The sequence below is a fragment of the Rhinoderma darwinii genome, chromosome 3 (genome assembly GCF_050947455.1).
Source record: "Rhinoderma darwinii isolate aRhiDar2 chromosome 3, aRhiDar2.hap1, whole genome shotgun sequence".
NCBI classification, from domain to species: domain Eukaryota; kingdom Metazoa; phylum Chordata; class Amphibia; order Anura; family Rhinodermatidae; genus Rhinoderma; species Rhinoderma darwinii.
In genome coordinates, this window is record NC_134689.1 from 427,272,364 (window position 1) to 427,344,452 (window position 72,089).

General features: G+C 41.0%; 2 protein-coding genes across 2 annotated transcripts; one reads left to right on the plus strand and one right to left on the minus strand.

Moving 5' to 3' along the window:
• Window positions 1–3,415: 3,415 nt before the first annotated feature.
• Window positions 3,416–17,267, minus strand: LOC142750714 (olfactory receptor 11L1-like). Its single transcript, XM_075859701.1, has 4 exons — window positions 16,354–17,267; window positions 12,030–12,043; window positions 3,941–4,084; window positions 3,416–3,519 (listed from the first exon to the last, which is right to left on the minus strand). Exons 1-4 carry the CDS (start codon window positions 17,265–17,267, stop codon window positions 3,416–3,418), a joined length of 1,176 nt encoding a protein of 391 aa, XP_075715816.1.
• Window positions 17,268–45,951: 28,684 nt separating this feature from the next.
• Window positions 45,952–46,881, plus strand: LOC142750715 (olfactory receptor 11L1-like). Its single transcript, XM_075859702.1, has one exon. The coding sequence runs from the start codon at window positions 45,952–45,954 to the stop codon at window positions 46,879–46,881; it is 930 nt and encodes a 309-aa protein (XP_075715817.1).
• Window positions 46,882–72,089: the final 25,208 nt, after the last annotated feature.

Sequence of the window (72,089 nt, forward strand, 5' to 3'; positions counted from 1 at the left end):
TTTCCCTACCCCGTCATTAGACCTCCGCTTAAAATGTACCAAGGACTCATCAATAGAAATACGCGTCTCGGTGGTGTATGCTTGGAAAAACCAGGCACTGAAATGGTCTAATAGGGGTCTCCATTCATACAAACGGTCAAAACTGGGGTCATCTTGGAGTAGGCAATGCTCATTAGGAGAAGCGAAGTATTGCCCAATTTTTTTTTTTTTTTAGGTTCCAGTTCAGTTCTGAAGTTGCTCTGAGGGGCCTATATATTAGACACCCCTATAAAACACCCCATTTTAGAAACTAGACCCCTTTAAAGTATTCACAACAGCATTTAGAAAGTTTATGAACTCTTTAGGTGTATTACAGGAATTTAGAGCAAAGTAGAGGTGAAATTGACATATTATTTTTGTCAGAAAATCCTTTTTATACCATTTTTTTCTATAACACAAAAGGTTTTACCAGAGAAACGCAACTTAATACTTATTGCCCAGATTCTGCAGTTTTGAGAAATATCCCACATGTGGCCCTAGTGCGGTAATGGACTGAAGCACCGGCCTCCGAAGCAAAGGAGCACCTAGTGGATTTTGAGGCCTCTTTTTTTATTAGGCACCATGTCTGGTTTGAAGAGGTCTTGTGGTGCCAAAACAGTGGAAACCCCCAAAAGTGACCCCATTTTGGAATCTAGACCCCTTGAGGAATTCATTGTAGTTTTCTTGGGGTGCATACAACTTTTTGATCAGTTTTTATTCTATTTTTAGGTGGCGTGGTGACTAAAAAACAGCAATTCTACTATTGTTTTTTTATTCTATTTTTTTTTACATCGTTCACCGTGCGCTATAAATGACATATTCACTTTATTCTGCGGGGCGATACGATTACGGTGATACCAGATGTTTATAGTTTTTTTTATGTCTTATGACGTTTGCACAATAAAAATACGTTTTGTAAAAAATCATTCACTTTTTGTGTTACCTTATTCTATTTTTCCATCAATAAAGCCGTGCGAGGACTTATTTTTTGCGTAACGAACTGTAGTTTCGATCAGCACCATTTTTAGGTACATGCGACTTTTTGATCTCTTTTCATTCCATTTTTTGAGAGGTGAAGTGACCAAACAATTGTGATTGTGGTACGGTTTATTATTATTTTCTTTTACGGTGTTCACCGCGCGGGATAATAAACAAAATAATTTTGTAGTTCAGGCCGTTACGGACGCGGCGATACCAATTATGTATAGTTTATTTGTTTATTTATCTATTTTTATAAATGATAAAGGACTGATAAGGGAGAAAGGGGGATTTTTACTTTTATTACTTTTAAAACTTTTATTTTCTTATTTTTACACATCTTTTTTTTACTTTTTTTTTTACTTTATTACTTTGTCCCACTAGGGGACTTCAGGGCAGGAGGCCCTGATCGCTATTCTAATACACTGCACTACATGCGTAGTGTAGTGTATTAGAGCTGTCAGCTACTCACTGACAGCAAGCATAGTGGGTCCTGACTTTGTCAGGACCCACTAGGCTTCCGTCGATGGCATAGCCGGTTGCCATTGTTTGGTGTCCGGTTGCCATTGTTTGGTGTCCGGTTGCCATAGTTACAATCACCGGCCGCTATCGTGTAGCAGGCCGGCGATTGTAGCTTAACCCCTAAAAAGCCGCGATCCCTATTGAACGCGGCTATTAAGGGGTTAATCAGCGGGGACACAGTGATCGGTCCCCGCTGTAGGAGCTGCGGCAGCTGCTGTACGAGACAGCAGCTGTCACATCCCCTGTATGTGTCGGGAGGACGGCCGAAATGGCCGTTACTCCCGTGACGTACTATTAGGTCATGGAGCGCGAACGATACAGCTACCATGACCTAATAGTACGTCCAGGAGCGGGAAGGGGTTAATATAATCTTTCATGGCCTGTCTTTCCGTAGCAGAAAGATTATAAATCCCCTCCTTGGGCAGCTTAGCATTAGGGAGAAGTATAATGGGACAGTTGTACGGCCTATGAGGAAAGAGAGATTCACAACCAATTTCAGAAAAGACATCTACAAAATATTGAATGCACTCAGGCAACGATGGTGCGTTGCAAGATACATTAATAGTAAAAGACATGCAAGAATAATAATTTAGAATTCCACTTAATAAAATCTGCTTTTACCCAATCAATAACCGGATTATGTGTCTGCAACCATGGAATACCCAATATTACTTCAGAGGGCAAATGCCCATAGTTAAGGAACACCTGGAGCAAGCTTTTAACTCGGGTGATCGAGCGTTGCTTTTGGTACCAACCGTGGAAAGCAAATTTATTTTCTAGATGGCGAGGGCCTTTTGAAATAATTGAAAAGGTGGGGGATGTAAACTACAAAGTCTACCAACCAGGTTAAAGAAAGCTAGAGCAGTTAAACCATGTAAAAATTAAGCCATGGAAAGACAGATATATTCTCTCTGAAGTAAATAACCCCTGTGGTCTTACCCCAGAAGTGTATGTGTCAGAATCCCTCACTAAACCACAGAAACAGGAGGCAAAAGGGTTTTTGCAGAGAAACACGAACGTGTTTTCAGAACTGACAGGACGTACCAACATAATCAAACATGACATTGTCACCGAACCTCAGGTACGGGTCCACTTGAAACCTTAAAGAGTCCCTGAAGCCCGCAGACCAGCCATATCTGAGGAGGTGAAGAAAATGATAGAACTCAGGTTTATTGAGGAGTCAAAAAATGGCTTGTCAAGTCCCATTGTGTGGATTCTGAAACCGTCAGGCTCGTTGCGCTTCTGTAACGACTTTCGCAAGCTGAATGAGGTATCAAAGTTTGACGCATACCCAATGCCGAGTTGAGTTAATAGAGGGACTCGGCACAAACTGCGTTTGTCACCCCGGATGGTCTGTTCTAATATGTTTGTTTACCTTTCGGGTTACATAGGGCTCTGGCAACTACTCAAAGGTTAATGGACCCAGTCCTCACACCCCATCGTCAATATGCTTCTGCATATCTGGACAACATTATCCTCTTTAGTAATGACTGGGAAAGCCACTTATCAAAAGTACAAGCAGTACTAAATTCCCTTAGAGCAGCGGGATTAACAGCAAAGTTCAAAAAGTGTTCTTTAGGTCTCGAGGAAGCACGGTATCTTGGGTACATAATTGGTAGAGAGGTGATAAAACCACAAGTGAACAAAATTGAGGCTATTCAAAACTGACCACGACCCTTAACCAAAAAGCAGATGAGAGCTTTTTTAGGGATTGTAGGGTATTATCGCAGGTTTATTCCAAACTTTGCCAGCACAGCAGTGCCCCTAACAGATCTCACCAAGGGAAGTATTCATGTCATGGTTAGGTGGAACACGGAGGCTAAAAGTGAATTTCAAGAGTTGAAACCGGTCCTGTATAACCAACTAGTCTTAATCACACCTGATTTCAAAAAGGATTTCATTGTACAAACTGATGCATCTGATGTAGGGCGAGGTGCAGTTCTTTCACAAGGGGTTGGTGGTGAGGATCATCCTGTGACATATTTAGTAGAAAGCTTACACCTGCTGAGAAGAAATATAGCATAGTTAAACGTGAGTGTTTGGCAATCAAGTGGACCCTGGAGTCTCTGAGATATTATTTTCTGGGTCATCGCTTCATATTGGATACAGACCACTCTACTCTTACATGGATGTGTCAAGCTAAAGGGAGAAAGAAGAGTTACACGGTGGTTACTTACGTTACAAAACTTCCAACTTACTGTGGAGCACAGAGCAGGAAAACTGCAGGGCAAGGCCGATGCTTTGTCTAGAGAACATTGCCTTGTAGCCAAAATATGTCGGACCCCACAGGCTCGAACAGAGGGGGAGGGTATGTGTGACAGTGGCAAGTAAAGTCATTGAGGGAAGGTATATTACCCCTAGAATCCTGTTGTATGTGTCTTAGTCTCCAGGGAATGTTTAAAATGGAAAGCTCAGACTTTACAAAGCTGGCTAGTTGGAAAAGGACCTGGAGTCGGACTTGGGAAGAGTAGGGTGGATTCCCAAATATCTAGTCCATCTCTGTCATTAGGACTAGACTGCTGGTCAATTAGCTGCGCCTGTAGAATCTTCAGAAGAAGGTGCAGACCTAGGGTTGACCGTCTCACTTATGCGTCTGACTCCTGAGTCTGGGACATTGCCTGCTGTCTGTGATTGAAAATCGGTGTTACTTTGTCTCCAGTGCCTGGTAGGAAGGTACCTGGAATAGTCAGGGACTGTACTTGTATAGCTAGTGCTCAGCCCAGCAGGTTTCTTTTGTTTTTGACTGAAATGTAAAAGGCTTATTTTTTCTCAAATATTTTTTTATTCAAATTTTTATGGCGCAGCCAGATGTAACATTTAAGGCTATGTACACCTCTGCAAGGCAAATTTTCATTTTATTTTTTAATGAAAAGGTGGATCAGTGTGATTGGTGTAACGTTACAAACACTTTTTATTAAAAATTATTTTAACTTTTTGAGATACAGCTGCGCTGTATTCTGTATACAGAGCAGATGTGTCTAGCGCTATTCACTGATGTCAGTCCCGCAGACTTGATGGATTCAGTGACGGTAGGTTCTGCAAGTCTCTGACACGCAGGATCCACCTGTAAACTATCATATAAAGCCTTAGGGTATATTCACACGTAGCAGTTGAGGTGTGGTTGAAGTCCACATTTGAAAAAACACATGCGGTTTTACTGTGGTTTTGTGATGTGTTAAATTGTTAAATGGTCGCTATTTTTTTTTCGGGTGAAACACACATATTTGACATGTTTCACCTATGAAAACTGTGGCCAGTTACTGCATCACAAAACCACAACAAATTGTAAAAAAAGGTGTGCGTTTCTTTTTTTTAACTGCACATCCCTCGACCGCAACGTGTAAATATGCCGTACGGGAACAAAATTGTCACTCCTCCTTCCCCCACACAAAAACTCAAACAAAAAAAATCTCCCACACATAATATTTACTGCAAAGCCCCCTTACCCAAAACAATTGAACTATAATGGTCTCTTCTCATGCCACACATTATGTTTTTCAGCGGTTTTTGGACAATTGCTTTATAAATAAGTCGTTGGCCACAATTTTGTGAAAATCGCTGCAAAAAATACGATATGACCATAACCTGTAAATAGATGCTAAATAAGTCCCCCCACACTTAGCATTCACAGTCACCCCATCACCACATAAACAATGTATAAAGAAGTCCCCCTCACCAACACATAGCATTTACAGTCAAGTCCCCCCTCCCACAGAAAACCAATTTATTAAGAATACCCTCCCACACATAACACCTACAGTTCCCGCTACTTGCACAGCACATACACAGCTATACTTACCAGTCCTGAGCTCCGTGGAGGGATCTTCATGTGGTCAGAAGTTACAGGTAGGAGGAGACTGCTTCTCCCCAGTTCTTTTCTTTCTCCATTCTCACTGCCTGCCTGCTAGGTAAATATAAGGCCGAACACTTCAACAAAACCCACAGTGTTGTCCTGCACAGCCAGAGTGTGAGGCAGAGTGTGTGACCACCGGCCGGCTGCATTATATGACATCACATCTGATGTATAAAGCAGTCACCTGGAGCACACACACTCTACCTGAGAACAGCGTGCATTGCATTAAACTACTCCCGCTCCTGTCCCCAGCACTCCCCTGCGCTGCCCCATCTTTTTAATACATTTTACAGCAATGGGTGGCCGTGGCCCTAAACGTCTATGGGGAAAGCGGCCCAGGGGGGCATATGCCTCCCTGCCCCAGCCCAGCCCGCCCCTGTCTGTCTGTCATTTGTTGTTCAATCTTGTGTTTATATGAGAGGAAAATGTAATAAAAATTTAAAGATTCAAAACAATGCCTTCAGATTTTTACATAGCCTTTAACTCTTTCAATGAATTCACTATAACAACTTTCTCACTGCTCTTACAGTAAAGAATCTCCTTCCATGTTTGTGTAGTAAACTTCTTTCCTCCAGACGTAGAGGTTGTCCGCTTGTTATAGTAACAGTTCTGGGTATAAATAGATGACGAGAGATATCTCTGGGTTGACCTTTTATATATTTACACATAGTTATTAGGTGGCTTCTCAGTCGTCTTTTTTCTAAACTAAATAATCCAAATTTTTATATTCTTATATTGCAGTCCACCCATTCCATGTATTACTTGAATTGCCTACCTTTGAACCCGCTCAAGCTCTACCATGTCTTTCTTGTGCACTAGTGTCTGTTGTGTTACTAAAGATTTATAAAGTGGAAGAAATATGTTGTTGCCATGTGCATCGATACCCCTTTTGATGAAACCCCATGATCTTATTTGCTTTGCCAGCAGCTGACTGACTCTGGTGGTTACAGTTAAGTTTACTGTTAATTACAATTCCTTTTCCATGTCAGTGTTACCCAGTATTTTCCTATTTAGTTTATAATACTGACATGTATTTTCCCTACCCGGGGCATAATCTTACAGTGTATTTATTAGTGTTAAACCTCATTTGCTACTTTACTGTCCAGAACCCCAAATTTTCAGATCCATTAGCAACAGAATATTGTCCTCCCTTGTGTTAATTACTTAGTATCATCTGCACAAAATGAAATTTTACTGTGCAATCCTTCTAAAAGTTCATTAATAAATATATGAAATGCCATTGTACCATCATGTACCACCTACGTAAACATTGTTACAGACCAAGTAAACCCCTTCAGGGCAATGTTATATTCTAATGGCAGGATAATGCCCCCTGCCAAAATTCAAAAATTGTTCAGGAACGGTTACAGGAACATGATAAAGATATCAAGATGTTGACTTGGCCTCCAATTCCACAGATTTCAAACCAATCGAGTATCTGTGGAATGTGCTGGAAAACCAATCTGATTGATGGAGCCCCCACATTGCATCTTATAAGACTTAGGGTATGTTCACACGGCTTAGCAAAATACGTCTGAAAATACGGAGCTGTAAACAATAAACAGTTACGGAAATATTTTGCTAAAACCGCTCAAATTTTGCTATAAATGAATGTTTCGGGGGCAAGAGAGGGTTCCCCATTTACAGCAAATGACCGAGTCAGGTATCTTATTATTCGTCTGTGTAAGTCGAACGAATGGACGCCTAGGTCGATTCCATCAGACCCGCGGTCCGTTGCTGGTTGTGAAATGCTCTGGGACAGCATTGTGGAAAATTATTATTTATACCCATTTTAATGAATAAGGCATCATTATTTTGGCCCGCCTAAGTTTTTATATGGTAGGTCAGAGCCTCAAAGGCTAGATGTGTATAAAAAAATTAGGGCTTTTGCACTACTAATGTTTATGATATTGTTTATTTATTAGAATTAAATTGTAAATTACGCACTCTGTGCATAAAACAGGAGCAGCTAGAGAGGCTTTTGGGGCTAAGAATGCGACGCAGACTCTTGACATTTCTTGGGGTAGGTCAGAGTGTCAACTGCTACAGGTGTCAGAAGTTTGATGGCTTTGAGGCGATTTGCTTTTAAGACATTATTTTTTCATTAGAACTAAATTGTAAACGTGCGTAAAAATACCCGTTGCTCACAAGGCTTTTGTGGTCCAAGCGCTCGTCACAGAACTTTGAATTTTCTTAGGATAGGTCAGAGTGTCAATTGCTACATGTGTAACAAATATTAGATATATTCAACAGCTAGTTTTTAAGATATTAATTTTTTCATAAAAATATATTGAAGCCGTGTGTAGAAACAGGCGTCGCTAGCGAGGAGTTTCCTGGCTAACCGCGCGACATATCATCACGAGTCTTGGCGTACATACTCAGGAGATGGTGACGTGTTCTGTGGAGTGACGCTTCTCTATATGATGTGTTCTGTGGAGTGACGCTTCTCTATATGACGTGTTCTGTGGAGTGACGCTTCTCTATGACGTGTTCTGTGAAGTGACGCTTCTCTATGACGTGTTCTGTGAAGTGACGCTTCTCTGTGACGTGTTCTGTGGAGTGACACTTCTCTATATGACGTGTTCTGTGGAGTGACACTTCTCTATATGACGTGTTCTGAGTAGTGACGCTTCTTTATCTGATGTGTTTTGTGGAGTGACGCTTCTCTACGAGCGCGGCTTCCTCTTTATTCTGCTCACACTGAGAATCTCCGACACAGCCGTAGCGGTGATTCCCAGTATTACAACCTTCTCCCATTGAAGTGAACAGTAGAAAGCTGTAATACTGGGGACCGCTGCTACGGTTGTGTCACGATTCACAGTGTGAGCAAGTAAGGGACATGAAGGGGAAGCAGCGCTCGCACCCGCTTTATAACAGCTGTGCTGGGGGAGAGAATTCTAGCTTGGGTGGCAGAGTATTTAAACTACGGCTGAGAAGGGAGGTCAATGTAGAAAATAAAGGGGTAGTCAGATAAGAGAGGGGTCAGACTATATTGGTGGGGGAGAAATAGACTGTGGGGAGTGGACTAGACAACAAGATAAGGAGATCCTTTTGTTACAAATCAGCAATAAAAATAAAAATGCCCAAGTAATGTAAAATAATTACATTTCTGATACCAAACATGGTGTCATGGGCTTCATTAGGTTAATGCACGATCAACAGAGCCAGTGATGACAGGGCAACTCCAACAGGATTTATTGCATCTAATGCTGACCAACCAGGTCGCCTTCCACGCAGGGACAGCACACAGTCCCCAAAATCATGTAATCACAGGAAACTCCTCAGAGCTCCGGCCTCAGCTCTCAGTAAAGTCTACATCCAGGAGATCCCCATCCTCCCCAGGACAAGCCCTTATATACCCCTCAGGGGGGTGGGGACACCTTGGCGGTTTCTAGTCACCATGATTTGTTATAATGACTTTAGTTTTTATTTCTACTGTTTGTATGTGAGTTGTGCCTTTTGTACTATTATGTGTATTACCTGTCTATTGTCTGCCACAGCCAGGATGAGAACACCGTGGGGGAAATAATTGGATCTGCTTGGTTTGCTGGTCTCTAGCTGAGGGATGGTGGTGCCTCCTGATGATCCCCTGTGGAGACTGGACAATGAGGACACAATTTCTTGTTGCTGCACCTCTGACTCATCTGATTGTCCATATGCTGAGGGTTATCAACCCCTCAGACAAGGGGGGAACATTGTAATCCTAGATGGACTCCAATACACGGATATGTGTTATGAAATACTGTCCCATTATGACTGTTACAAAATCTCTGTCCAGACACATCTGGCAGCATCATGGAGGGGACCCTGGATGCAGGGGCGTAACTAGGAAAGACTGGGCCCCATAGCAAACTTTTGACTGGGCCCTCCCTCCCCTCCCCTGGGTATCACACAAACCCCCCTTGTAGTTAATGCCTCCCTATAGATTCCGCCACACAGCGCCCCCTATAGATAGCACCATACAGCCCCGGGTAGATAACGCCAAACAGCCCTCCCCTTGTAGATAACGCCATACAGCCCCCCTGTAGATAACGCCATGCAGCCCCCCCTGTAGATAACGCCATACAGCCCCCCTGTAGATAATGCCATACAGCCCCCCTGTAGATAAAGCCATACAGCCCTCGCCCTGTAGATAACGCCATACAGCCCCCCTGTAGATAACGCCATACCGCCCCCCCCTGTAGAAAATGCCATACAGCCCTCCCCCTGTAGATAACGCCATACAGCCCCCCTTGTAGATAACACCATACAGCCCTCCCCCTGTAGATAATGCCATACAGGCCACCCTGTAGATAATGCCATACAGCCGCCCCCCTGTAGATAAAGCCATGCAGCCCCCTGTAGATAACGCCATACAGCCCTCCCCCTGTAGATAGCGCCATACAGACCCCTCTGTAGATAACTCCATACAGCCCTCCCTGTAGATAACGCCATACTGCCCCCTGTAGATAACGCCATACAGCCGCCCAGTAGATAACGCCATTCTGCCCCTTGTAGATTACGCCATACTGCCCCTGTAGATAACGCCATACAGCCCCCTGTAGATAATGCCATACAGCCCCCCCTGTAGATAACGCCATACAGCCCCCCGTAGATAACGCCATGCAGCCCCACTGTAGATAACGCCATACAGCCCCCCTGTAGATAACGCCATACAGCCCCCCCTGTAGATAAAGCCATACAGCCCTCGCCCTGTAGATAACGCCATACAGCCCCCCTGTAGATAACGCCAAACCGCCCCCACTGTAGATAATGCCATACAGCCCTCCCCCTGTAGATAACGCCATACAGCCCCCCTTGTAGATAACACCATACAGCCCTCCCCCTGTAGATAATGCCATACAGGCCACCCTGTAGATAATGCCATACAGCCCCCCCTGTAGATAACGCCATACAGCCCCCTGTAGATAACACCATACAGCCCTCCCCCTGTAGATAGCGCCATACAGACCCCTCTGTAGATAACTCCATACAGCCCTCCCTGTAGATAACACCATACTGCCCCCCTGTAGATAACGCCATATAGCCCCCCAGTAGATAATGCCATTCTGCCCCTTGTAGATTACGCCATACTGCCCCCTGTAGATAACGCCATACAGCCCCCTGTAGATAATGCCTTACAGCCCCCCCTGTAGATAACGCCATACAGCCCTCCCCCTGTACAGCCCCCCTGTAGATACAGCCATACAGCCCCCCTGTAGATCACGCCATACTGCCCCCTGTAGATAACGCCATACAGCCCCCCTGTAGATAACGGCATACAGCCCCCGAACACCCCCCCCCAAAAAAAAAAAAAACAGCCAACAGTTTGTCCTACAAAAGAGATGTAACCCCTATCCACAGGATAGGGGATGCATGTGTGATCGCTGGCAGCGATAAGGAGAATGGGGGACCGAAAGTCTCCCGAAGTTCTTCATGAGAAACCTCGGACTTCCGGCGTCTGCGCAGTTCAATAAAAATGAAAGGAGCGCTGGTCACGCATATGCACAAGCGCGACCAGTGCACAATTAATTTCTATGGAGCTGCCGACAGACCCCGGAAGTCCGAGGTTTGTCATGGAGAACTTCGTGGGACTTTCGTTCCCCCGTTCTACTTATCGCTAGGCGTCCCAGCAATCCCACATGTATCCCCTATCCTGTGGATAGGGGAGGGATGCATGTCTTTTGTAGGAACAACCCCTTCAGTGGCGCCGCGCTGTAGCAGCCACAGCGGCTGCTAGCGGAGCCTCCGGCCATGCTGCGGGCCCCGCTACGGCTGCTACAGTGGTTGTTACGCCACTGCTTAGATGTCTTAAATTCCAGGGTATTGAAATGATTTGCCCATCTCCCAGGGGAGGTGACCTTGATAATTGACTCCTACGTAAAGAGGCACAGTGGACGTTCAGACTCAATTGCGTCAAACCCTGCGGCCTGAATGACACTATTTCGTATGCACCATTCATGGAGTAGGAAGGTTACCCTCCTACTCAATTCTAGTGTGCTATGATTATGTGGTGAGGTCGTTTTTCTCGATGTACAATCTTATGTGGCCGCTTTCTAAATTGTAAACACGATATCCGTATACTATTTCCTAACAAATTCCTGTAGTGAACTTATACCTAACATATCCTCATGTGAGATTCAATAACATAACAATCTCAATTGGCAGTTCCATGTTTGCTACTTCGCTCTCATTTAACAAGATGACATCTTTTATCTTGACAGCCATTGTAATAGGATCGGCCTCTGTTGATTTGCACTATTTGCAGACAGTGTAATATTGTCTATTACATTAGGTGCTACAATCAACCATTGTTTTCTATTGGAATCTGTGTCTTCAGCCCAGCAGCGTCATGCTGCCATGACTACAGCCCCCACCCCGTCCTCAAGACGTAAGAGAGACCCACCCACCACTCTCCTGTCCAATCAAACGATAGGATGACGTGGTGTTGTGGGAGGTACTAGGGGTGGAGCTAAGTCTTCTTATAGTCGGTGTTCTCTTCACCGCGAACCACTATCCATATGAATCTGAGAGCGTCAGTTCACCATCAGGACTGACGCTCAGCGGTTATAACTGATCAGTTACTACTTCATCACAAATAGCAGGAAACAACACTTTAAGGGTATGTGCACACGACCATATGTCAGGCATAATCGAGGCGTTTTACGCCTCGAATTACGCCTGAAAAGACGGCTCCAATACGTCGGCAAACATCTGCACATTGCTTGCAATGGGTTTTACGATGTTCTGTGCAGACGAGCTGTCATTTTACGCGTCGCTGTCAAAAGACGGCGCGTAAAATTACGGCCGCGTCAAAGAAGTGCAGGACACTTCTTGGGACGTAATTGGAGCCGTTTTTCATTGACTCAAATGAAGAACAGCTCCAATTACGTCCGTAAAAGACGTCGTGAAAAACGCGACTACGAGCAATTACGTCTGAAATTCAGGAGCTGTTTTCTCCTGAAAACAGCTCTGTAATTTCAGACGTAATTGCCGTTGTCGTGTGCAAATACCCTTAGGATGCAGCAGATAGCAGCTTGGGTCATATAGCGTAGCTGGGAAATAGGTCTCACCCTCAATCACATTTATGGTGCCAATTTGTTTTTGAGTGTGGGGCCCTCCGAAAGCTTGTGGGGAAATACTTTTTTTTTTAAAAATGATCGATTTCAAGAATATGTCTGTTTGGTTAAGCTATCTCTAATTTTCTTGTGAGCAGAATTTTATGTTGTGGTGCTCCCCTGAATTTTAGATGCTAAGCAATCCTGTTGTGTTAGGGGTGACATTGTTTTTGTATGTGTGGGTGAGTAGGAGTTTGGGATATCCTTTCTCTCTAAAGCATTTATTTAATACGCAGGCATGGTCATGGAAGTCCAATTTGAGAGCACAGTTCTTTCTTTACTCTCTTGTACTGACTGTAGTGTTTTGTATCAATTTCGAATAGTGGCCATTGATATAGTTTAGGTAGCTATTCATATATATTTTTTTTTAAATGTGTGTGTCGTGATTTTGTTTTTCACATGTGAAATTGTCAGAACTGGTAACTGAATTGTATTATTTTGTACATTATTGGTGAATGAAATTCCCCAGGAGTTGTTGTTGAGGGAACTACAGAAAGAAATTGCACTGATCCGGTCCCTTTTCCAAATAATAAAGAGGTCATCAATATACCTCCTGTACAGCCGATGTGGAGCTGCCCATGGATGTTGCCATATTTGTACCTCCTCAAATTCCTCCATAAAGAGGTCGGCATAGCTAGGTGCCACGCTTGTTCCCATGGCTGTTCCTTTATTCTGGTGGTAAATAAACATTTTAAAAGTGAATACACTGTTATTAAGTATAAAATACACACTCTTATAGATAAAGTCTGCTGTTCACAGCCAAAGGTGCAGGGTACTCAGCTGAGCGCTTCTACACCTTCGTTTCAGCGACAGTGGGGGTCTCAGCACACGGAGCCCCACCGATCAAATCTTCAGATGTATCTCTATGACATATAAAAATGTTTTGGAAAGTGAAGATACTCTTTGGTGGAGCAACTCTTCACGACTACTAATCCTCACACTAAATCAATGTCTAATCATCACTCACTCCTACTCCTCCATAGTTCCTTCTCAAAACAAGATTATGTGAGGGAATGTGAAGGTGAACTGGATAATTCACATTCTCAGAGTCTCAGTGGCGTTCCTTTTTGAGGAACTTTGTAGTTGGGAGTCATACTGCAGGCCTTAGCACTGGAAACAATCTTTTTCAACACTCCATATAATGTATATTCAAATGATTAAAATGCAAAATCCACCAGGATCTCAGAACAGTGTCATGGCAAATAATTTTTTTATATGTTAAAGATGTTAGTGCTGTAATAAAAACGTTTATATTCATTTGTGTGTTTGTGTTTTACTGTTTCTTATTTTTACACTTTTTCTTCCCTATGGGGGCTGCCATTTTTTGTTCCATTTCTGTGTGTGTCGATTAACGACACACACAGACATGGAGTACGGCAGCCACAGTCCCATAGGGACTGTGAACGGCTCCCGTCCCATTCACGTCCGTGTACGGCGTCTGTGTGGGAACTGCGCATGCGCCGCTCCCACACAGTCCTATTCGAAATTGGCGCCGTCCGGCGCCATTTTCCTGTGGACCGGAAGTCGCGGCCGGACTGTAATATTACTACTTCCGGTCGCGGCTTCCGGACTTGTGCACATGGAACAGCGGCAGCAAAGGGAGCGGACGGGCCGGAGGGAGCCGCGGCGGCAGGAGCAGGTAAGCGATTTCAATGTATGTTAGTGTTTGTGTGTGTTTACTACTGTATGTAAACCTACTACACTGTGGGTTACCTCAAAAAATGGCGACACACAGTGTAGGAGGTTAAACCTTTCAAACCCCTCGTTTATCCCGGCACTAGCCAGGATAAAGGAGGGGGGGATGCTGAGAGCTCACTAGAGCGAGAGCTTTTAACCCAATGTTGCAATGCTGCAATTTTGGGAACTAGCTCCATCTAGTGACCAAAAATGGGTAGTATTATAAATTTGAAAAAATTTATAATATTTCCTGACTCGCGAAAAAAATAAAAAAAATTTGAACAATGTTTAATCACCCACACACTAAATGTTTAAATTTTAAAAAAAAAACATGTTTTTCGGGCGACACCATGCCTTTAAGTAGGAACAGTGTCATGGCAAATAATTTTTTTATATGTTAAAGATGTTAGTGCTGTAATAAAAACGTTTATATTCATTTGTGTGTTTGTGTTTTACTGTTTCTTATTTTTACACTTTTTCTTCCCTATGGGGGCTGCCATTTTTTGTTCCATTTCTGTGTGCGTCGATTAACGACACACACAGACATGGAGTACGGCAGCCACAGTCCCATAGGGACTGTGAACGGCTCCCGTCCCATTCACGTCCGTGTACGGCGTCTGTGTGGGAACTGCGCATGCGCCGCTCCCACACAGTCCTATTCGAAATTGGCGCCGTCCGGCGCCATTTTCCTGTGGACCGGAAGTCGCGGCCGGACTGTAATATTACTACTTCCGGTCGCGGCTTCCGGACTTGTGCACATGGAACAGCGGCAGCAAAGGGAGCGGACGGGCCGGAGGGAGCCGCGGCGGCAGGAGCAGGTAAGCGATTTCAATGTATGTTAGTGTTTGTGTGTGTTTACTACTGTATGTAAACAATGATGATATATTTTGTATAGATGAAGTGTTCGGCTCTCAGTATCAATTCCTTTGGTGGGTCTAAGCCGACACCGCAAGTAACCACATCACATTTATTAACAATAGAATTCTTGGAGCGTCTGTGTAATATTTGGCTGGTAAGTATTGACTGTTATAATCCCTTAATATTATACCCCCACTTCTCTTCTTGATATGGTCTAGGTGCAGGACTGTAGAATGGAATATATTGTATGTTTGCATAATGTTTGGGACTTTTATTTGGAAAATAAATAGAAAATATCATTACAAAGAAAAACATAAAAAAAATAGAAAATGAACATAAAAATAATATGGTAAAAGAAGTATTAAGAGGCAAGTAAAATCTTCTCCGGAGTTGAATTTTGCTGATTATGAAGGGATACATGGAAAAATTGATTTACTTTTGTCAAACTAAAAGGGTTTGTCCAGAATTATAAAAAAATGTTTTCCAGATCCATCACCACTTTTGTCCATGGTCTGATTCTGATAGTACATTCACATTTCCCCTGTGGTGGCACTTCATGGGAATTGAACACTTACTGCTGGATTCCCCCATATCTTAAAGATGATCGCTGTGACACCCTGGAATCAACTTACCATCAAGAGACCTTTCAAACAAAACGGACTTTCTAAAGAGGTCAACCTTAAAATGTTGTCTTATCATTATGCCATACTTTGTTTTGGTTTTTATAGACTTTTGTTTTATTGAAGGATTTATGGGGCAGTTGCCCCCAGAGCAGCACACTTTATCGATTGTCTTTCTTTTGACAATATTAGAACAACCAACCTTTGATTATGAGTACAAACATTTTTGGGAAAATTAATACCCCTTAGGGTATGTTCACACGCAGTGTTTTCAGGTGTATTCAGGGCATAAACGCCTTGAACAATGCCTGGAAAAATGGAAGCTGAATGCCTACAAACATCTGCCCATTGATTTCAATGGGAAAAACGGCATATAGTCCAGGTGGGGCTTTTTCTTACGCGGCCATTTGAAAAAAATGGCGCGCAGAAAAAACGCCCCGTAAAAAGAAATAGCATGTCACTTCTTGAACCGTTTTTGGAGCTGTTTTTCATTGTGTCAATAGAAAAAGAGCTCCAAACATGGCTCTAAAAATGCATCAAAAAATGTTTAAAGCTTTAAAACCGGCTGAAAATCAGAGCATGTTTTCCTTTAGTTTTGCATGTAAACATAAAAATGAAGAGCAACCATTATAACTGCCTTCAGGGAAAGGATAGGGGAAGATGTAAGTTATTAGTAGTTGCCAGACAAGGTAGATGGACAAATACTTTAACTCATTTGTGGGCAGAAGACATGGTCCTCATTAGCTTTCTAAGAGCCTGCTTAATATCTCTGTTATTTAGACTGTAGATCAAAGGGTTAAAAAGTGGAGTTATAACCGTGTAGAATAGGGAGAGAATTTTCTTTACATTTCCGGTATTTGGAAATAAATAGATGCAAATAATTGACCCATAATACATGGACACCACCGCCAGGTGAGAGCTGCAGGTGGAGAAGGTCTTCTGCCTCCCAGTCACAGATGGGATCTTCAGTATGGTGATGATAATATAAACATATGAGATCATGATCACAATAAATGGACAAAGTACTAATGGTCCAGCAAGTATCATGTCTGCTATTTTCACTATAAAAGTGTCTGAGCAGGAAAGTTCAAGTATAGGGTCAAAATCACAGAAGAAATGGTCAATGATGTTTGGTCCACAGAACTGTAAACGACTCATTGTCCCTGACACTGTAAATATAATAGCGAACATCATCACCCAACACAAGAGAACAGCTCTTAGACAAAACGTGGGGTCCATGACGGAGGTGTAATATAGAGGGTTACAGATTGCCTGATACCTGTCATAGGACATGACGGCCAGGAGAAGACATTCCAATGATTCTGAGGCTGAAAATGCATAAAATTGTATCAAACACCCGATAAAAGACACAGAACTTCCTTCATACAACACATTATGGAGCATGTTGGGTACTATGGTGGTGGAGAGTAAAAGATCAATGAAGGAGAGTTGTGTGAGGAAGAAGTACATGGGAGAGTGGAGTGACCGGCTGTTGGACACCACTAGAATGATGAGGAGGTTTCCACATACAGTCACACAGTAGATGATCAGAAGAAGAAGAAAGAAACAAAGATGAAAATTTTGTAAATTCTGAAATCCCAAGAGAACAATTTCAGTCACCGTGCTGGAATTACTGTGCTGCATATTCAGAAAGATGAACTTCTCAAAGAAAACGGAATAAAACTAAATGTAATAAACAAATAAACAATTTCCCCAACACGATGTCTGGATTTCTCTTCTGTAGTAAAATAGAGGGGAACAATCATGAATGATCGATTGATTGATTTGTTTGCATGATGAGTTTTAATAAACTGGGATCTATATTGATATATTTCACTGAAAGACTAAATTATTTTAGAAAACAATGAGAGATAAGAAGAGATCTTAAGTATAGAACTGTTGCGGGTAAAACTGCCCTTTCCTGGAAAAATTAATATACCCTTTAAGGCCGGTTATTTCAGGTAAAGGAACGTTTTACCCACAAAAATCGCATGGCCATTATCAGACTATTTGACAGCCACGCCAAAATGGTGCTGGGTCAGTGACACTCCCTTTCTTTCCATTATTGAACACATATTTATCACATACGCACACTTCAGTCCTTTACACACCACAGAAAGAACATACAACCCTCACAGATATATACATACAGTAGTGTGCAAACGTTTTAGGCAGTCAAGGAAAATGCTGCAAAGTAAGAATGCTTTAAAAAAAGTGTTTATAGTTTTTTTTCGATCAATCAACAAAATGCCAAGGGAATGAATAGAAGAGAAATCTAAATCAAATCAATATTTGGTGTGACCACCCTTTGCTATCAAAACAGCATTGATTCTTATACGTACAATTTCACAAAATTATGGATTTTGTAGGATTATAGTCAGGTGTATGATTAACCAATTATACCAAACAGGTAAGAATGATCATAATTATCCCATGTAGGTTGAAACACAGTCATTAACTTTAATAGAAACAGCTGGGTTGGAGGCCTAAAACTTGGTGAGGAACAGCCAAACTCTGCTACAAATGTGAGGTTGTGGAAGACAGTTTCATGTCACAGGTTCATCACAGCAAGACTGAGCACAGTCTATCAGGGAGGCATCTGATTGGCTCCAAATTTGTTCTGCATCAGGACAGAGACCCCAGACATACACCAATCACATTAAGAACTATCTTCAGCATACAGAAGAACAAGGAGCCCTGGAATTGATGCTATCACCCCTAAAGTTCCCTGATCTCAACATCATTGATTCTGTCTGGGATTACATGAAGAGACAGAAGGATGGGAGGAAAAACCTTCCTGCCGAGTTCCTTCAAAAACTGTGTGCAAGTGTTACTTAGAAGAATTGATGCTGTTTTGAAGGCAAAGGGTTGTCAAACCAAATATTGATTTGTTTTAGATTTGTCTTCTGTTCACTCACTTTGCATTTTGTTACTTGATATACAGTATACTTATAACATAGAAGTGACAGCCAATATGCATTACATTAAGATATCGTACATTACTTAAAGAATACAACCACACACAGCCGTCTCCTTTTCCTGCCTTTCCTGGGTACCAAGCACATGTTGCCAGTAATGTGTATGTATTTAAAATATATATCTGGATCCAATACTGCACCGTATCCTGGAACAACATTTGTAACCAAACCCACATTCAGTACCTAACTATTAGCACATGTACATATAGAGGCTCATGCATAAATACCATATATAGTTACTAATCTATAAACACACAGGACTCGAAATCCACCGATCCACAAGTAACTGGTGTTTAACGACAGGTTGAAAAAATATGTACACCTACACAACACACACACTAGCTGCAGGACGTGAATCCTGTCACTGAGTATATCTATGTAAATACTGACTCACGCTTCCATCTAGAATATCTATATGTATACAAATAAAGTTTACTGTAATGTTATTATACTTATATATGTGCTTCTGTGTATGTATATAAATATTATATAACAGCCTGTTCCTGATGTACATGCTGTTCGTCCAGGGTTGGCAGGAAAGGAGAGAGTGGCCCACAGCCTCACATGGCCTAAAAGATCCTATCTCTGAGTTATCTCTGCCGACTCCATGGACTCCACCCTAAGACCACCCAAATACCTTACAATGTACAAATTAAGAGATGGTTTCCCAGCTGCTTCCACATCTAGTTTACACTGGCTCCTTCCCATACTGAGGACATTTGAAATGTTAATAAGGGGACACAATGACCAAATGGCCTCTGACATTTCAATAGGTTACTAATATCAGTATTTGCTCTCTCCATTTACAAGGTATTTTTATCTGGTCATAGGACAGAGTGTCTGGATGGGAGCAATATTCTTTTTTAAGAACATCAATGTTATTTACCTTAAAAAAGAAAAATAATGATAACAATATTAATAATATTAATGGATAATAATATAATAATACTACTAATAATAATAATAATAATAATAGATAATATAATAATTATAATAATAATAAAATGGACTAGGTAAAACATATTGTGCTCCAACAGTAAAAAAAAAATGTGCATATATATTGTGACATTATATAATAAAATGTAATATAAATATAACAAAATATATTAACTAAAAATATAACCATCATTTCCAACATAAAACATGATATAATATACCAAGATTTCCTATTATTATTATTATTATTACTGTTGCTATGATTATTATTACTATCATTATTATTATTAGTAGTAGCATTTTATTATTATCATTATTACTATTATAATTTTTATTATTACTATTATTATTAATACTATTATTATTATAATTATTATTATTACTCTTAGCATTTTTATTATTACTATTATTATTACTGTTACTATTGTTATAATTATTATGATTAGTAGTAGTATTTTATTATTAGTAATACTACTGTTATTATTATTATTATTATTATTATTATTATTATTATACACTTTTACTGTTTAAAAGTTCCTATAAAATGTTTTAATATATTATACTATATACTATATACTATATTATATAACCAGTGCAGTATAGTGTAATATCACAAATCAGTCATTTAGAAGTTATGAAAATAATGGAAGAGGTTTACTCCAGGATCTTTATATATATATATATTGTATAACTATATGTATATATACTGTATAAAGTTGAAGTTATATTTCATGGGTTGAATCATTTAAAAACAGATTAGCATAAATCTCAATTATGTAAATATACATAGTTGTGGAAACACATAATATACTGTACATTGTATCATAAGGGAAATCTGAGGATGAAAATCTTGATTCTTCTGTATATAACGGAGCAGAAACCTTTCTTCTTGTCCGTGGAATATATAAGATGTGAGGTTATTACTTAATATCCCTCTTATAGAGAAAATATTACACAAGTGACTTCACAAAGCCGGGGGGAGATTCCACTAATGATCTCTGGTGGGAACAGTCATATTCTTAAATCTGGCTTTTCATAATTATAGAATAGAAATTGTAAAACTGAATAGGAAAAAGTTCCTAGACATATTATATTGATCTAGTAATATATATATGCTCTTTCCCACCCAGATCCATTATAATTAAACAAAATAAATCGATCCAAAATAGTCAAAACTAGTTTCCGTCTTAGCAATTTCCGTTTACACCCCAGTTTGGTTCTCTAGTGGAAGAAAGGAAAGATTTATGGAGTTTGCAATAATTTTTTTTTTAAGAATATGAATGTTAAAAATAGTATCCCTTCATAACCGCTGAGCTCAAGGTCAGGTACTGAGATTATTGTGATATGATTTTGCTTTGACCATCAGAGTAGTTTTGGGGTGACGATAGCTCTAATATAAGATGATGACTGGTTGAAAGGCGTCTAAGGCTATGTTCACACGGGGTCTTTTGCCGAGTTTTTTGACGCGGAAACCGCGTCGCAAAACTCGGCAGAAACGGCCCGAGAACGCCTCCCATTGATTTCAATGGGAGGCGTCGGCGTCTTTTTCCCGCGAGCAGTAAAACTGCCTCGCGGGAAAAAGAAGCGACATGCCCTATCTTCGGGCGCTTCCGCCTCCGACCTCCCATTGACTTCAATGGGAGGCAGGAGAAAGCGTGTTTTCTGCCCGCGGCGCTCAATGGCCGCGGGCGAAAAACGGCGCGATCATTGCTATTCACACGGAGTATTTTGGGGGAGGAATATCTGCCTCAAAATTCCGTTTGGAGCTTTGAGGCAGATATTCCTCCCCCAAAATACTCCGTGTGAACATAGCCTAAATCTGTTTTCTATGTTCTGTTGAGCTCTTTCCAAATGAAGATGGTTTGTTTTGTATCCCTGGATCACCATAAAGTACAGATCCTTCTAGAAAATAAGAAAAACAATGAATTTAACAGAAAATGTAGAAATGTTCAGGTTAGAAAAGTATATAGAAAAGTTTTGGGGTTTTACCACAAGTTTGTTATTTTCAGTCGGGCCCCTGCTTCAAGCTAGGAGACACATTACGTAACCATTGGATAACAAAAAAAAATTCTCTGACGATGAAGTTTATGCTGTGTCCCCAAACTGCATTGTTGAGCCACCAGCACTAACAGTAGTAGCACCAGCACCACCCGAAGCCAGTGCAATAGTATTCACGTTATTCCCCCATCTACCTCAACACACTAAGCTGGCAGAGGCAGGCTTGACTATGTCACTAGACTAGAATTAATGGTCCAATTCTATGCTGACTGCTACTTGTCAACAGGAGACCTACAAATCCAAAATTCCAAGAAGTTCTGGGTCTATAAACTAGAACGGTAGCCAAAAATTGCAGATTTTAGCCTCCAGATGCTCGGTTTCCCCCCTGCCATTGTCGCTCCAAAGTGAACAGAACTGTTTAACCCATTAGTGACCGCCCCATAGTGTTTTTACGGCGACCACTAACGGGCTTTATTCCGATGCATAGGCCTTTTTACGAAGCTGCATCAGAATAAATAAACAGGGCAGGGAGCCATTAAATCTCCCTGCTCTCAGCTGCCAGAGGTAGCTGAGGGCTGGGGGCATCCCTGCTCGACCGGGTGGCATCGATATCAGTATCGTTCTCACCCGTTTAACCCCTCAGATGCGGCGCTCAATAGCGAGCGCCGTATCTGAGTTGTTTTGGAGAGAGGTAGGGAGCTCCCTCTCTCTCCCACCGACACCCGGCGATAAGATCACCTAGTGTCTGTGTCTCCGATGGCAGCCGGGGGCCTAATAAAGGATCCTGCGAGGGCTCAGAAATCTGCTGTGAGTGTACCTCATCAGTAATGTATCAGTGTGTACAGTGTTTAATCTCCTTTATGTGCTATTTTACAGTGAGCTCTATGTGATGCAAAAATGACATATAAAATGTAAAAAATAGAAATATTTATAAATATAAACATGAAAGAAACTGCACATATAAAAACATATGTAGAAATATAAAAATATAAATATATATGTCAATACATATGAATACCACACAATAATAGCTAATGCCAATAATGGTGGTTTACCCTAACCAAAGATGTTTCTGTGATGTCATTCAATCCACCAGGATGTAGACAAGATACTTCGTATATCCGGAAATGTTCGCAATGTTTTAGTCTGGAAAAAATGTTAGCGGCGTCTGCTGAGATTTGTGTTTCTGAAATCCATTAGTCATGTGTGAACGGTGCTTATTTATTATACAGCGTGGTGATTGTGTAGTTCTGCCAATGTATTGTAGGTTACATGGGCATTTTAATATATAAGTAACATATTCATGGAAATGCTGCGTTTTTTCCATCCGGAATTGCGGAAAGAAAAAATGGTGCAGAATACAGTAGCAGCAAAGTGGATGAGATTGAACAAATCTCATCCACACGCTGCGTAAATACTGAGCGGGTAAACTGCTCAGAAATCGACCTGTGGTGTGGAAATGTATTCTGTAGAATGTGAATTGTATTAGCGTAACACTGCTTATTTGTTGTGGGATTTCCCCATTGAATTCAATGGGGAGCTATTTCACTGGTCAGTTGTCTCAGGTATCTGGAGCCATGCTGACTGCAGAGCATCCCACATTTGCTGGAGGGTGCGTGGGGGAGGATTCATAGAGCGAACAAGACGATCGAGGTCCCACAGATGCTGAATTGTGTTCAAGTCCGGCGAATTATGGGAGCCAGGGAAGTACTTGGAGGTCTTGGTCATGCTCTTCCCACCACTGTCGGACATTTCTAGCCGTGTCACATGTCGCAATGTCTTGCTGGAAGATTTCATCTGCCCCGGGGAAGACGATGAGCATGTATGTGTGGACGTGATCTGCAACGTTGGATTCATTCCCAAATCAGTTCAGATGCCTTCCACATGGATGAGTGGCCCAGAGAATGCCATGAAAAAATTCTGCAGACCATAACGCTGCTGCCACCAGCTTGTGTTTTTCCAGCAGTGGTTCAGGGTGTTTGTTCGCTGATGTTTCTCGCCTGACCCACCAACGTCCATTAGTTCCATGAAGCAGAAAATGTGACTCATCGGAGAAAACGACCCTTTACCAATCATCGGTGGTCCAATTCCGATACTGCTGTGCAAATTGAAGCCTTTTTTTCTGATGCCACTTTGTCACTTAGGAGCAGTGACCATCCGTCTGCTTCGGAGCTCCATCCGCAATAGGGTTCGTTGTACTGTTGTTTTAGACACATGTCTGGTATACCCCTGAGTGATTTTCATGGTGAGTTGCTCCACTGTAGCGTGTCATTCGGCCCTCGCACACCTTTGTAGCCGACATTCACCTCTCATATCAATGGCAGGTGGTGCTCGGCAGTCTCCACGTCGGTTATTCCCAATGGTGCCATTTGTCCACTCACGATACATTTTCACCCCAGCAGCACGCGAACAGTTCACAAACTGCACTGCTTGAGAAATACCGCTACCCTGGACCCGAAAGCCAATAATCATCCCTTATGGCAACTCTGATAAATCGCCCTTTTTACCCATGGCAACAACGATATGTGATCAGACTATCGCACACCTTATATACCCACCAAGCCCACAACATATTACCTCCTTCATGGGCTACGTCGAAAGTAGGAGGTGGTCATAATAATGTGACTCGACTGTATATACACTACCGTTCAAAAGTTTGGGGTCACCCAGACAATTTTGTGATTTCCATGAAAACTCACACTTATATTTATCAAATGAGTTGCAAAATGACTAGAAAATATAGTCAAGACATTGACAAGGTTAGAAATAATGATTTTTATTTGAAGTAATAATTTTCTCCTTCAAACTTTGCTTTCGTCAAAGAATGCTCCATTTGCAGCAATTACAGCATTGCAGACCTTTGGCATTCTAGCTGTCAATTTGCTGAGGTAAATCGGGAGAAATTTCACCCCATGCTTCCAGAAGCCGCTCCCACAAGTTGGATTGGCTTGATGGGCACTTCTTGCGTACCATACGGTCAAGCTGCTCCCACAACAGCTCTATGGGGTTGAGATCTGGTGACTGCGCTGGCCACTCCATTACAGATAGAATACCAGCTGCCTGCTTCTTCCCTAAATAGATCTTTCATAATTTGGAGGTGTGCTTTGGGTCATTGTCCTGTTGTAGGATGAAATTGGCTCCAATCAAGCACTGTCCACAGGGTATGGCATGGCGTTGCAAAATGGAGTGATAGCCTTCCTTATTCAAAATCCCTTTTACCTTGTACAAATCTCCCATTTTACCAGCACCAAAGCAACCCCAGACCATCACATTACCTCCACCATGCTTGACAGATGGCGTCAGGCACTCTTTCAGCATCTTTTCAGTAATTCTGTGTCTCACAAACGTTCTTCTCTGTGATCCAAACACCTCAAACTTCGATTCGTCTGTCCATAACACTTTTTTCCAATCTTCCTCTGTCCAATGTCTGTGAGCTTTTGCCCATATTAATCTTTTCCTTTTATTAGCCAGTCTCAGATATGGCTTTTTCTTTGCCACTCTGCCCTGAAGGCCAGCATCCCGGAGTTGCTTCTTCACTGTAGACGTTGACACTGGCGTTTTGCGGGTACTATTTAATCAAGCTGCCAGTTAAGGACCTGTGAGGCGTCTATTTCTCAAACTAGAGACTCTAATGTACTTGTCTTGTTGCTCAGTTGTGCAGCGGGGCCTCCCACTTCTCTTTCTACTCTGGTTGGAGCCTGTGTGTGCTGTCCTCTGAAGGGAGTAGTACACACCGTTGTAGGAAATCTTCAGTTTCTTGGCAATTTCTCGCATGGAATAGCCTTCATTTCTAAGAACAAGAATAGACTGTCGAGTTTCACATGAAAGCTCTCTTTTTATAGCCATTTGGAGAGTTTAATCGAACCCACAAATATAATTCTCCAGATTCTCAACTAGCTCAAAGGAAGGTCCGTTTTATAGCTCCTCTAAACAGCAAAACAGTTTACAGCGGTGCTAACATAATTGCACAAGGGTTTTCAAGTGTTTTCTAATCATCCATTAGCCTTCTAACACAGTTAGCAAACACAATGTACCATTAGAACACTGGAGTGATGGTTGCTGGAAATGGGCCTCTATACACCTATGTAGATATTGCATTAAAAACCAGACGTTTGCAGCTAGAATAGTCATTTAGCACATTAACAATGTATAGAGTGTATTTCTGATTAATTTAATGTTATCTTTATTGAAAAAAACTGCTTTTCTTGCAAAAATAAGGAAATTTCTAAGTGACCCTAAACTTTTGAACGGTAGTGTGTATATATATACACACACACTATATAAGGCCGTTGCCACACAGGAAGTAAACACAGCTGGTAAACGCTTCGTAATCGCAGGCAGCTAACCTGCTGCGTTTTAGGGTATGTTTACACGATAGCAGGCATTTACGTCTGTAAAGACAGACTGTTTTCAGGAGAAAACAGCTACCTCGTTTCAGCCGTAAATGCTCCTCCTCATAATTTGCGAGGCGTCTGTGACGCTCGTAAATCTTGAGCTGCTCTTCATTGAGTTCAATGAAGAACGGCTCAAATTACGTTGCAAAGAAGTGCCCTGCACTTCTTTGCCGATTCAGTCAATTTACAGCTGTCAAACGACGACGCGTACATGACAGGTCGTCGGCACAGTACGTCGGCAAACCCATTCAAATGAATGGGCAGATGTTTGCGGACGTATTGTAGCCCTATTTTCAGGCATAAATCGAGGCATAATACGCCTCGTTTACGCCTGAAAATAGGTTGTGTGAACCCAGCCTTACAGTTGTCAGTCTAGTGGATGGGTTTATACAAATCCAATACACACACTGTCGAAAAAAACAGAAGTGCCACATTACTTGTGCTGTAGGTTTTGAATCTGCAGCATGTCAATTGTTTGCTGCGGGTTCAGTGCGGAATTCAACCTTTGCAGTGCAAGGTTAGGAACACAGCGTAAATACTGCAGATTTTACCAAACAGATTTGATTGTGGAAAATTGCGGGGCATATATGCTGGGTAAAAGCACACAGCGTATCATGCCTAAAAGTCTATAGTAAAATATAAAATGCACCACACACAACTGCGTTAAAAGTAGAGGGGCACAAATATGTAGTGCTACTGTAATGTGGAGAAATATTATTATTGTCATTGTTATTATTATTATTATTATTATTATTATTATTATTTACATGTATATATGGAGGTTTGTGTAGGTTACGCTGCGTTCACATCTGCATCAGGGCTTCGTTTAGGCGTTCTGTCGGAGCTTTGCGTCAGAATGGAAACCTGACTAAAACAAACAGAAACCATAGGTTCCCATTTGCATCAGCATTGATTTCAATGGTGACGGATCTAGTGCAAATGGTTTCCGTTTGTCTCAGTTGTGCAAGGGTTCCGCCGTTTTGTGGGAATAAATAGTGTAGTCATCTACGGTATTGCTACAGAAAGCCTGAACAGAGCCCTGACATAGATGTGAGCGAAGCCTAACCTCATACATGTTGGTTAAAAATAACTCAAATTTTTTTTTTCTGTTTTGAATAATAATACGATGAAGATTAATATTAATATTATTATTTATTATTATTCATTATTATTATTTATTAGTATTATTATTACTATTATTAGTTATTATTGTTATTATTATTATCACTTGTTAAGATATGCATAGGGCAACCATCATTCAGCCCATGGAAATCTAAACAAGCATAAAGTAGAATTTATTAAGTAAAGGGATATAAATCTGCAGTGATGCTCTAATATAGCAAAATATTATTATTACTTATTAGACTATTTACAATAATCCTGCCGTGTTATTGTCATTTTTATTACAATACAACAATGATCACATTTATTAGTATTATTGGTGTTTTTGCCCTCACTGAAATAAAAAGTACTAATTATTTTTTCAATTTACTATTATTATTATTATTATTATTAATGTTTATTATTTTTACTATTATAAGCATTATTTATTAGTATTTATTATTATTTATTAATATTTTTAGCACTTAAGATATGCATAGGGTACCCATTATCTAGCCCATTGAAAGCCAAACAAGCACGAAGTAGAATTTATTAAAATAAAAGGATATAAATCTTCAGGGCCACTTTAATATAGCAAAATATTATTAGTATTATTATTACATTATAAATGACATGTTATAACATATTAAACAATTTACAATAAACATGACGTGTTTATATTACATTACAATAATAATCATATTTATTCGTATTATTGGTGTTTCTGCCCTCACAGAAATAAAAAGACATTGGAAACATAAAGTTCTCCAAATACAAATCACAGTTACTTTATCTGTACAATATTAGAACAACCCCCAGAGAGTAAATCATCAGCGTCGGGACGGGTAATTGATTGTAGGATTTTCCATGTATAATAGAGTCTCCGTGTCTTGTTTTAACCCATGGGGAATAATCAGATACAGGTTAGAGAAGTCAGAAATAAGAAATGTGATGCTGGAAAATCCCCAGAAGATTAATTACACAACAGAGACTGAAATAGATGGAAATAATGTCACATAATGTAATAAAGGGAAATATTTACACCAGATCAGAGCTTACAGTTACATTGTGTTACATTGTGTTACATTTTCTAAAATCAGTGATAATATGACTATTATTATTATTATTATTATTATTATTATTACACATTTACATTAATGATGTATCATCGTTCAGCACCAAAATAACAATTCCATCAGGACGTCTCCGGCTGAATTTCCAGACATCTCCAATTATTTTTTTTTTGTTTCCATTTACAGATATCACTAATTACAGATGAAGTTATTTATTTATTGTAACTTTGTAACAAAACCATCAGGGATATTCAACGAGTGCTGTGTTAGAGAATGATTGTGTGTGATTAACTATTAGCTGTCCTAAGCAAAAAATAATAATGCTAAGAAAAATGACTAAATACTAATAAATAATAATGCAATAAAAAACATTCATAATAATGTACAGTATAAACTGTAACAATAATCATATTAATAATAATAATAATAATAATAATAATAATAAATATAAATGACAAAATACTAATAAATAATAATGCAATAAAAAACATTCATAATAATACACAGTATTAACTGTAATAATAATAATAGTAATAAAAATAATAATAATAATAATAAATATAAATGACAAAATACTAATAAATTATAATAAAAAAAACATTTATAATAATATAAAGTATAAACTGTAATAATCAACTGGTACAATTCATGCATTTTTAGTTGCGTATTTTCACTCAGTAGAATTAAGAATTGACTCTTTTTGCTTTTCCCTGATTTTTTTTTTCTATCTTTTACATACAATTGGATTATATGACAGTTAATAATGTGCTATTTTTTCCATAAAGTTTTGTAGTATCCTTTATTTCTCTGTGTAAACTACTCTGTATATTTTTTTTATATGTGGTCAGATATATTGCAATCTTGCTGAATGATCTGTTTCTAAAAATGGAGTTAGCTTTGCTCTTACCTTGATGTGTCAGGATTGGCTGATGTTGATTTTAAAACACATGTTTCGAATCTGTTACGTTATTCTATGAGTAAGAACACATAGTTCGAAACGCATTTGCGGTAACACGCCCTACCTGTGTCGTTCTGGACTATTAAACATTATGTCTTAATATAGCTCTTTTATTACAAATTAACCCCTTAATACCAAAGGTAATTTAAACCTTAATGACCGAGCAATTTTGTACGTTTTTTCATCGTCGCATCTCTTGTGACGTCATCATGGTCTTGGATTGACCAGTGGGGTCCATGGCCTGAGTTTACTGTCACGTTGGGTACGTGGAACCAGTGGGCCGTACCGCCTTAATGGTATGGCAGCTGGCCAACAGGACACAGGTCACAGCCTATATTTCCTATAGGTGTACCTGTGCTAGCTCAAACAGCAGCAAGACGGGCTCGGCTGGGACTAGGCAGCAGGCAGGCATCAGGTGTGGTGTAGCAGGACAGGCATGGTACTCAGCGCAGCACGACTCCAACTCAATACGGCACTTGGACCAGGACAGCACAGGATACAGGTTACAGGTAGCAGGAACGGGAAACACTGGGAACTGGAAAATACTTAGGAGACCATTTGCAAAGACAGTCTAGGGTAACAACAACAAAGCTCAGGCAATGCAGGGAGGGGCAGAGCCCTTCTTATAGTCCAGGGTGATCTGGGAGCAACCCGTTCAATCTCACACATCTGTGCGCTCTGGCTCCTTACATAGTTACATAGTTACATATAGTTACATAGTTACATAGTTAGTATGGCTGAAAAAAGACACATGTCCATCAAGTTCAACCAAGGGACGGGAAAAGGGAAGTAAACAATTTCTACACATAGGAGCGAATATTTTATTGTTCTAGGAAATTATCTAACCCTTTTTTAAAGCCATCTACTGTCCCTGCTGTGACCAGCTCCTGCGGTAGGCTATTCCATAGATTCACAGTTCTCACAGTAAAGAAGGCTTGTCGCCTCTGCAGGTTGAACCTTTTTTTCTCCAGACGGAGGGAGTGCCCCCTTGTTTTTTTAGGGGGTTTTACATGGAACAGGATTTCACCATATTTTTTGTATGTGCCATTAATATATTTATATAAATTAATCATGTCCCCCCTTAGTCGTCTTTTTTCAAGGCTAAATAGGTTTAGTACTTTTAATCTTTCCTCATAACTTAAATTCTCCATGCCCCTTATTAGCTTCGTTGCACTTCTTTGTATTTTTTCCAACTCCAGGGCATCCTTTCTATGAACTGGAGCCCAGAACTGAACTGCATATTCTAGATGAGGCCTCACTAATGCTTTGTAAAGTGGCAATATTACATCCCTGTCCCGCGAGTCCATGCCTCTTCTAATACACGACAATATCCTGCTGGCCTTTGAAGCAGCTGATTTACATTGCATGCTGTTATTTAGTTTATGATTTACAAGTACACCCAGATCCTTCTCAACAAGTGACTCCCCCAGTGTAGCTACCCCTAGGACATATGATGCATGCAGGTTGTTGGTACCCAGATGCATAACTTTACATTTATCTACATTAAACTTCATCTGCCAAGTGGACGCCCAAACACTCAGTTTGTTTAAATCCGCTTGCAATTCACGAACATCTTCCATAGACTGAACTATATTACATAGCTTGGTGTCATCTTCAAAAATAGAAATAGTGCTATTAATGCCATCCTCTATATCATTAATAAATAAGTTGAATAATAGTGGTCCCAGCACTGAACCCTGGGGTACACCACTTATAACCGGGGACCATTCAGAGTAGGAATCATTGACCACAACTCTCTGGATTCAGTCCTTGAGCCAATTCTCAATCCAATTACAAACTATATTTTCAAAACCTATAGTCCTTAATTTACCCATTAGACGTCTATGAGGGACAGAATAAAATGCCTTTGCAAAGTCCAAAAACACTAAATCCACAGCGGCCCCTCTGTCTAGACTTCTGCTCACCTCTTCATAAAAACAGATTAGGTTAGTTTGACAACTTCTGTCCTTAGTAAAACCGTGCTGGCTGTCACTTATAATGCTATTTATTGTCACATAATCCTGTATATAGTCCCTCAATAGCCCCTCAAACATTTTCCCTACGATGGATGTTAGTCGTTTATACTTGTTACCTATAGGAATAAATTTTGCACTATAATAACCCAAAGTAGATTTGAAAATCTCCCATTTATCATTTGTTCCATTATTTGACATTAGTTCTTCCCAGTCTATATCCTGAATTGCCGCCCTCATCCTGGGGAATTTGGTTTTCTTAAAATTAAGTGTTTTTGCCCTCCCAGCCTGTGTTTGTTTTTTACAGTATAGGTAAAATGTAACTATATTGTGATCACTGTTACCAAGGTTTTCACGAACATTGACATTCCCAACAAGATCTGCATTATTAGAAATGACCAGATCCAACAGAGCTTCACCTCTAGTTGGGTCTTCCACAAACTGGCCCATAAAATTTTCCTGCAACAGGTTGAGGAAATGTCTCCCCTTTGCAGTTGAAGCCGAACCATGACACCAATTAATATCCCGGAAATTAAAATCTCCCATTATCACTACAGTACCCGCCTGTGCAGCCCGCTCCATCTGTTTATATATCTGACCTTCCATCTCCTCAGTTATATTGGGGGGTCTATAGATTACACCAAAAGTAATTTTTTCAGTGTTTACCTCCCTTTGTAATTCCACCCGCAAGGTTTCAACCTCCTCACAATCTTCACCCACTATTGTCTCTTTCACACTTGCCTTCATATCGCTTCTCAAATACAGACATACACCACCACCTTTCCTATTTTTCCTGTCTTTCCGAAACAGTGTAAAACCCTGTAGATTTACAGCCCAGTCATGTGAAGAGTCCAGCCATGTTTCAGCAACACCAACTATATCTATATTTTCTTCCAGTACCAAGGCCTCCAGCTCCCCCATTTTGCTTTCTAGACTTCTGGCATTTGTGAACATACACTTTAACTTGCCTTTCAGTTTTTCACTTTTATTATCAGAAATGTGATTTGACATTATTTGGGCATTTTTATTTACACTGCTGTTCTGTAACAAAATAATCTCCTTATCCTGTTGTCTAGTCCTCTCCCCACATTCTGTTTCTCCCCCCACCAATATAGTCTGACCCCTCTCTAACCTGGCTACCCCTTTTTTTTCTACATTGACCTCCCTCCTCAGCCCTAGTTTAAATACTCCACCACTTCAGCTAGAATTCTCTCCCCCAGCACAGCAGACCCCCTTCCGTTTAGGTGCAAATCTTCTGCAGAATACAGTTTGTACCCCAATGAAAAGTCAGCCCAGTGCTCTAAGAACCCAAATCCTTCTCCTCTACACCAAGACTTAAGCCATGCATTTAACTCCCTGAGCTCCCGCTGTCTTTCCTGTGATGCGCATGGCACAGGCAGTATTCCTGAGAATACAACCTTGGAGGTCCTTCCCTTCAGCTTGTGGCCTAGTTCTTTAAAATTATTCTTAAGGCTCCTCCACCTACCATTTATTCTGTCGTTGGTACCGACATGGACCACGACAGCTGGATCATCACCAGCCCCTCCCAGCAATTTGTCCACCCTTTAGACCACATGCCGAACCCTGGCACCAGGGAGACAGCAAACCATTCGGTTGAGGTGGTCTTGGCGACAAATTATTCTATCCGTCTTCCTGATTATAGAATCCCCTACGACTATCAATTGCCTTGGCTTACCTGCATTACCATCCCGCCGACTACTAGCTGGGCTGTTCTCCCGGCTGTTAGGGAGATCAGTATCCACTAGGGCTGCCATTTCTGAGACTGGACTGAGCTCGTGAGCTCACCCTAGTGGTGGCTGCGGAACAGGACAGTCGCATGTGCAGACATCTCTGGAGAGATGGACGTCGACAGGTGCGGCGGAACGGGAGTGGTGTTCTGGCACCAAGTGTCAGATCATGTCAGTCTTTCCCACCCTAACCGCCTTCAGACAGTTGTACTTAAATGAAGCCCAGTGATCGGCCCCTGTATCGTCCCTTTATTCCCCTCTATTTCCCCTCCTGGACTCTCCCATTATTCCCCTCTATCTCCCGTCATAGAATTTCCCCTTTTGGACTGTTCCATGCGCAGAAGGCGTGGCTGGTGTTGCATGACAGTTGGTAAGAAAAAGCAGTTGGAGGTTGGAGTCAGCCATTTTTGCAGATGGGATATCCAGGGTCCAGGGTAAAGAAAGAAAGCAGAGTATTTACCATCAACCAATAGACTTTATCACAGGGAGTAGTATGTGCACTGTGCCACTCTGTGTCTTCCTCAAATAAAGACGCTGTTTTAACTGTTAAACTATTTTCTGTGTCCGCCGGGATTATTTCACCCACAACGGCGATATTAAACACCCGGTATCACCACAACAGGATGGGAGGAGTTCGTGGTCAGCAACCATACAATCATACACTTCTCTCTACAACGCCCACTTGGTCAAAAAGTAAAACACGCCCAGTTGTCCATTAAGAAACTCATTAGCATAAAGCTAAAAAAGGTCATAACTCCGTCACACATGATAGTTTTTCTAAATAAAAAAAAACACTGCTGTAATGTACATTACAGCGCCAATCACATCATGTACAATATAGGCCACTTATAATGTGGTGACAGAGCCTCTTTAAATAATTTTTAATCTGCCATTGTTCTGCGGCACCACTCCCATGGTGCCGGTCATTGGATATTGAAAGCTGCAACCATTTTTTCTGATTCCTGGTTACTGCACTAGTTGTACCCAGTGGCGTAGCTAGGTTCTCCTGCACCCGGGGCAAAGATTCAGCTTGGCGACACCCCCCCCCCCCACCGCAAACTCTTTCCCGACATATTCCTTCCCACTCACCATGTTTGCTTTCTCAACCAATCAATGAGGTGTAACTTTTTTTTTCACTTTTATTTTAATGTAGCCATTTGTACATTTTACAAGTAGTATAGTTCTATGTGCGGTCCCTGTTTTGCGGATCCGTGATATGCAGCCATATAAATGGCAAAGGATGTGTGCTTGAGGCCTTAGGCCTCGTGCCCACTTCAGTTTTTTTCATCAGGGTGCTCTCCGTTGTTTGAACGGATAGCACCCTGACACATTAATTTCAATGAGTCCATGCACTAAACGTCAATGGGGTACTGGCCCGGAGGGCACATGCCTCCACTCCCCTGGTCGGCGCCCCCCTTCCTTCCCTTGTAGTTGTGCCTAGGGCACATGCCGCGCCTGCCCCCCCTAGCTACGCCCCTGGTTGTACCCGCCAGTACAACTATTCTAGGTGAGTGCAATCACATACCTATATATGAATTACCCCACCTATCAGGTTTATCTTGCACCTGGTGGCGCCGTGTACACTTTTTTCATTCCAGACACCAGTGCGCATACGTGACCACCTCTCCATTCAAACTCCTCCTCACTGCGGTTGTGAATTGAGGCAGAAGGAAGGGCTCGGGACCCCCATTCTAGTGATCAGTGGGGGTCCCAGCAATCAGACATTTATCACCTATTCAAAGAGTTGTCTATTCAAAGAAAACCCATTTGAAATACCATATATCAGAAATAGTTAACAGAAGGGGGTCCCTTACTCAGAACCCTCATCAATTATCAAGAGCAACTACAAACTGTGTCTCTTATTGTGGAATACCTGACACATCCATACATTTCACCGATGCATACATTTCACTGACGCAAACTGTGACCAGTCAGTTCCCCCATCCTAGAGAGCGAGTCTTCCAATACCCAACAAAAGGAACATTTAAGACCCAGGGTTCACCAAGTATTGTCTCAACATTATTCACTTACCTATTAAATGCTACAATGCCTCGACTCAAACTCCTATGGAGGATAAATGACCGGTGCTCAGCCCTTCCGTGACTGATAACTTGTGGAATGAGGGACTAGAATCTCATATGTTACTATCTCTGGTGGCAAACAATAAAGTAATTTAAATGTATATTCGACATCCTACCTAATCCCAGTAAGACCCCATAAAATTGGCAAATTGCCCCTTGACCTCTAATCTAGATGTCACACATCCTATATTGGCTTTAATATGCGATTGTGCATATGTCAAATAATTTTGGATTGAGTTTATGAAGCTTCTCTCTGCTGTTCACTCCCCTGATTTATATGTGTTGGGAATCTTTAATAAGGATTTTTTCCCCGTCAAGACAGTATATTTTTGAGAGATGTTCTTTTTTTTGGGTAGGAAAGCGACTGCTGGATGGATGGGAGGGAGACCACCGCTTCTTGGTGCTCCCACCTGTTTGTAAATCTCTGTATTTTTTTTTTTTTTTTCATTTTTTGTAGTCAACTTTAGAGGTCTTAATGGCATCTTTGTAGATGACAGGTTGATCTTTTGGCATCTACAGTGATGCCGGCTTCATCTTTTTGCATCACCAGAGATGCTAGATCCTGTTTTGTGGATCACCACAGATGCGTTGATGGCCCAGATGGCACTTTACACACACCGTGTGGTTAAAAATAAAAACACTGATGCATTACTGATGTGGCACACTCACAGCAGTATTCTGAGCCTTCACATGGAATTTGGGGGGCATATTCACATTTTGGGGTGACCGCCCCAAAATGTCAAAATTACACTCTGGGTGCTATGTAAGCACTATGGCTTTACAGTGAGGGGGCAGAGAAAGTACATTGATGTTTGATGTTTACAGGATGAAAGATCTGAAGCACTGAAACCAGCAGTTCTATTATTAACTGCCAGGTTCACTCATGGATCTCAGGCGATTGACATAGAGCCACAGTAAAATAGCACATAAAGGTACTTACTGGTGAGGTACTCACAGCAGTGTTCTGAGCCCTCGCAGGAAACTTGCACTCTGGGTGCTATATGTGCCCAGGGGCTTTAAATATATGTCTCATGTGATTATACCATGTCAAATCTGTTTTCAGATGGATCTGTGAAAAAACACAGTGAAATCGATACTGCACTTATTTTATATTCATCGGTGGATTTTCAAGAAAAACCGGTCATTTCAAACATCCACATCCAAACAGCTCTTGCATGCATGCCTAACACCTCTTCCTAAGCCCTGTTATGGATACACTGAAAGAAGTGTTACAAACCCTCACAGGAGACTAGGGTGGGGGACTGACTCACATTTTGGGGTCACTACCGCAACATGTCAAGAAATGCACTCTGGGTGCTATATGTGCCATGGGGCTTTAACCCCTTCGCGCTCAGGTCAGTACTATTACGTCCTGCTGAGCGCATCGTTCGCGCTCAGCTCAGTAATAGTACTGACCTGAGTTAACACGGCGCCATCTTTCCCCGGCGCGTGTCTGAGCTGTGATACCTGCTGTTTCCGACAGCAGGCTATCACAGCTTAGTGTGCAGGGACCGATCGCGGTGGTCCTTGCCGATTAACCCCTTAGAAGCCGCGTTCAATAGCGATCGCGGCTTCTTTGGGATTAAGCTGCTATCGCCGGCCTGCTACACGATAGCGGGCCGCGATGGCTACTATGGCAACCAGAATCCTAACAATGGACTCTGGCTACGCCATCGACGGAAGCCTAGTGGGTCCTGACAAAGTCAGGACCCACTATGCTTGCTGTCAGCGAACAGCTGACAGCTCTAATACACTGCACTACGTATGTAGTGCAGTGTATTAGAATAGCAATCAGAGCCTCCTGCCCTCATGTCCCCTAGTGGGACAAAGTAAAAAAAGTGTAAAAAAGTAAAAAGAAGTTGTGTAAAAATAAGAAAATAAAAGTTTTAAAAGTGCTAAAAGTAAAAATACATAATTGGTATCGCCGCGTCCGTAACGGCCTGAACTACAAAACGATGTTGTTATTTATCCCGAGCGGTGAACGCCGTAAAATAAAATAATAATAAACCGTACCACAATCACAATTGTTTGGTCACTTCATCTCCCAAAAAATGGAATAAAAAGAAATCAAAAAGTCGCATGTACCTAAAAATGGTGCTGATCGAAACTACAGTTCGTTACGCAAAAAATAAGTTTTCGCACGACTTTCCTGATGGAAAAATAAAAACGTTATGGCTCTTAGAATAAGGTAACACAAAAAATAAATTATACTTTACAAAATGTATTTTATTGTGCAAACGCCATAAGACATAAAATAAAACTATAATCATCTGGTATCGCCGTAATCGTATCGCCGCGCAGAATAAAGTGAACATGTCATTTATAGCGCACGGTGAACGCTGTAAAAAAAATTGAATAAAAAACAATAGTAAAATTGCTGTTTTTTAGTCACCACGCCACCTAAAAATAGAATAAAAACTGATCAAAGAGTCGCATGCACACCAAGAAAACTACAATGGATTCCTCAAGGGGTCTAGTTTCCAAAAAGGGGTCACTTTTGGGGGGTTTCCACTGTTTTAGCACCACAAGACCTCTTCAAACCGGACATGGTGCCTAATAAATTAAATTAAATTAATTAAATGTCACCTCTACTTTGCTCTAAATTCCTGTGAAACACCTAAAGGGTTAATAAACTTTCTAAATGCTGTTGTGAATACTTTGAGGGGTCTAGTTTCTGAAATGGGGTGTTTGATAAGGGTGTCTAATATATGGGCCCCTCAAAGCAACTTCAGAACTGAGCTGGAAACTAAAAAATAAAATAAAAATTGGGCAATACTTCGCTTCTTACATTATACTGATAATGAGCCGTGCCCACCCAGAGAGGACCCCAGTTTTGACCGTTTGTATAAACGGAGACCCCTATTAGACCGTTTCAGTGCCCGGTTTTCCCAAGCATACACCCCAGAGAAGTGTATTTCTATTGATGTGTCCTTGGTACATTTTAAAGGGAGGGTTCAATTCCGCGAGTACCTGCCGGGTAGAAGGGCAAGGTATGGCGTGAAGATGTATAAGCTGTGCGAGAGTGCATCAGGGTATACCTACAAATTTAGTATATATGAAGAGAAGGACACCAGTATTCAGCCCCCAGAATGCCCCCCCCTTACTGGGAGTTAATACAAAAATTGTGTGGGATTTGGTGCACCCACTGCTGGACCAGGGTCACCACCTCTACCTGGATAATTTTTATACCAGCATCCCACTCTTCAACTGCCTCGCTTCCAGAAGTCCTGCGGCATGCGGCACTGCTAGAAATAATCTGAGAGGCCTCCCTAAGACTCTGCTTGGGCAAACAAGAAGGGGTGAGAGCTGGGCACATTCTAGCAGCAACATATTGTGTGTCACGTACAAGACAAGAGAGATGTCCCACCAGTACCCATGTACCTGTACGAGGTACCAGTACAGAGACCCCCAAAACCAGACTGCATCCTGGACTACAATAGGTACATGGGAGGGGTGGACTTGTCAGATCAAGTCCTGAAGCCCTACAGTACTTCTCAAAGCGAGGCCACACGCATCGTACCAGGGCAACACTTTTTAGGAGAAGTTCCCCAAACTGGCAAGAAGGGAAAAAGTCAAAAGAGGTGCAAAGTCTGCTATAAGAGGGAGATAAGGAAGGACACAATTTATCAATGTGACGCGTGTCCCGAAAAACCAGAGCTCTGTATGAAAGAGTGTTTTAAAATTTATCATACATCCCTTTATTTTAATTTACCCCAGTTTTACTCGCTCTGATCCACTTCGCACAGCTTATCCCCCCTCATCTTTCCCCTCTGAGCCCTGCTGCATGCCCAGGCAGCTGATAACAGCCACATGTAGGGTATTGCCGTACCCGGGAGAACCAACATTACAGTTTATGAGGTGTATATCTCCGGTGGCGCATGCTGGGCACAATATATCGGACACTGAATTGGCATATATGTATAGAAAATTGCAAATTTCACTCTGCACCAACTGCTGCACATTATCTTTTACACAATACCTGTGGGGTCAAAATGCTCACTACACCTCTAGATGAATGCCTTAAGGGGTGTAGATTTTAAAACAGGGTCACTTCTCGGGGGTTTCTACTGTACCGGTACCTTAGGGGCTTCTGTGTACAAGACTTAGCACCAGAAAAGCTCCAGTAGGCCAAATGGTGGTCCTTTCCTTCTGAGCCCTCCCATGGGCCCAAACGGCAGTTTATCACCACAAATGGGGTATTGCCGCACTCAGGACAAATTGGGCAACAAATTGGGGTATTTTATTCCTTGTGAAAATAAGAAATTTTGAGCCAAAACTACCTCTTATTGGAAAAAATTTAATTTTTTTAAATTCACAGCCCAATTCAAATAAATTCTGTGAAAAAACTGTGGGGTCTAAATGGTCACAACACCCATAAATTCATTCCTTGAGGGGTGTAGTTTCCAAAATGGGGTGACTTCTGGTGGTTTCCCATTGCTTTGATACCTCTGGGGCTCTGCAAATGTGACATGGCACCCGAAAACCAATCCAGCAAAATCTGGGCTCCAAAGAACACATAGCGCTCATTTCCTTCTGATCCCTCCCATGGGCCCAAACGGCAGTATATCACCATACATAGGGTATTGCCGCACTCAGGACAAATTGGGCAACAAAATGGGGTATTTTATTCGTTGTGAAAATAAGACATTTTGAGCCAAAACTACATCTTATTGGAAAAAAGTTTTTTTTTTTTAATTAACAGCCCAATTCAAATAAGTTCTGTGAAAAAACTGTGGGGTCTAAATGGTCACAACACCCATAAATAAATTCCTTGAGGGGTTTTGTTTCCAAAATGGGGTCACTTTTGGTGGGTTTCCATTGCTTTGATACCTCTGAGGCTCTGCAAATGCGATGTGGCACCCGAAAACCAATCCAGCAAAATCTGGACTCCTAAGAACACATAGCGCTCCTTCCCTTCTGAGTCCTCCCATGGGCCCAAACGGCAGTTTATCACCACAAATGGGGTATTGCTGCACTCAGGACAAATTGGGCAACAAAATGGGGCATTTTGTTCCCTGTGAAAATAAGAAATTCTGATTAAAAATGACATCTTATTGGAAAAATTGTCATTCTTTTAATTTCACAGCCCAATTCAAATACGCGCTGGGAAAAAACTACAGGGTCAAAATGGTAACTATAACCATAAATGAATTCCTTGAGGGGTGCAGTTTCCAAAATGGGGTCAGTTTTGAGGGATTCCTACTGTTTTGGCACCTCAACACCTCTCCAAACCTGGCATGCTGCCTAAAATATATGCTAATAAAAAAGAAGCACCAAAATGTACTAGGTGCTTCTTTGCTTCTGAGGCTTGTGTTTTAGTCCACGAGCGCACTAGAGCCACATGTGGAACATTTCTAAAAACTGCAGAATCTGGACAATACATATTTAGTATTATTTCTCTGGTAAAACCTTCTGTGTTACAGAAAAAAAAAAATAATAAAATTTATATTCAGCAAGAAAAAATGAAATTTGCAAATTTCACTTCCACTTTGCTTTAATTCCTGTGAAATGTCTGAAGGGTTAAAAAAAACTTTCTAAATGATGTTTTGAATACTTTGAGGGGTCTAGTTTTTAAAATGGGGTGATTTATGGGGGTTTCTAATACATAGGCCCCTCAAAGCCCCTTCAGAACTGAACAGGTACCATAAAAAAAAGGCTTTGGAAATTTTCTTAAAAATATGAGAAATTGCAGTTTATGTTCTAAGCCTTGCAATCTCCAAGAAAAATAAAAGAATGTTCAAAAAACAATGTCAATCTAAAGTAGACTTATGGGAAATGTGAACTACTAACTATTTTGGGTGGTATAAACATCTGTTTTACAAGCACATGCATTTAAGTTCGGAAAAATGCTATTTTTTCAATTTTTTCTCTAAATTTTGCAATTTTTCACAAATAAACACTGAATATATCGACCAAATTTTACCATTAATATAAAGCCCAATTTCTCACGAGAAAATAATCTCAGAATCGCTTGGATAGGTTTAAGCATTCCGACGTTATTACCACATAATGTTAAATATGTCAGATTTAAAAAATGGGCTCTCAGCCTTACCAAACTAGGCTGCGTCCTTAAGGGGTCAAATAGCTTTCTTGTGTGATAATTGTAACGTCTATGGCCACGGCCCGTTGTTATGACTTAAACCCCGACGGCCGTGGCCATGGACATCCTACCTGTGTGAAGCGCCGGCACTCACTTCTGGACATCGAGACTGTCTCCGGAGGGCGCGCGCTCGGTCTTAAAGGGCCAGAGCGCGCATATTTCAGGAAGTCTGCAATCTAGCCCAGGATGCCCTGGGCTATAAAAAGGGCTCTACCCTCTTGCTCTTTGCCAGAGCGTTGCTTGTTACCCAAAGTTTGTCATGCTAATGGTCTCCCAGTGTCTTCCAGTTTTCCAGTGTACCTTGTTCCTGTATCCCGTATCCAGTTTCCATGTTATCCAGTTCTAGTCGTGCTGTGCTGTTGCCGTGTTCTGCTGCTGTCTACGCCTTTTTTGGTATGCCTCACCTGACGTCTTCCCGAAAAAAAAAAAAATCTGAGTGCACTAGATTGTGTTTTTTACCTTTTGGGACCGAAAGTTTTGTATGGACAGACGTGGTTCGTTATTGACTTTCGCCTGCACCGCCGGCGGCGCAAAGTGAAAAAATAAATCTTCAGGGAAGCGACTGGCAGCGTTTCTGACTACAGAAGTTTACCACTAAAATTTGTACAGTTCCATGACGGTGGCGTGCGTGCTTTACGGCCAGCAAAACACTCCAAACACGTAGACGAAAACTTTAACAGGGTCGAAAACTAAACCGTGGATCTGATGGACCTTAGCTAAGCGTCCATTCGTTCGCCTTGCAGAGCGGAACAATACGACACCTGACTCGATCGTCTTTTCTGAAAGGGGACTCCTCTTTTGCCCGCATAAACATGGCGGAGTTCCCTTATTTAGAGCTAAATATCTACGTAATATTGTAGTTAGGATTTGACTTTAATGACTCCCTATGGGTCACCATTGGAGTTTTTGCAATAGTTACAAGGTCGCTTGGGGTTAAGAGCATTATGATTGTTGGCGTCTATTGGAGATGTTTAATGATATCCATGATAGTAGCAGGATTATCAGGAATTGGAAGTATTGGCAATCCATATAATGAATATATATAATTGCAGTGTGGAGGTTATAGGGAGAGTAGACACAGACAAGGTCAATGTCAAAAGATAATGGAGAAATGGAAGGTAGGAAAGAAGTTTTACTAAATAAAATAGTAGGATTGTGACTTCTCCTTCCTGTATGTATAGGGGCTGTGTGCACGGAGGTCATATATAGTCTTAGGTATTCCCATTCATGTGCCCTGGTATGGCACCATATTACAGAACTATTCACCCTAGCAATAATGCTTCATTATATGGCATCTAAGGTAACACAATGTTTTTGTTTTTTTTTATGCCAGAATCCAATAGAAAAAAATGATGAAAAGTATAGTAACGCCCCATAGAATGCTATTGATGTGATATTACGGCTCCGTACAACTTTGGCGGGTCGTATTATGGCCGTGTACATGAGCTCTGTGATTATTTTAATTATTTTCTTTATTATTAATTATTTACACTATTTATCTATATGTGAAGTAATAAGTCCAAAAATGTTTACATTTACTTTTACTAAATACAATTTTCCTCTTCTAATCAGTGTTTTACTTTCTGAACTTTTTCCCCTTGATGTTAAACTTTATTTCCATAAGGCTAAAATTAATTGATCTGCGAATCAAGAAAGTAAAGTAAAGGTTAATGATGAATAAGGTTATTTTTATTTTCTTCACTCAACAGAAGCTCAGGAGACAATGAGAAACCATCTCCATAGAGTTGATCTACACGTCGCCTCTGTTCATTCTGTGTATATATACAGGTAGTCATCACTTTATGCTTCATATATTATTACTATGATCTTGTGTCTGATCACTATATATTATATCACACAACTTCATTAAAGTCTTTGATCTTAAACAGTCCTCTGATACATCCTGGGATCTTCTCTCTTAATATTGACAATTATTTTATTTTAGAAATTCATTTATATGGAAATGGTTGTCCCAGAACATGGACATGGACCGGATGTAAGAACTGTTCTGTAAATGCTTATTTTAATGACTATTTATGATTATTGTAATTTATCTAATTTTTAAAGGGTAAATTGTGTTAAAAGTCACCGGACAAAATAATTTTTTACTAACTTTTATTTAACTTATGTGGCTTTTGTTTTAAAGATAAGCAGAAAAATGACTTGTCCAAGTTAAATTAAGGGCTAACCTAATCCTAAAGCCAATTTCACCCTAGCTCTAAAGCTTATTATGGCCGCAAATTTCGGCTTGACCGTGGGGACCTATTTGATGCTGTTGGTTTGGATGATCAGAACCCCAGTCAGGGTGAGATTTGCAGCCATAATATTCTACTACTTATAGAAATGCACCCTTACTAAGTTCTTGTGAAACTGGCCTTAGGCCAGGACCACACACACAGTTTTGATGCCGTTTTTGGTGGCGTCTTTGGCTTTCTTTTTTTTACAGAGTAGTGGACAGAACAGAAAGGAGAGTCATCAGTATTTTTTTTTTATACCTTTTCTTTCTTTTAGATCCACTTCTATTTTTGGCTCAAAAAACTTAACCAAAAACAGCACCAAAAAAATGCATCAAATCTTTGTGTGTGATCCTGGCTTTAGAGTCTGTTCACAAACAGCAGATTAAATGCAGGAATTAATATTTGTCTATTACTTAATTTCTGTTTTTGGGTTATCTCATGCACTGTGGTATTTAAGGCTGCACTCACACATGCAGTTTTTAAAGCATTTTTTTTTAGCCGAACACAGAGGATCCTATAAAAACAGACAAAATATAAATTAATCGTTTACTTTTAAACCCTTTTGATTCCACAACTGTTTTGGCTATACGTATAAATACAAAATTGCCCCAAAAACTGTGTGTGAATCTAGTCCTAGAGCCTCATTTTGGCATTGTTTTTTAAATATTACTGTTGGGATCATATATATATATACAGTGCTGTGAAAAGATTTTAGGCAGTTGTGGAAAATGATGCAAAGTAAGAATGCTTAAAAACAGAAGTGTTAATAGTTTTTTTTTTTATCAATTAACAAAATGCTAAGTGAATTAACAGAAGATAAATCTAAATCAAATCAATCTTTGGGGTGACCACCCTTTGCCTTCAAAGCATAAATTCTTCTAGGGACACTTGCACACTCTTTTTGAAGCAACTCGGCAGTGAGGTTGTTCCAAACGTCTTGGAGAAATAAGCACAGATCTTCTATGGATGTTGCTTCCTCAAATCCTTCTGTCTCTTCATGTAATCCCAAACAGACTGGATGATGTTGAGGTCAGGACTCTGTGGGGGCCATATAATCACTTCCAGTTCTCCTTTTTCTTCTTTAAGCTGAATATTGTGCTTAATGACATTGGCAGGATGTTTCTGGCCTCCCTAATGGTACGCATGATGAATAAGTATCTGACTTTATTTCTCAGCATTGAGGACACCATTAATCCTGACCAAATCCCCATTTCCATTTGCTGAAATGCAGCCCAAAACTTGTAAGGCTCCTTCACTATGATTCACTATTACCTGCGGACACTCATTATTGTACCGCTCTCCAGCTCTTCAGCAAACAAACTGCCTTCTGTTATGGCCAAATATTTCACATTTTTACCTGGGTCCCACTGGTTCCTACCAGTTCTGAACAGATGGCACTGCTGGACATCTTCCAATTTCGAGTGGAATTAAGCATGATGTGTCTTTGATCTACTGTACTAAGTTTCCTTGGCTGACCAATGCGTCCACGGTTCCCAACGGTGCGTGTTTATTTGTGCTTCTTCAAAAGAGCTTGAACAGCACATCTTGAAACCCCAGTCTGCTTTGAAATATTTGCATGGGAGAGACCTTGCTGATGCAGTATAACTACCTTGTGTCTTGTTGCTGTGCTCAATCTTGCCATGGTGGACCTGTGACATGAAACTGTCTGCCACAACTTCACCTTTGTATCAGTGTTTGGCTATTCCTCACCCAGTTTTAAACCACTTACACCGCTGTTTATATTACAGTTAATAATCGTTTTTCAATCTAAATATGAAAATGAAAATCATTATCACCTGTTTGGTATAACTGGTTAATAATACACTTGACTATAATCCTACAAAATGTATGACTTTGTGCAAGTGTACCTAGAAGAATTGATGCTGTTTGGAAGGCAAAGTGTGGTCACAACAAATATTGATTTCATTTAGATTTCTCTTCTGTTCATTCACTTTGTATTAGTTTAATTAATTAATTTAACACTTCTATTTTTCAAGGCATTCTTTCTTTGCAGCATTTTTTCACAACTGCCTAAAACTTTTGCACATTACTGTATATAAAGCCAGCAATAACTTTATGTCAGAAATTTGTGCTACAGTCTCTCTTCTTTGGGATCGGACCAGATAGGCTAGCCTTCATTTGTCATGTGCTTCAATGAGTCTCGGACGTTCATGACCCTGTCGCAAGTCAATGGTTGTCCTTCTTCGGACCTCTTTTGGTAGGTTCTAACCACTGCATAATGAGAACACCCCACAAAATCTGCCATATTGGAAATGCTCTGACTAGTCATCTGGACATCACAATTTTGCCCTTTCATAGTCGCTTATTGGCTATTTTCTGTTCACTTGCTGCCTAATATAATGAATGTTATTCACTTCACCCCTCAGTAGTATTAATGTTATGGCTGATTAGAGCGAGCAAACTAAGACCCTGCCAGAAACTTTATCTCAAGGCAAAACAAGGATTGGGCATGATGAAATTGAACTTGACTTTTCCTAAATTCCCCCAAATAGGGACAGTGGGGACACCCCATATATATTATAATGTTGTGGGATCTAAAAAACATTAAACCAATGTGAACGGGTAACTTTACTTGTATCTGGTATTGAAGGTCATAATCAAGAGGAACAGACATGAACTCAAGTTGTGGGTTTATTATTTAAGGAATAAGGTATTTTAGTTTAATATAAATATAGGGATGTTGTATTCTGAATATCTGGACTTAACATGAGATCTACGTTATTGTTCTAAATGCAGGAGAAGAATCTGACTGAGGTGAGAGAGATTTTTTTCTTAGGATTTCAAGGCAGTCAATGTTTAAGATTTTTCCTGTTTGGTCTTTTCATTGTGATTTTTTGTTTTACAATATGTGGGAACCTCCTGATTATCACCCTGGTGTCCATCAGCAAGAACCTCCACACTCCAATGTACTTCTTCCTCACACAACTGTCCATCAGTGACATCTTGTTGACCTCAGATATTGTCCCCGAAATGCTCCACATTCTTCTGAATAATGGGGGGACCATCACTTTTACTGGTTGCATCGCTCAGTTCTATTTTTTCAGTTCTTCAGAACTGTTTGAGTGTTTTCTCCTCACAGTGATGTCTTATGACAGATATGTGGCCATCTGTAATCCCCTCCGTTACACCTCGATAATAACAAATGCATCATGTGTGAAACTGGTCGTCATCTGCTGGTTGTTGGGTTTTTCCTGTGCTTTCATTAACACTGTAATGATATTGACATTAACCTTTTGTGGACCAAATACAATTGACCATTTTTTCTGTGACCTTGTCCCCTTGCTGGAAATTGCTTGTTCTGATACCTTCATGGTCCATCTTGAAGTCTCCTTACTGGGAATACCTGCAGTCATCATGCCGACCATATTAATCATTGCATCTTATGTTAAAATTGCATCTGTCATCTTAAGGATTCCATCCAGTACTGGTAGACAGAAAGCCTTCTCCACCTGCAGCTCCCACCTCACTGTGGTCTCCATATTTTACTGCTCTCTGTTCACTGTCTATGTTGTCCCAACAAGAGGACAGATGTCGACCATCAGTAAGATCCTATCACTTCTTTATACTGTGCTTACCCCATTGATTAACCCCATTATATACAGTCTGAGAAATGCAGACATTAAGAAAGCTGTGCAGGAAACATTTCATAAAAATATCTAATGTGGCAATTGGCCTTAAATCAATGTGTTTAGGTTCCTCTTAAAACAAAAACATCCCCAGTTGCTCTTAATACAGAGTACTCATCATGAACAGTTCTTTATGATTTCATACAAGAAAGGCACAACAAATATACTATATGTTCTGTATTGTCAACAAGTTTCATCATTATCATATATAATACATTATTGCTGGGGTCTCCATCATGGATTGAAGCACTCATGATCTATGTTGATTATTAAAGAGGACCTATCAATAAGACATATAAGTTATACTGGATTTCTGACCTGAATAGCGCTGTCTCCCTGATTCACGTGCTGTTTTGCTTTTTTCTCTAGACACCTCTGATCCAGAGACATGCCCCAGTGTTGTGTTGGCTCTCTCTATGCTAATTTGCTGTAGTTAGCCAACAGGGCGTGAACTACCCTCAAGCTGCCTTGCGCTGATTGGTCAGCATCAGAGGCAGGGAAGCTAGCTCCACCCCATTGGCTAACTACAGCAAATTAGCATATAGGGAGCCAATGTAACAGTGGGCCATATCTCTGACACGAGGAGGTCTAGGAAAAAACCAACAGCGCTGGAGTGATGGAGACAGCACTAATCAGGTCAGTAAACCACTTTAACTTATATTGCCTAGTGACAGGTCCTCTTTAAGTTAGTGAAGAGGTTAAAAGTACAGTAGATGTTTACTGAGTTAGACCATATGCCTAATGACAGAGCCTATATGATGTCATGCAGATATGAGTCTCTACAGTTACCTACAAGAGAGTTTTAGCCACTCCATTTGCCATTGTATGGCATCAGCGTATGACATCATATTCCAGAAGCATTGTTCCTAGGGGAGAATACCTTTATAAAATAGAACCTAATAGCGCCTGACACAGTTTTATTTCCGTATTCTGTGTGAATTCAAAAATTTTCTTGAGAGAAAGTTGGAGACATGCAGAGGTACAGTGTAGCTCCATACATTTCTTGGCTGCAAAATTTCAGAACTACTCAGTCATCTACTCTAAAAAAGGACTAATATAAAGAGACACAGGTAAAACTGTTATATCATGACACGAAAAACAGAATCTACAATAACCGTACACATGTTAAATTACAAAATCCCGAAAGAAGATATAATACTAGCCTTACAATGGTGACTGAGAGGCATCTAATTAGCCAATAATGTAGTAATTGAGGCTGGCACTGTCTGTCATAGGTCACCAGGAAGCAGATGTATTAGAAGTGGTCATGCTCAGTGCAGCAAGTCGCTGTAATCTGAGTTGTATCATGACACTGACCAGGAAACTTGATTTTCTTTTTATTCAAAGTACAGAGCACAATATACAGTACTGTACAAAAGTTTTAAGCAGTTCTGGAAAAATGCTACAAAGTGTTAAAAGTTTTTTTTGTAACATTTAACAAAATACAAAGTGAATGAATAGAAGAGAAATCGAAATCAAATCAATATTTGGTGTGACCACCATTTGCCTTCAATACAGCATAATTTCTTCTAGTTAAACTTGCACAAAGTCATGGATTTTGTAGGATTATAGTCAGGTTTAACCCCTTCCCGCACCTTGACGTAACTGTATGTCAAGACGAGCAGTTAGTTAGCGGACCTTGACGTGCAGTTACGTCTGGAGTTTAACCGTTAACCGCATCGCGGTGCTACACCGCTGCTGCTGTTACCTGTGCAGGGTGTCTGCCCTGCTCTCCCTGTTTCTGATCAGTGACCCATCATCATTGATTTAGGCAAATAACCCCTCAGATGATTATACCATGTCAAATTTGTTTTCAGATGAATCTGTGATAAAAATACAGTGAAATCGATACTGCACTTATTTTATATTCATCGATAGATTTTCACGAAAAACCGGTCATTTAAAAAATCCACATCCAAACAGCTCTTGCATGCATGCCTAACACCTCTTCCTAAGCCCTTTTATGGGATACACTCAAAGAAGTGTTACAAACCCTCACAGGAGACTAGGGGGGACTGACTCACATTTGGGGGTCACTACCGCAACATGTCAAGAAATGCACTCTGGGTGCTATATGTGCCATATCTGCCAAATTTGTTGAGCAAACAATTGGGCAGTGCTAGAAGCATCCCAGCCTCTAAGGGCATGACCAGACATGGCGGAGTTCTGCATAAACTGTCCGCATCAATGCCGTTCAGAATCTGCGTTGCAGATTCTATTGCGGCTTTGCCTAAAATGGGCATTAAATTGATGCGGACTAGCCGTTGCGTATTGAGGTGAAAGTACTTCCCTTCTCTCTATCAGTGGAGGATAGAGAGAAGGGACAGCCCTTTCCCTAGTAAAAGTAAAATAAATTCATAGTTACCCGGCCGTTGTCTTGGTGATGCGGCCCTCTTTCAACATCCAGCCCGACCTCGATGGATGACGCAGCAGTCCTTGTGACCGCTGCAGCCTGTGATTGGCTGGAGCCATCACTTGCACTGAATCATCATCCCGGGAGGCTGGACTGGAGGAAGAAGCAGGGAGTTCTCGGTAAGTATGAACTTTTTTTACACGTCGATCTATATTGTGATCGGTGTTCACTGTCCAGGGTGCTGAAGCAGTTACTGCCGATCGCTTAACTTTTTCAGCACCCTGGATAGTGACTATCTCCTGACGTCGCCTAGCAACGCTCCCGTATTTACGGGTGCCCACACGTAGTCACCCGTAATTACGGGAGCCCCATAGACTATGTGTGACCAGAGGAAAGGGGAGAAGTGAATCCCCGAGCATTAATGACATATTAATGGAGCTCTAATATCATTCACTGGAATGGGAGGAGGGCTGCAGTAACGAGTCGTATGCTTCAGACTCCAAAGCATAGTGTTTTCCAAGAAAAGGAGGCTAATCACTACATGGGATATGTTTGTAGTAGTTTACTTTATAAATAATCCCAAATAAAGCTCGTAGATTTCAATAAAGGTTCAATATAATGTTTTTAGTAAATTCACCTCTTTTGCTGTTTTTCAAATTGCCTTTAAGTCAATTGGCCTTCATATTGAATGAGTTCTATTAGGTATTCCCTGCACACAATCTTCCGTCAGTAATCTTTAGGTTCCGTCACACAACTTTTATTGGGCAGGAATCTTGACATCGCCTGATACTTGTGAAGTGCAGAGATTTCTCAAGCTGCCGCATTGTCTTGCAGCGTCTGCATTGACACCTCTCAGTGTTTATCAATCGGCCCTCAGAATCTTTCTTTGTTTGGACCCCACTGAGGATCATTTTAAAACAGATCCAATTATCTCCCCCCACTGTGTCCTCATCCCAGTTGTGGCAGACAATAGACGAGCAATACACATAATAGTACAAAAGACACAACTCACATACAGACAGCAGAAATACAAACTAAAGTCATTATTTCAAATGATGGTGACTAGAAACTGCCAAGATGTCTCCCCCCGGAGGGGTATATAAGGGCTTGTCCTGGGGAGGATGGAGGATCTCCTGGATGTAGACTTTACTGAGAGCTGAAGCTGAGGCCGGCGCTCTGAGGAGTTTCCTGTGATTACCTGATTTAGGGGACTGTGTGCTGTCCCTGTGTGTAAGGCGATCTAGTCGGTCAGCATTGGATGCAATAAACGCTGTTGGAGTTGCCCTGTCATCACTGTCTCTGTTGATCGTGCATTAACCTAACAAACCCCATGACAGTTTGTAGGATTGGAAAGCTACAGAAAAGATGTAGATAAAATCTAATGATTTGGTGGAATAATCATTTGGAAGGTGAAGGATCTCTCATTTTTCAGACTGTGGAGATGAAGACTTGAGGATATCTGGTCTTGAGATGCCATGACTACAATTGAAGGACATGGGGAATTGTGACCAGACGGCTCTGAGACTGGTTTATCTTGGGAAAGACAAAACCAATCAACCAAAAAATGTAAAACAACCATCCAAGAGCAGATGGCCAAGGGCAGTGTTTTAAGCCAAGTACTCCCTATCCCAAATAAATCACATAGAGGCACCGCCGAGGATGTGACCGTACACCGCACTAAATATTAAAAGCATAGCCTTAGGACAGTGCAAACACCCCCTAGAGACATGGCATGCACCTCCTTGGGTACACGTACAGATGTAGCCATCTTTATCTTGACTCTGATAACTTGCTGCAGCGTGATATCATACAACAAAAGCCATTGAAAAAGTCAATATGAGATCTAGCCATTGTTTATTTAATGGGTTAAAAGTCAAGGTAAAGACGGCTCCATCTGCGTAGCACAGGTTGAGTAGACAGGGTCCAGGGTGTCTAGTGAAGCCAATACTGCTGATAAAAGATTAATTTACTGAGCAGTTTGGGGGAACAGAACTCTAAGAACTTATATAAAACATCAACTAATGCTAAAAAAATTTTTTAAATGGAACTAATCCTACAAAGAAATCCTATGTTTTGTGTATATGGTTTGGTGTTTGACCCTTGTACACACAGGTGCAGTTTTTTCATGCTATTAAATGTATTTTATTACCCAAAAAATTATTTGATTTTCAAAAAGGGAGAAGTAAGAGAGGAGATAAGTTACTGACGCAACTTATATAATGGCAGAACAGGTTTGAGGGACCAGGTTATAAAACACTTAGAAATGAACGTCACTCAAGACTATGAAGACGAGGTGGCCGAGTGGTTGAGGTGATAGACTATGAAGACGAGGGGCCGAGTGGTTGAGGTGATAGACTATGAAGACGAGGGGCCGAGTGGTTGAGGTGATAGACTATGAAGACGAGGGGCCGAGTGGTTGAGGTGATGGACTATAAGTCTGGTGTTCTCTGCGTCTGTGGGTTTGTAACCTGCTCTTGGCCGGACATTGTGACAACCTTACATAATGACAGAAACTGTGCACTTATATTACATGTATAATGGATTTTTTTATCGAAAAAATTTAGTAGGAATAAAAATAAAAAATGTAGAAAAAGGTGTCAGAAAATATGACAACAGGCCAGGCAAAATTTAGCACTTGGTTTGAAGGTAGACAAATATAAAATTTTCTTGAATAACTAAAATGTGACTGGATGGCATCATACATAGGTAATCCTGCATCACATCAAAAACATTGCATACCCGGCCGGAGTCAGAAGACATCTGTAGGTCATATATAACATAGACACCATCATCGGGGGATGATGGCACTGACTCATCTTCTCGGCCGGTGCCATGCATTTGTCGTATGGATACGGGAAAATGCGGGAAGCACTAGCTTTCCATGACATCCATACGGCAAATGTCGGGAAAGGGTTTAGGCCAAAACAGACTGAGTCCTTAAGGGGTTAACTAGCTTTGCCTCTCTGACTTTCAGCAGCAATAACTTTTTTTTATGTTTTCCTTTACGTGGCTGTATGAGGCCTTGTTATATGTGGGAGAAATTGTATTTTGTTTTTGTGCAGTTTGGAAGTAAAAAAAAAAAACACTGTATAAGTTGTATAATTCTTTTGTGAATATAGGAGAAAGTGATTCTCTACATCATATTTTTTGTTTATTTTTTATCCCGTTCACGTTTCAAGCTAAATAACCTGTTAAATTAACTCTTCAGGTTATTATGGTGGTGTAGATACCTAAGGGGAGTTTCCTTTGATCATCCTGTGGTCACAGACTGCAGCGATCATAGGGTTAAACAGCTGGGGTTGGAATGTTTTCCAATCCCAGTTGGGTTCAGGAGGCTGCTATAATTTCAGTAGCTGTAAATTACAGCTCCTGCTTAGAGGATGAGCTCACAGGAGCACTCATCAGCCTCTTCTACAGCGGCGCCAAAAGATGTAGCTGTAGACTAAGGACATGCACCGCCTGCCGTCAAAAGACGGTGGGCGGTCGTTAAGAGGTTAAACTGCAGATTATAAGAATCTGTTAGATTATCTCGGAACTATGGGGAAGAAGAGATCCAGTGGAGTAGAAGGAACCAGGTTCCAGTTCTTATTTCTAAAGGCTATTATTTTGGGACTTGATTGATTGATTGATTGATTGATTGATTGATTGATTGATTGATTGATTGATTGATTGATTGATTGATTGCTGGAAAATGCCTTCACTAATTTTGATAAATCTCCCTAAATGTCTCTGGAAAGACTTCATATAAGAGAACAAAAGCGCATAAAAATTGGAGCAGCAACCAATCACATCTCTGCTTTTTTATCTAATCTGAAATAAAAATAATACTAATAATATAATAATAATAATAATAATAATAATAACAACAATACTAATAATCATGATAATAATAATAATAATACTAATAATATAATAATAATCATGATAATAATAATAATAATAATAATAATAATATAACAATACTAAGAATCATAATAATAATAATAATAATAATAATAATAATAATAGTAATAATAATATAATAATAATAATAATAATAATAATATAATAATAATAATATAACAATACTAAGAATCATAATAATAATAATAATAATAATAATAATAATAATAGTAATAATAATATAATAATAATATAATAATAATAATAGTAATAATAATAATAATAATAATAATAATAAAATAATAATAATAATAACAATACTAAGAATCATGATAATAATACTAAAAATAGTAATAATAATAGAGAATCTACTGCACATTAAAATGAAATGGATAAAGTTACTCCTAGTGTACTCACAGTATGGCTTGTAAATAGGGTGGGCATTATTTGGTGTTCTCTAGGGTCTCATTAAGCCCATCGGGGGAGAGACTGTGGTATTTGAAAATCCAGAAAGATTCTCTGTTTTTTAGTAATGAGAATCTATTGCTGCCATCCATTGTAATTTGTTCCAATGGGGTTATTTTGACATTGAATTGACCCCCATGGTGTTGACGTAGATGTCTGGACACACTATGTTTTAAAAAAAGATTATGAGTGTTCGACTTATGTTTACTGATCCAAGTCCTCAACATTTGTTTATGCGCCCTATATACTGTAACCGGCAACTAAACTCCAGTAAGTGCACCACATAACTGGAGGAACGATTCAACAATTTTTTTATCGGGAACATTTCCCCATATATATTGCATTGTGATTAGTGGCGTAACTTCCGCCGAAGCAGCCGTATGGCGTTATCTACAGGGGGGGCTGTATGGCGTTCTCTACAGAGGGGGCTGTATGGAGCTATCTACAGAGGGGGCTGTATGGCGTTATCTACAGGGGGGGCTGTATGGTGTTATCTACAGGGGATGCATGGCGTTATCTACAGAGGGGGGGCTGTATGCCGTTATCTACAGGGGGGCTGTATGCCGTTATCTACAGGGGGGCTGTATGCCGTTATCTACAGGGGGCTGTATGGCGTTATCTACAGGGGGCTGTATGGCATTATCTACAGGGGGATGTATGGCGTTATCTACAGGGGGGACTCTGTATGGCATTATCTACAGAGGGTGGCTGTATGGCGTTATCTACAGGGGGATGTATGGCATTATCTACTGGGAGGGCTGTATTGCGTTATCTACAGGGGGCTGTATGGCATTATCTACAGGGGGCTGTATGGCGTTATCTACAGGGGGGACTCTGTATGGCATTATCTACAGAGGGTGGCTGTATGGCGTTATCTACAGGGGGATGTATGGCATTATCTACTGGGAGGGCTGTATTGCGTTATCTACAGGGGGCTGTATGGCGTTCTCTACAGGGGGGGCTGTAGGGCGTTATCTACAGGGGGGCTGTATGGCGTTCTCTACAGGGGGGGCTGTAGGGCGTTATCTACAGGGGGGCTGTAAAAAAGGCACTATCTACAAGGGGGGGGTTGTGTTACACCCAGGGGAGGGGGGGCCCCAGTCAAAAGTTTGCTATGGGACCCAGTCTTTCCTAGTTACGCCCCTGATTGTGATGTCAGTTGTCTGTGTTGGATATTGGCACAGCACTGGCATCGAGCAACATTGCACCTATAGGACCTACTATCTTAGGGAGAAAACTGATCTCAGTCTCATCCTTTGGGATATTTTCTCTACTCGGGGCAATGAAAATGTTGATATTCCGGGAGAGAGGAAAAGGCACATGTACAAAATTGTGCACGGCCAAAGTAATAAGAAAGGGATACAAAAAAACGGGAATGAAAAGACCAAACTTTATTATACACTACATGCAAAATATGAAACCATTTAAAAAACAGAAAGAATCAGCACAAACAGGAAGCAAAGCACAGACCGAAATTTCAAATAGGATCCCGAATGGGAGAATATGAATAGAATACAATAGCCGTATAAATGTATTATGTGCAACTAGTGAACCTGGAGGGGAACTACATGCTGAACCACACAAGAATATAAAGTGCAAGATAATATCTATGCCCCAATGAGAGGAGACTATAGCCACATAAATAGGAAAAATGACATATATATATTAGCTTGGTGAACTGATCTGCAATAGGTGGGCACAGCACTGACCACTCGCCGTCACAAGCAGCGCGGTCCTCGGCACAAAGAGCGGATGCTACTGGATCTAAAGAGAAATGATCATGATAGAGAACATTCATACATGACCCAAATAGGCTGTGGGATAAGGACAGACGGCCCACATGGGGACACTTTAATCTTGGGCAATTTTGGAATGGGTTTGGCTAATGAAATTCAATAAATGTTAAATATTTTGATGTGTTTCCCATTGCTTATATAGCCCCATTATACTCCCAGGGGCATCACTGTAGGGGCATAGGTTGCAGTTGAGACAATGGCCTTGAACGCCCCAAAAGTCACTCTGACCCATATGAGGTTTCAACGAGCTATAAATGATACATGAAAGTTCAGCCCCAGATTTTCAAGTTACAATTCTGCATAATCCTGACAGCAACTCACTTCATAGAAAACACCATTTTACTGTTCAGTGTCACACACTGGAGCCATCCACGCAATCACGTCGGAGAACATAACCACCACATATAGATGCTGTCCCCGGTCGGAATTTACCTGTAGACCACAATGGTGCAAGGGGTCTCCTACTTTTTTTTGTTTTTAGTAATTATTTTAAGCTAGATTTAGGTTTGGTAAAGCAGGAGTCAACTTCACATCTATCTATGGAGCTACATATACAATGTAATTACTTCTATTATCAAAATTTCTACTTTTCTCACCAGGATGGATCTGATAATGGAGCACAATAGCAGTGAATCCCCATGATTTTTTTACGGTGTCCACTGTGCGGGTTAAATAATGTTATATTGTAATAGTTTGGACTTTTACGGATGTGGTGATACCATTTATGTATTTTTTTTTCCCCCATAGCTTTAAGTGGAAGATGAGAAAATGCTTTTTTATGAACTTTTAACTTTTCTATATATTATTATTTTTTTGTTATTTAACTGTGTTTAACTTTTTTTATTAGTACCCCTTGGGGACTTAATTCAGCGATTGCTTGTCCGACATACTGCAATACTAATGTAATGCAGTACATTGTGATTGTGAAAGGATCCCATGAAGCCCCTCATAGGAGTTCAAAAATGGCAGTCCTGGGGGCCTTCATTAGACCCTCAGGCTTACATGACATCCATCGGCACCCCGATATCGCATCGTGGGTGGGGCGATGGAATGTCAGATGGGGCCGTCCCCCTCTTTCTAACAACGTATATGTCACAGTAACTATTGACCTTGGCATCTAATGAGCTAAATAAGTGTGATCCCGCTCATTACACTGAAGTGTCAGCTGTAATATATAGCCGACGCACTCATTCTATGGTGTCCGCTCCATACTATATATACAGCGGATGACGGGAAGAGGTTAGGCCTTTCCAGAGGCAGAGCTTAATAGTATAGTACAGTTAAAGTCAATAATTTAAATTCATAAGTATTTTGTAGCGTATTGCAGAAGCAATCTATAGATTGCAGGGTAAAGGCTACAGGGGGGACGACAAAAAAAAATTTCTAATTTTTGAAAATATAACAAAATAAAAAGAACTACAAATTTTTTCCTTTTTTAATTTTTCCCATTAAATAAATTAAATAATGAAAAAAGGATACATAATTGGTATTGCCTCGTCCATATGAGCAAACCTCAAAATAGTCACAGTCCCAAAACCCTATAGTCCACATCTTCATCTCTCCTCATCTCTTTTTATGCTACCTGCCAATGGGTAACACATTTTATATTATTTCTGTATGAACTTCAGCTTTCTTCATTGAATACAAGATAAAGAATATTTATACCACAAACACCACCTAGACACCATGTATGTACATATATCATAATTATAGATGACTAGAACACACAGAATGTTTCTGGATTGTTTCTTGTACGGCTTTCATAATATCCCTATTCCTCAGACTGTATATAATGGGGTTTATGAAAGGAGTAAACACAGTGTAGAGCAGGGATAGGCTCTTACTGATGGTCGATGTTTGTCCTTTTGTTGGGAAAATATAGAGACTGAGCAGAGAGGAGTAAAATATACAGACGACAATTAGGTGGGTTCCGCAGGTGGAGAAGGCTTTACGTCTACTGATATTGGAAGGGAGTCTTAAGATGGTAACAATAATATTAATATAAGAGACTGTTATTATTGTAACAGGGATGAATAGTACAGGAAAGCTCAGTATATAGACCTCGAGCTCAACAATATAGGAGCCAGAACAGGCAATTTCTATTATAGGAACACGATCACAGAAAAAATGATCTATAATATTTGCTCCACAAAACTTTAGCTTTGATACTGTTAGGGTGTCTATAAACATTATGAAGAAAATGACCGACCAACAGATGATGGACAATTTCACACAGTATTCGCCTGTCATGATAGAGGCGTAACGGAGGGGGTTACAGATGGTCACATATCTGTCATAGGACATCACTGTGAGGAGAAAACATTCAAATACTTCAGAAATATAAAGCTGGGTCATACAACCAATAAATTTAATGGTCCCCCCGTTATATAGCAGAAGGTGGAGCATTTTGGGGACAATATTTGTGGTCAACAAGATGTCATTGATGGACAGTTGTGAGATGAAGAAGTACATTGGAGTGTGAAGGATCTTGTTGATGGACTCCAGGGTGATGATCAGGAGATTCCCACATAGTGTCCCACAGTTAGCCCCAAGAAGTAGCAAGAACAGAAACATTCTTAAACTTTGGTCTCCTTGAAATCCCAAGAGTAGAGATGAGCGAACCAGGACAACCGAACCTGGTTTCGGTCCGAACATCCGGAAAAGTTTGGTTCGCAGTTAATCTGAACTTCACCGGGTTCGGCCAAACCCGTTTTGAACGAACCCGGTCAAAAATATTATACAAATCGGCAGCCACTTATCTCTATCAATCACTGATAGAGAATAGAGGCTGCTGATTAAAAATAAAATAAAAATAATTTCATACGTACCCGGTCGTTGTCTTGGTGACGAGTCCCTCTTCTTCCTCCAGTCCGACCTTCTTTTCTGACGCGGCAGCCTGTGATTCGCTGCAGAGGCCTCCGCAGCCTGTGATTGGCTGCAGAGGCCTCTGCAGCCAGTGATTGGCTGCAGCGGTCACATGGGCTGTATCGTCATCCAGGAAGGTCGGGCCGGATGTCGAGAGGGACGCGTCACCAAGGCAACGGCCAGGAGACCGGACTGGAGGAAGCAGAAAGTTCTCGGTAAGTATGAACGTCTTTTTTTTTTACAGGTTACTCTATATTGTGATCGGTAGTCACTGTCCAGGGTGCTGAAACAGTTACTGCCGATCAGTTCACTTTTTCAGCACCCTGGACAGTGACTATTTACTGATGTCGCCTAGCAACGCTGCCGTAATGACGGGTGCACACATGTAGCCACCCGTCATTACGGGTAATATATTTTATAATGGGAGCACGGCTCGGAAAAACGACCGGCTGCCCGTGGCCGGCCATGGCCGGCCGTGCTCATCTCCTTAAATACTCTGTGCTGCCTTAAACTTTGTGGACAGGTCAGGATCCTGTTTATTTTAAATGCTGCTGGGGCACCCGATCAATCCACTATATAAGGCTGCGCTACAGTGCAGCATTTAAAAGAAACAGGATCCTGACCTGTCCATAGAGTTTAAGGCAGCACAGAGTATTTCAGGAGATGAGCGTGCAGATTCAGTGCTGCTGTGAACTCTGCTCTTACCATTACGTAGCTAAGTTGTACTTCTCCTCCACTCCTGTCCTCAATAACACCTTTACATGATTGACAAGTCATCACGTAATGGCAAGAGCAGAGTTCACAGCAGCACAGAGTATTTCAGGAGATGAGCGTGCAGATCTTGTACGGGGTGGTGACTTGCCAATCATGTGAAGGTGTTATTGAGGACAGGAGTGGAGGAGAGGTAACAGACTGAGCTACATAATGGTAAGAGCAGAGTTCACAGCAGCACAGAGTATTTCAGGAGATGGGCATGCAGATTCAGTGCTGCTGTGAACTCTGCTCTTACCATTACGTAGCTCTCAGTCTGTTACCTCTCCTCCACTCCTGTCCTCAATAACACCTTCAGATGATTGGCAAGTCACCACGCAATGGTAAGAGCAGAGTTCACAGCAGCACAGATTATTTCAGGAGATGAGCGTGCGGATCTTGTGCGGGGTGGTGACTTGCCAATCATGTGAAGGTGTTATTGAGGACAGGAGTGGAGGAGAGGTAACAGACTGAGCTACGTAATGGTAAGAGCAGAGTTCACAGCAGCACATAGTATTTCAGGAGATGAGCGTGCAGATTCAGTGCTGCTGTGAACTCTGCTCTTACCATTACGTAGCTCAGTCTGTTACCTCTCCTCCACTCCTGTCCTCAATAACACCTTACATGATTGGCAAGTCACCACCCCGCACAAGTTCCGCACGCTCATCTCCTCATATACTCTGTGCTGCTGTGAACTGTGTGTGTGTGTGTGTGTAGATGTTTGTGTGTGTGTGTTTTTGTATATGTGTGTTTTTGTATGTGTGTATATGGGTGTGTGTTTGTGTGTTTATGTGAGTGTTTTTGTGTATATATGGGTGTGTTTGTGTATATGTGTTTGTGTATATGTTTGTGTGTGTGTGTGTTTGTGTGTATATGTGTGTGTGTTTGTGTATATATGGGTCTGTTTGTGTACATGTGTTTGTGTATATGTGTGTGTTTGTGTATATGTGTGTGTTTGTGTATATGTCTTTGTTTGTGTATATGTGTGTGTTTGGGTTTGTGTGTTTTTGTTTGTATATGTGTTTGTGTATATGTGTTAGTTTGTGCATATGTGTGTGTGTGTGTTTGTGTGTGTGTGTGTTTGTCTCTTTGTGTGTGTGTGTTTGTGTATATCTTGTTGTGTTTGTGTATAACTGTGTATATGTGTTTGTGTATATGTGTGTGTGTGTTTGTGTTTGTGTATATGTGTGTGTTTGTATATGTGTGTTTTTGTTTGTATATGTGTGAGTTCGTGTATATGTGTGTGTGTGTGTGTGTGTGTTTGTCTGTTTATGTGTGTGTGTGTGTGTGTATATCTTGTTGTGTTTGTGTTTATATATGTGTGTGTTTGTGTATTGTTGTTTGTTTGTGTGTGCGTGTATATATGTGTGTAGGTGAGTAGAAGTATTGTTATTGTTCACATTGATAACTGTTTTTTTATGTTGTTGCAGATTTTGATGTACCGATTGGACTACATCTTCGATTCGTTGGACTACTGGGTAGATCTACGTTTTTTCAAATTTTAATAAAATGGTTAACGAGGGTTTTGTTGGGGATTTCTTATTTCAATAAAAAATAATTGTCTTTGTGTTTTTTTTTAAACTTTATTAGTGCCTAGATAATGGCAGTTGGCTGATTGACAGCGTCCATTATTAAGGCGGTACTTAGTGTTAGCCGGTGCAGAGGCTAGCACTAACCACCCATTATTACCCCGGTACCCACCACCACCAGGGGTGGCGGGAAGAGCTTGGTACGATCCAGTACCCGACCATCTGTTGTGATGGTCGGGTACTGGGGCGGCCGTAGGCTGGTATTATGAGGCTGGGAAGGGCCAAAATCAGTGGACCTTCCCACCCTTGTAATGCTAGGCTGCTGCTGCTGTGTTGTATCTGACTGGTTATAAAAATGGGGGGGACCCCCACGTCGTTTTTTTTTTTTAATTTAACAAATTTTACAATAGACGGGCCCCCCACATTTTTAATAACCAGCCATATACAAGGCCGCAGCAGTCTGGCATTACATGGGTGGGAAGGGCCACTGGTTTTGTCCATTCCCAGGCTAATAACACTGTGTTGTATGTGGCTGGTTATGATAAATTGGGTGGAACCCCATGTCTTTTTAAAAAAAAATAAAAAATGAATAAATAAATAATTTAAAAAAATGACGTGGGGTCCCCCCCACTTTTATAACCAGCCAGCGATGACGTTTCATCCATGTCGCCGCTGCAGCCTGTGATTGGCTGCAGAGGCGGTCACGTGGGATGAAGCGTCATCCTGACGTGCGTGACCGCCACTACAGCCTGTGATTGGCTGCAGCGGCGAAAGGGATGAAACGTCATCGCTGGAGGCCGGACAGGAGGAAAGTAAGTACGAACGTATAATTTTTATTTTTTTATTACATTTAAATAGTATATTCCGCGCGCCGAGCATGTACTGTCAAGGTTGCTGAAAGAGTTAGTGCAGCCCATTAACTCTATCAGCACCCCGGACAGTACCATGCTCGGCGCACGTAAGTGACAGGTTCGGTCAGAACTAGTTCGGTCCGAACCGAACTTTTTTGTGAAATTCGGCGAACTAGCCGAACCGAACTTTTGATAAGTTCGCTCATCTCTAGTTGTAGGCTTAGATTCAGTTTAATGTGTGATACTGACTGTTATACCATGTATAGAAGCCTGCCGCGAAGTTGACTTAGATACAGGGTGCCAGCAGACAGTATCATACATGGCCATACAGACATATATACAAACAAACATACATACATACATACATATATACAAACATACATACATACATACATATATACAAGCATGCACATATATACATGCATGCAAACATACACACATACATACATGCAAACTATCATACATACATACATGCATACACACACACATGAAAACATACATACATACATACAAACAAACATGCAAAGATACATACATACATATATACAAGCATGCACAAATATACATGCAAACATAAATACATGCAAACATAATTACATACATGCACATATATATAAACATACATGCAAACATACATGCAAAAATAAAAACATGCAACCATACATACATGCACATATATACATACATACATGCCAACATACATGCATGCAAACATACATACATGCAAACATACATACAAACATATATACATGCAAACATACAAACAAACATGCAAACATACATACATGCAAACATACATACATACATGCAAAAATATACATGTAAATATATACATGCAAACATGCACATATATACATACATGCCAACATACATGCAAACATACATGCACATATATACATACATACATACATACATACATACATACATGACAACATACATACATACATACATGCCAACATACATACATGCAAACATGCATACAAACATACATACATGCAAACATACATACATGCAAACATACATACATGCAATTATACATACATGCACATATATACATACATACATACATACATACATGCCAACATACATACATGCCAACATACATACATGCCAAAAAAATAATAATACGTTCATACTTACTTTCCTCCTGTCCGGCCTCCAGCGATGACGTTTCATCCATGTCGCCGCTGCAGCCTGTGATTGGCTGCAGAGGCGGTCACATGGGATGAAGCGTCATCCCTGGAGGCCGGCCTTCTGACGTCATCCTGACGTGCGTGACCGCCACTACAGCCTGTGATTGGCTGCAGCGGCGAAAGGGATGAAACATCATCGCTGGAGGCCGGACAGGAGGAAAGTAAGTACGAACATATTATTTTTATTTTTTTATTAAATTAAAATTGTATTTTCCGTGCGCCGAGCATGTACTGTCAAGGTTGCTGAAAGAGTTAGTGCAGCCCATTAACTCTATCAGCACCCTGGACAGTAGCATGCTCGGCGCACGGAAGTGACAGGTTCGGTCCAAACTAGTTTGGTCCGAATCGAACTTTTTCGTGAAATTCAGCGAACTAGCCGAACCGAACTTTTGATAATTTCGCTCATCTCTACCCAAGAGGATAAATTCTGCAGTCAAATTATTTTCCTTCATTATAAACAAGAAAGTATTAAATTAAGTTGATATCAAATACTTTAATGTTTCCATTAATAGAACAGTAAAAACAGGAACTGAAATGTCCAAACTTCATGATGGGCGCAAAGAATCTCTCCAGGAGGTATAATAAAGTAAATGTAACTAACTTCATCCTTTTCTCTCCCCATTCTTCTCATTGTCATAAGAAAATGTTAATATTATATATTTATTATACTCTATCTGTGGCATTTCAGGTCATTGAAGGGTTATTCCCATCTAAGAGATTTATGGCATAGCCAAAAGATATGCCATAAATGTCTGATAGATACGGTTCCCAGCTCGAGCTCAGCTGTTTACGCAACTCCGATAGAAGTGAAAAGAGAACGCTGCATGGCCACCTCTTTATTTTCCACCTTGATGTGGTGGCCAGTGGCTGCCTCACCAAATACAACGGGGGCGCGTGACCCCCATTCTTAACATAGGTGTGCGGCCCATTTCCCGTGAATTTGTAATACATGTCTTAGATGGGAACAACCCTTTAAGATGAGAGGTTTAAAAAAGTAAAAGTAACTAACCTTTTCTTTTTCTTTTTGCTTTCTTCTCCTTGAAATTGGAAAATACCAATATCATGTTCATTATAGTCTATTAGTGGCATGTGAGGGTGTTATCCGAGCTCTCTGTTCCTCCTCATTGCATGGCCGCAGTGAGAAAGAGATTGAATTGACCTATGACGGCGCATGCGTAATCACCGCTCCATTTAAACTCTTGCTTACTGTGGTCAGGCAGTGAGAAGGCTCATGACCCCCGTTCTAGTGATTGATGGGGGTCCCAACAGTAGGGCCCCCAGCAGTCATACATTTACCACATATCCTGTGAATAGCTGATTAATGTCCTTCATGAGTTATTTCCACAGGATATGGCATAAACGTCTACTATATGCATGTCCCAGCTCGTGGACCCACACAATTGTCGAAGACGGGGTCCACCATCCCCATCCTGCCTAGTGAGACGGCTTCTGGCCATCTCATACAGGCAGAGAATGAATGGAGAGATGGCCATGAATTTGCATGGCTCTCTCTATTCTGTTCTATGGGTGATATGGAAACAACCAATAAGAGCTGGTCTCATCTTTTTAAGTTAGCTGTTACTTTTTAGATTTGGTTTCTGCTCGGTTGCTGCGGGGAGGCTAGTGATATATATATATATTTCAGATGCTGGGTGTCGGGCATCCCTCGGATCAAACATGACTCTGGATCAAACATAATGTCATGTGTTTAGTTTATATTATTAAGGAATAGATTACATTATACACTTTTTATTTGTTCTGATTATTCTTGATTCATTTAGTTTGACTATTTTTCCTTTTAATTACCCAGGAGATCCTCTCCAGACTGTGCAGAGGACGCTTTCCTCCAGGGCCTCATTTTCTAGCTCATAAAAGGCAGAACCTCGACATATCACTGCACTTTTGACTTTTTTGAATCCATCTCGATATCTATGAGATGTTACATTTTTTGAGGCATTGTGGTTATAAGTATTTGTTACCTTCCTTTATCCAAATATATACTAACTTAATCCATTTTCATTACGAGATGAGAAATACATTTCCGATTTCTCCTAAACCTCAGCTTGGCCGGTCCTCAGTTTTACCTTAGTTGGCTTCAGTGAGAAATATTATGTTCTAGATTGTTCTAGGCACCTTGGTGTCCCCACTATCTGTCATTTTCCGGCCAGTCTGTAAGAATTGGGGCCTTATGTCCAGTGTCAGGAACAATAAATTGATGCATTTGTGAATATGTTTTGATCTGGAGGAGCTTGTGCTGGGTACGTGTTTATAAATCACTTATCATATTTATCATTCAGCTTTGGTTTTCCTATTTGTCTGCAAAACTTTTCGCTGTCGATTAGTTGTGGGAGGTCAGAAAACCTGACACTCAGTTGAACACTACTTCAATTTCATTCATGCCATTTTATTCAATAAGTATTACAGCTCTTGGACATAGAAAAATTATGTGAAGGTGGCTTGTATGAAGGTACACATGTAAAGGAGGCTTGTATGGTGGCACACATGTGAAGGTGGCTTGTATGGTGGCACACATGTGAAGGAGGCTTGCATGGTGGCACACATGTGAAGGAGGCTTGTATGAAGGTACACATGTGAAGGAGGCTTGTATGAAGGTACACATGTGAAGGAGGCTTGTATGGTGGCACACATGTGAAGGAGGCTTGTATGGAGGCACACATGTGAAGGAGGCTTGTATGGCGGCACACATGTCAAGGAGGCTTGTATGGAGGCACACGTGAAGGATGCTTGTATGGTGGCACACATGTGAAGGTGGCTTGTATGGAGGCACACATGTGAAGGAGGCTTGTATGAAGGTACACATGTGCAGGTGGCTTGTATGGAGGCAAACATGTAAAGGAGGCTTGTATGGTGGCACACATGTGAAGGAGGCTTGTATGGTGGCACACATGTGAATGTGACTTGTATGTTGGCACACATGTGAAGGAGGCTTGTATGGTGGCACACATGTGAAGGAGGCTTGTATGGGGGCACACATGTGAAGGAGGCTTGTATGGAGGCACACATGTGAAGGAGGCTTGTATGGTGGCACACATGAAGGAGGTTTGTATGGCAGCACACATATGAAGGAGGCTTGTATGGTGGCACACATATGAAGGACACTTGTATGTCGGCACACATGTGAAGGAAGCTTGTATGGAGGCACACATGTGAAGGAGGCTTGTATGGAGGCACCCATGTGAAGGAGGCTTGTATGGCAGCACACATGTGAAGGAGGCTTGTATGGTGGCACACATATGAAGGAGGCTTGTATGGTGGCACACATATGAAGGAGGCTTGTATGGTGGCACACATATGAAGGATGCTTGTATGGCGGCACACATATGAAGGAGGCTTGTATGGTGGCACACATGTGAAGGAGGCTTGTATGGAGGCACACATGTGAAGGAGGCTTGTATGGTGGCACACATATGAAGGAGGCGGGTATTGTGGCACACATATGAAGGATGCTTGTATGGAGGCACACATGTGAAGGAGGCTTGTATGGAGACACACATGTGAAGGAGGCTTGTATGGAGACACACAAGTGAAGGAGGCTTGTATGGCGGCACACATGTGAAGGAGGCTTGTATGGAGGCACACAAGTGAAGGAGGCTTGTATGGCGGCACACAAGTGAAGGAGGCTTGTATGGAGGCACACATGTGAAGGAGGCATATATGGCGACACACATGTGAAGGAGGCTTATATGGAGACACACATGTGAAGGAGGCTTGTATGGAGGCACACAAGTGAAGGAGGCATATATGGCGACACACATGTGAAGGAGGCTTATATGGAGGCACACAAGTGAAGGAGGCTTGTATGGAGACACACATGTGAAGGAGGCTTGTATGGAGGCACACAAGTGAAGGAGGCATATATGGCGACACACATGTGAAGGAGGCTTATATGGAGGCACACAAGTGAAGGAGGCTTGTATGGCGGCACACATGTGAAGGAGGCTTGTATGGAGGCACACATGTGAAGGAGGCTTGTATGGAGGCACACAAGTGAAGGAGGCTTGTATGACGGCACACATGTGAAGGAGGCTTATATGGAGGCACACAAGTGAAGGAGGCTTGTATGGGGGCACACATGTGAAGGAGGCTTGTATGGAGGCACACATGTGAAGGAGGCTTGTATGGAGGCACACAAGTGAAGGAGGCTTGTATGACGGCACACATGTGAAGGAGGCTTGAAAGGAGGCACACAAGTGAAGGAGGCTTATATGGATGCAGACATCTGAAGGAGGCTTGTATGGCGACACACCGAGTGGCACCAAACTACAGGTCCTTCTACATGGCTTCATATTTCACAGGTATTCTCTTCCAGGTGAGAATTTCTCCCTAGTATAGCATTTCGATTGAACATAGCAATAGTTATTTTTGTCAGACTTCATATGACTTTGTATGTAATTGGAGGCATATATACGGTATGTACAGTATGGTCACATGGACTTCTACGAGTGCGATAATATGTCCCCCAACAACTCTGGGCTTATATAGATGAATGATGACCTTGATTTTGTGAACTTTCATTACACTCAGGTATCAAGAGGTCAGAAGTCACTTGACCTTGTAATCTTTGCTTCTGTTAAGCTCTAGGCAGCTCAAGTGAAGAGACGACCTCCTGGATGAGTCTGGGGGCCTTTACATGAAGTTGCATGGAAGAACATGTAGTGTGATCCAGATATCTCTAAAACATGACACATCTCAGTGATTGTTTTAATCTAGTCAGCTCATAGTTAATTCAGGACTGTGCTCCTATTTCAGTCAGGACTGTTCTTACATTCTATTCAGAACCGTGCTCATATTCCATTCAGTACTGTTCCCATATTCTGTGCAGGACTGTTCTCATATTCTACATATTTAGGACAGTGCTCTGTTCTATTCATTACTTTGCTAATTTTCCATTCAAAACTGTGCTTGTATTCTTTTCAGAACTGTGCTCATATTCTATTTAGGACTATTTTCATATTCTATTCAGCACTGTTCCCATAGTCTATTCAGGACTGTTCTCATATTCTATTTAGGACTGTTCTCATATTCTACTCAGGACTTGTCTCATGTTCTATTCGGGACTGTTTTCATATTCTATTCAGCACTGTTCCCATAGTCTATTCAGGACTGTTCTCATATTCTATTCAGGACTGTTCTCATATTCTATTTAGGACTGTTCTCATATTCTACTCAGGACTTGTCTCATGTTCTATTCGGGACTGTTTTCATATTCTATTTAGTACTGATCTTATATTCTATTCAGGACTGTTCTCATATTCTATTTAGGACTGTTCTCATATTCTACTCAGGACTTGTCTCATGTTCTATTCGGGACTGTTTTCATATTCTATTCAGTGCTGATCTTATATTCTATTCAGGACTGTTCTCATATTCTATTCAGGACTGTTCTCATATTCTATTCAGAACTGTTCTCATATTCTATTCAGGACTGTTCTCATATTCTATTTAGGACTGTTCTCATATTCTACTCAGGACTTGTCTCATGTTCTATTCGGGACTGTTTTCATATTCTATTCAGTGCTGATCTTATATTCTATTCAGGGCTGTTCTCATATTCTATTTAGGACTGTTCTCATATTCTATTCAGGACTGTTCTCGTATTATATTTAGGAGTGTTCTCTTATTCTATTCAGGACTGTTCTCATATTCTATTTAGGACTGTTCTCATATTCTATTCAGGACTGTTCTCATATTCTATTTAGGACTGTTCTCATATTCTATTCAGGACTGTTCTCATATTCTATTTAGGACTGTTCTCATATTCTATTCAGGACTGTTCTCATATTCTATTTAGGACTGTTCTCATATTCTATTCAGGACTGTTCTCATATTCTATTTAGGACTGTTCTCATATTCTATTCAGGACTGTTCTCATATTCTATTTAGGACTGTTCTCATATTCTATTCAGGACTGTTCTCATATTCTATTTAGGACTGTTCTCATATTCTATTCAGGACTGTTCTCGTATTATATTTAGGAGTGTTCTCGTATTCTATTCAGGACTGTTCTCATATTCTATTTAGGTTGTAATAACGGGTTTCATACTATAGTATATTATTATCATTGCTCTACATTATGCGGCAGGTAGGTAACTCGATATTGTTTCATTCTAAAGCATTTCTTTTGTAATCACATTTTCTTACCAAAATCTCAATTTTATAGGGAATGGAGAAGAACAATGTTACCACAATCCTTCTCCTTGTATTTCCGGGTCTCCATAATGTCAGAATTGTGTTTTTTCTTTTTCTCCTCACGATTTACCTCAGCACTATCTGTGGGAACCTCTTGGTCATCACCTTGGTTTCCTATAGCAAGAACCTCCACTGTCCCATGTACTTCTTCCTGACACAACTCACCACACTGGACATCATGGTGACCTCAGACATTGTCCCGAACATGCTTCATAGGGTCCTGAGTAATGGTCCTCGTTGTCTCTTTCTCATTGCCTCATACAATTTTTTTTCTTTGCTTCTTCTGAGTCTTCAGAATGTCTTCTGCTGACCGTCATGTCTTATGACAGATATCTGGCCATATGTCACCCTCTGCATTATCATTCTATAATGAGTCGAATGCTTTGCTTGATATTCGCCGTTATAGCGTGGCTCTTTAGTTTTGTTATTACATCAATTCAAACCAAAAACCTCTTCCATCTCAAATTCCCGGGGTCCAATGTCATCGATCACTTCTTTTGTGAACTTGATCCTATAATACAACTATCCACCTCAGACACTTCGTACATCGAGACTTTGAAAATATATCTTTGTGTTCCTGTAATTCTGTGCCCGTTCCTCATCGTTGTGGTCTCTTATGGTTATATCGTCCATGCAATCCTCAGGATGCAGACCATTACAAGACATAAAGCCTTCACCACCTGCAGCTCCCATTTAACAGTGGTGTCTATATTTTTTGGAACATTGATCTGTATTTATTTGGTACCAATCAATGGGAAATCGATCATTGTACGTAAACTTTTCTCTTTATCTTACACCGTGGTCACTCCTTTAATTAACCCCATTATATATTGTCTGAGAAATAAGGACATTAAGAAAGCAATTATGACTTTTGGGAGGTGAAACATGAAGAATCATCATTTACTAGTAAATCAAGATGACTTTGTGGTGCCCCTTCCACCAGCAAACCTGCGAGATCAATCCTTGACGCATCGAAAAAGATTTTTATTATTTCATGTTACACATTACATACACATGAATCTATATTACATTATACATTAGGAGATGAGAAGGAAAGGGAGGAATGCTCCATATGATTCTGAACAATGGCTCCTCTGCGTCTCTTCCAGGATGTATCGCACAATTTTTTTATTTTTTCGTTCATATTCTGAATGTGTGGAATGTCTTCTGCTGACAGTGATGTCCTATGACCGAGATCTGGCCATATAAAAACCACTGAAAAAGTTCTATGTTTTTCCTGATATGTATATTTTACTATATCCTGGCTAATACATTTTTTTTGTGACTTCGACCCTATATTAGAACTGTCTTGTTCAGACCCTTTTAGGGCACATTCAGATGTGACGGATTTGCTGCAGAATTCCACTGTGGACAAGCCACAGTGGAAATACGCAGCAGACTTTCTTTCCTCTGATTTCTATAGCTTTATAGGTAACTTAGTGCAGACATTGCGGAAAATAACGCTGCAGAAACTCGCTTGCGGTGCAGAATATACATTCCGCGGCATGCACTGTATGTTGCGGAGAAGCAGTGGATTTTTACTGCGGATCTCAGCCTTTGCAATGCAGAAGCTGAAATAAATCCACCACGTCTGGACAAACTGTGCAATATGCACATTTCACTGCTGATTTGTTGCATAATTGCTGAAAATTTACAGAAAAATCTGCAGAGGAAAATTTCTGTTACGACTGATCATCGGCTGGTGTCTACGTTTTTGGCTTAGCATTTGCTTGTATTCACATTACTAATGATCGTCATCTTTTATGCATGTATTATCCACACAACCTTAGAAATACAGTTCATCAATCAAAGGGAAAAAGCCTTCTCCACCTGCGGGTCTCACTTGGCCGTAGTGTCGATGTTCACTGGGACCAGTGTCAGACTGGCCAACCAGAGTTCAAGAGGAGCCCCCAGGGGGCCCAGACTCTTACCCAATGAAGGGTCCCAAAAGGCCTTGCAGAAGACGACGTCCATTCGTTCACCTTGCAGAGCCGAACAAAACGACACCAGAGTCGGTCGTCTTTTCTAAAAGGGGACCCCTCTTTTGCCCAATAAACATGGTGGAATTCCCTTATTTTTTATTTTTATAAAAAAAAATATTATCTGGGGGCGTGGCTGGAGCTTAATCACTGAGCTCCTGCACACAGTGACTGTTAAAGCGACTTACAGCCTTTCAATCTCTACTCATCGGGTCAGATTTAATCTGCCTCATCAAGGTAATCATGGTGAAAGGGTAGAAGGCTCAAAAAACAAATGGGAACAGTCTGGAGTTTTACTTTGATCGTGACCGCAGCAAAGGTGGAGGCGATGGAGGCGACGCAGGCTCGGCCTCTCGATCTGGCGCCTCACAAGAGAACCTCCAAAATACACTCTCACCCTTATCTACACCTCGGACATACCATACAGATGACCGGGTCTCACCTGAACCTCCTGCCTTGCACCTTCCTCCCACCCCGGAGGATATAAAGGAAATGGCGCGAACCCTGACGGAAGGGCCCAAAATGGCAGCGCCCTCCCCTAGCCGCATGCACATGCAACCACACTCTCATCCACCAGCCCTGCTAAGCAGAGACCCCGACTACTGGATGCTAACTCGAAAAGGGTGAGTGAGGTGCAATCCTCAGAACTTATTAACGATACAACTACTGAAGGGAATGATTTATTTCACGATGTGTATATCTCTGACTCCCCTACATCCGCCCATACTGTAAAAGAAATGCTGTGGCTTCTCATTAACTCCATACACATGTGCATCACTCAACTACTATTGCCTCTTCAATCTTCAGTACAAGAACTAGAAGATAGAGTGCAACACATTAAAACAAAATTGGGGGATTTTGCCTCATCTCACAACCGCGTTATTGACGCACATAATGATTTAGCTGACGATTTCCATCAACTCAAAACTAAAATAGGAGACATCGAGGACAGGTCCCGTCACAATAATGTAACATTTTAAGGGATCCCTGAGTCGATCAAACAAATGGATCTACAAAAATACCTTAAGGATCTTATTAAAGCCCTGATCCCAACTTGTGACTCAACTGACCTGATTATTGACACAGACCACAGACTCCCAAGGCCAAAGCATCTGTCAGAAAATATACCTCGCGATGTCCTTGCTAGAATCCACTTCTTCCATATTAAGGAACAACTTATGGATGTCAATGAGAAGTGTAAGACGCTGATTGGTCGCTGATTGGTTACTGATTGGTCAGCGTCATACAGTTCTCTGTACAACGCCCAGTTGGTCAAAAGTAAAAACACGCCCAGTTGGTCATTAAGAAACTACTTAGCATAAATCTAATATTGCTCCTAACTTGGTCAAAAATGATCGTTTTTCAAAAC

Bases quoted from the DNA above. Each gene is read 5' to 3' on its own strand.
- LOC142750715 (XM_075859702.1), top strand. From the start codon at position 45,952: ATGCAGGAGAAGAATCTGACTGAGGTGAGAGAGATTTTTTTCTTAGGA.
- LOC142750714 (XM_075859701.1), bottom strand. From the start codon at position 17,267: ATGCAGCACAGTAATTCCAGCACGGTGACTGAAATTGTTCTCTTGGGA. The intron at 3,520-3,940 runs GTAAAGTCTGAG...TCTTCTCAGCAG, and splicing joins TTTTCCAACTAGCCAGCTTT to GTGTAAGCTTTCTACTAAAT.